Below are 57,436 nucleotides of genomic sequence, written 5' to 3'. Positions count from 1 at the left end.
TGTAGAGTCACATGCTTGTTGAACAGGAAGAAGTCGTAAAAACGTCTGCATGCCTCATTATGTCCGTTTATTTTTAAAAAAAGATTGTACAAAAGCGCAAAACTGTCAGTTTGAAGTCTTGGTTCACATTGTCCTACTAAAGCGATCCATAACCTTATTTTTATGTTGAATCGTAAAAAAAATATTTTTTATTTTCACCAACTTGTTTTAAGTAAATTTGGATAGATTGTTTGGCGGTTATGCTACCCTTCAGTGACATTTATCAAACAACTTTAAATTTACAGTGACACTATGGCTGACGTCAATTTTAACTCACTCACTCATTGGCATGGACTAATTTATGTTTTCAATTAACCTCACACACAGAAGGAAATAGGATATCGGTCCCTTTCTCGTTAAAACGTGTGGACATTTTGGTCACTGTAGAACTGTTGTTGCAACCATGCCAATATATGCATAATGATGTTATCATCGTTGTGACGTGTGAACAACTATGTTGTCATCGTCGTGGGGATTGTGAACAATGCCATGTCAGCGTTTGTACAATGTTGTCACCATTGTAACGTATTTCCAATGTTGTTGTCATTGATGTAGCTTATGAACAATGCTGTTGTCATCATGTTAGCGTATGAACAATGTTGTCATGGTGATAGCGTATTAACTATGATGTTGTCATGTTAGCATATGGACCCTGTTGTTGACATCATCTTAGATTTTGGACAATGTGAATAGTGAATAGTGACAATAGTGAATGTACAATGTCGTTATCATCATGGTAGTGTATGTACAATGTCGTTATCATCATGGTAGTGTATTAAAATGTCATTATCATCATGGTAGTTTATGTACAATGTCGTTATCATCATGTTAGTGTATTACAATGTCGTTATCATCATGGTAGTGTATGTACAATGTCGTTATCATCATGGTAGCGTATGTACAATGTCGTTATCATCAAGGTAGTGTATGTACAATGTCGTTATCACCATGGTTGTGTATGTACAATGTCGTTATCATCATGGTAGTGTATGTACAATGTCATTATCATCATGGTAGTGTATGTACAATGTCGTTATCATCATGGTAGTGTATTACAATGTCGTTACCATCATGGTAGTGTATTACAATGTCGTTATCATCATGGTAGCGTATGTACAATGTCGTTATAATCATGGTAGTGTATATACATATCGTTATAATCGTGATAGCGTATGTACAATGTCGTTAGTATCATGGTAGTGTATGTACAATGTCGTTAACATCATGGTAGTGTATGTACAATGTTATCATCATGGTAGTGTATGTACAATGTCGTTATCATCATGGTAGTGTATGTACAATGTCGTTATCATCATGGTAGTGTATGTACAATGTCGTTATCATCATGGTAGTGTATGTACAATGTCGTTATCATCATGGTAGTGTATGTACAATGTCGTTATCATCATGGTAGTGTATGTACAATGTCGTTATCATCATGGTAGTGTATGTACAATGTCGTTATCATCATGGTAGTATATGTACAATGTCATTATCATCATGGTAGTGTATTACAATGTCATTATCATCATGGTAGTGTATGTACAATGTCGTTATAATCATGGTAGTGTATGTACAATGTCGTTATCATCATGGTAGTGTATGTACAATGTCATTATCATCATGGTAGTGTATATCCATATCGTTATAATCGTGATAGCGTATGTACAATGTCGTTAGTATCATGGTAGTGTATGTACAATGTCGTTAACATCATGGTAGTGTATGTACAATGTTATCATCATGGTAGTGTATGTACAATGTCGTTATCATCATGGTAGTGAATGTACAATGTCGTTATCATCATGGTAGTGTATTACAATGTCGTTATCATCATGGTAGTGTATGTACAATGTCGTTATCATCATGGTAGTGCATGTACAATGTCGTTATCATCATGGTAGTGTATGTACAATGTCATTATCATCATGGTAGTGTATGTACAATGTCCTTATCATCATGGTAGTGCATGTACAATGTCGTTATCATCATGGTAGCGTATGTACAATGTCGTTATAATCATGGTAGTGTATGTACAATGTCGTTATCATCATGGTAGTGTATGTACAATGTCATTATCATCATGGTAGTGTATATACATATCGTTATAATCGTGATAGCGTATGTACAATGTCGTTAGTATCATGGTAGTGTATGTACAATGTCGTTAACATCATGGTAGTGTATGTACAATGTTATCATCATGGTAGTGTATGTACAATGTCGTTATCATCATGGTAGTGTATGTACAATGTCGTTATCATCATGGTAGTGTATGTACAATGTCGTTATCATTATGGTAGTGTATGTACAATGTCATTATCATCATGGTAGCGTATGTACAATGTCGTTATCATCATGGTAGCGTATGTACAATGTCATTATCATCATGGTAGTGTATGTACAATGTCGTTATCATCATGGTAGTGTATGTACAATGTCGTTATCAACATGGTAGTGTATGTACAATGTCGTTATCATCATGGTAGTGTATGTACAATGACCATCGGTTGCGTCAACAACAGCTGTGCATCGACGCCTCATAAATGACTTTTTGGCATGAAAAGCTTGTGGGATGTCAACCCTTGCTTCTGGGGCACCGACCCTGCAGTACGAACCCAAGTTCGGGATTTTAACCCCGAGTATATTTAGCACGAAGCTTATATACGTGAGATGCGAACATGCACGAACGTCGGACTAGATAACTGCCGCTAGGTTAGTCTTTCAACCCGAACGTCCAGACAAGACTATTAAGTGTGTTTTGAACAAACTTAATCCGAAACACCAGGTTGACAGTTTAACGAACAAAAATAATAATACCATCACAATAGGGTGCAGTGTTTGCACTTTAAAAACAAGTTTATATACAATATAGGCCCAGGTGTTTTTAGTTACCTTCTAAGAGGTATCTACAAACTCAGGTGATGTGAAATGGGGTTTAACGTCGCGTGCAAGATTATTGCACTTATATAGCGACGTGCATGCATGTGTGTGTGTGGCTGCTTGTACTAGTCCGGACTGGTGCCGATTTATAGTGCTAGCTCACTGAGATACCATGCCGCAGTTTAACATGAATACCTCACTCAGACACAGTATACTGAGTCCTAGCCGATCAGTCCTTGTTTTAGCCCCTTAATGCCGAGCGCCAGACAGGGTAACAACAAGTACCATCTTTTAACGTCTTTTGGTATGACGCGGCCGGGGATCGAACCCCGGACCTTCCGCTCTCCGGGCGGACACTCTACCACTAGACCACGGAGGCGGTCCTACAAACTCAGAGGTCATTTAACATGATAAAGAGTTGGGGGGGGGGGGCGTCCTTATTACGAAACCTTGTGACCTGTACGTTGTTCTTATCATCAATTTACTTGTGTACAATGCTGTTGCAGGAACGTCGTGACATCGTTCTTGGCTTTTGAACGTTGCTAGAGTGTTATTGTAATCGCCAAAAGATATGAATATATATATATAATTTTGCTGTTAAAGGTTGTTGACATTTGTGTCGTCATATTGTCGTAATCAATTGAACGTATGTGTACTAGGAACAAAATAAATATGCTTCACATTAAGTGGTGTAAATGTTATCATGTTATAAACAGCATAACAGTTGTAACCATGTGGGCATTCCAAACCGGATCTGCGGCGTGACGAGCGAACGCATTAACCAGTAGGCCACGCTCGTCCCCCCTTGTTGACCAATGCTACAAATGACGTTACACGTACATATTACAACATGTGAAATAGCGGAGATTTCCTGAACGATATGTAGCTCAAGACTGTACAGACATTGGCAGAAACTTTCCACCGAGAGATGTGTAGATGTCAGAGAGTGACATAAGATCATTCTGTTTGGATAACATAGTTTGGAATCATGACGTCTGGACGACTTCTGGGCCCCGATCCACAAAGCGATCTTAGCACTGAGGTGATCGCAAGTCCAATACTTTAACATAGGTTTACGATCATCGTAGCGCTATGATCGCTTTGAGGAATGGGGCCCAGAGGTCGGGTAGACGTCATGATTCCAAAACTACGTTATCCAAACAGAATGATCTTATGTCACTCTCTGACATCTACACATCTCTCGGTGGAACATTTAACTAGCTACAATGAACATGAACGCTTCCCTCAGCAATGTTCCATCTATATGACGGTGGTCTGTAAGAAATCGAATCTGGACCAGACACTCCAGTAATTGGCACCATGAGCATCGATCCACTCTATTTGGTATGGACAAAGTCACCCGATCCCGTTAGTTGCCTAGGATCGGTTGCTGGAGACCAATTCTAACCCGTATCTTCACGAGGGTAAACTATCAATCGCTAACGTAGACTATCCATAGCAAATCTTGCGTATGATTATTAAAGAAATTATAAATGATTGATGAATCATGACATTTGAATACCATAAGCTGGACGACTGAGAGTATCTACCACGGAGCAAGTGTTTCCTTTTATTAGACCTAGTGTAATATAAACTCACTGCGTCATCACTGAAACGCAGTAAATTTATAAGGTCACAACTTTAGTTGCAGATAGTCTTTCTTTGGAAATGAGCTTGGCCAATTTGTTTTTAAAATGTTCTTGGTGTCACGTAATATATACTAGGAAAAGAACACATCTATGTTACTTGATCCGCCAGAAGGAAAATATCACAAAGGCAATGTGAGTATGATTTTATTGCTTCTGAAATGAAGCGGAAATCGAAAGTAATTGTATGTCAACAATAATGAAAAGCGATGGATATAGTTTTCTGACTAATCGGTGTCGTGTCGTGTCGTTTCAATACTGAATGGTCGCAATGACTGTGAATTGTCGGGCGGTGGGGTAGCCTTGTGCTTTAAGCGTTCGCTCCTTTCGACAAAGCCACGGGTTCTATTCCCACATTGATATAACGCGTGAAAGTCCATTTCTAGCGGACCCCGTGCGTTCCTTATGGATATTCAAAATACGTATTGAGAAAACCATTCTCATTCATCGAGTGGAGTGACGTCATTCCAGTGACGATTAGTTGCGTTAATTATATTTGATCGCGTTAGACTTGCCAGTTAAGATTGGTTGACTGAGCTAACAGCGAATATTTCAAACAATGTTTGTGTTAAATCGGCGGCGTGAGTGATGATTGCCTTATGGGACGTACTTTAATTGCTACAGATAAAAAAAAATGTTTGTTTGAAGCAGTGATCCATAAAATAATATCCTGTATCTGTCTCCCCTCTACATCCCGCCCAGAATATTGAACGATTATGTTTAATCACGTCATCAACAGATTTGTGTGTGAATACAGTACAGTAAGTGGTTAATCTGGGATAAAATATTTACCACCTACACTTCTATCAATCTATTGACATTAAACGATACATCACGAGACAAAGGTAAAAGGTCGTTGATAAGCCATTGAACCTTTTCTTGTCAATGGAATGCATCCATACCATAGCATCTGCTCTTATCTTGATCCAAAGCCAGACAATGGATGTGTGAGATAATTTACACACAACGAAAGAAAAATAATGCATGCCTGTCTTTTATCTTTAATAAACTAGCGGCCAAAGAAACGCCAACAAAAAAATAATTTTCGCCAGTTTTCAATAAGTTTGCCAAACAGCTCGAAAACAGTAGGGAACGCATATCTGGAATACAACGTACCTATTCCCTGTGAATATGTGCACGTGCTTTACGTGATTTGCGAGAAAAGTGAATTTAATCACTAAAAATGCAAAATGTGCATAAAAGTTACTCGTATGAAATTCTGGTATAAAACATGAGCAGGGTTGTACTCTCTCATCACAGGTAACCGTTTAAAACAACGAACATGCCTTGTCTAACCGCAGAACAAATGGAGAGAGCCATGGTAAGTTGCAAATAGGAGCGACGCAGGAACACGTTGCCAGGATCATGGGCTGCTTCAAATGCACCATCGCCAGACTTGTCACGCGTCACAGGCAAACTGGCAGTACTGCAGACAGGCCGAGGAGTGGAAGACCTAAGGTCACGACCCCACGGGAAGACCGGTATTTACGGGTGCTACACCTAAGGTCCAGATTCCTAACTGGGACATCGCCATCCGCAAACAGCCTTGGACATCCAGTCAGCATAAGGACCGTTGCTGGATGACTCCGCCTGTATGGTCTGCGCGCCTATCGACCTTTCAAGGGCATGACGTTAACGTTTCTACACCGACGTCACAGACTGAGATGGGCCAGCGCTGTACAGCAGTGGCAGCAGAGACATTGTCGAAGATTGCTCTTCAGAGACGAGTGTAGGTGACAGCTCTTCAAGTCTGATCGGCGGGTTCGAATCTACCGACGACGTGGTGAACGAACGGCACGTTGTTGCGTCCAAGAAGTGGAGCCTTATGGAGGTGGTAGTGTCATGGTCTGGGGTGGCATCTGCGGGGACCAGAAGACAGATCTCGTCATCTGACTGCACGTCGTTACTATTGATGAGGTTTTGCGGCCTGTGGTACTGCCTTTCCTGCAACGACACCCACGGACGCTTTTGCAGCAGGACAACGCCACCCCTCACACGGCTGGAGTTACTAGCGACTTTCTGAACAACATGACCGTATTACAGTGGCCAGCCAGATCACCGGACCTGTCGCCCATAGAGCACCTCTGGGACCAACTTGGAGGCAAGATGCGGACACGTGAACAGCCGTCATTGACGAGGGATGCCTTGGCTTCCTGCAGGAAGAATGGCGTAGGATCCCTAATCAGATGTCAGAAGACTCGTGTACTCTGTTCGACGTCGTGTTAGGGCCTGCATCGTTGCTGGATGGGGTCATATCCGACACTAAGCCATGTGGTATCGACGTCGATTCTGCGGGGGTGATCGAATACTGGACAGTGCACTCAGCATGATAAACGTGTCTGCAGAACTAGTAAGTACATGTTTTTTAGCTTGTCATTTTCAAATAACCTTTTTGAATAATTGTTTTTTATAATAAAACAGCAACTGTTACTGAATTTCGTGTCTGTTTTGTTTTAGAACAGAAATCTGTTTGGTGGCGTTTCTTTTGCCTGTTAGTTTATGTAAGCACGTGAACAAGAATAATCTATGCGTGTCTTCATCATGTGTCCCCAAGGCGTACCAGAAACAGATCGTCCGCATCGAATCCCAGAGTCAACTTCATTATACTTCCTTGTCATCAGCACCAAAGCGTAAATGAATGTAGCCTCACTCACTCACTCACTCACTCACTCACTCACTCACTCACTCACTCACTCACTCACCCACCCAGCCACTCACTCACTCACTCACTCACTCACTCACTCACTCACTCACTCTAACTTAACAATGATATGGCCATTAAATGACATACGATAGTTAATATCCACGTCATCCAGGCCGTTATCGACTACGGCCGTTATCGACTGCCAGTATTTTAAAACACGTGCAATATTTTTTCTCATAGATAACACCCCACCCTTTCATATCCTTTATAGACTTAACACGTAGATATACTTAATCAGGTCTGACTATTCCTATCATATCAACGTCTTTCTATTATCAGATGATACATCACGACAAAGATACAAATGTATGGAATCCTAGAAGGGCCACTGTCGCTCGACTATACGACAGCGCTACAATGTCCCTTCTCGGATTCCATACAAAGTACTACCGAGGAACTACCAAAATATGAATGTATAAAGTATGACTAATATTCGCTTCGGAATGGGACCACCGCGGCCATGTGATCACAACTCATCAACTGCAAACGTAGCTCCACCAACGTAGCGTTCGTCGAGACACATTAATCAGCGGAATAAATAGATGACGAGATTGCAAGTCGCAGAATTTCGAGGAGGCAGAGTGGTCCTTTATTATCGTACTTTATGATTCCACCCTGGAGAGATATAAAAATTCCATGACATTTTCAAATGCCAAGATCCGACCTTGCAAATGATGCCGCTAGTGCTGTAACTAAACGACCTCGGCTCAGACGCCAGGAAGATGATATTCATCTTATAGGAGTTTCAGTGCAAGCACTGTCGGAATCACATTTCTGTTTATTACGTCTGCAGGCGTAAGTTAGAAAGAAGTAATGGTGAAGTGTATTCATGTAAACGTCCAAGGAATCAGCACAATGGATGTGCGTTGAGTCATGAAACCTATTTGAAGTGACTTCTGTTAAGTATGATCGAACGTGAATGAGAGCTTAATGATTTCACGACGTAGATGTTTCAATTTGACAATTAATAGAAGATGCAATTTTATATCCTGACACCATGGTTGAAAGTTATTTGATATTTATTATATCCAGTGTGTCTCATTTGTTACACTAAAGTGTGTCTCGTTCGTTTCACTAAAGTGTGTCTCATTTGTTTCACTGATGTGTGTCTCATTTGTTTCACTAAAGTGTGTCTCATTTGTTTCACTAATGTGTGTCCCATCTGTTTCACTAATGTGTGTCTCATTTGTTTCACTAATGTGTGTCTCATTTGTTTCATTAAAGTGTGTCTCATTTGTTTGATTAAAGTGTGTCTCATTTGTTTCACTAAAGTGTTTCTCATTCGTTTCACTAAAGTGTGTCGCATTTGTTTCACTAATGTGTGTCTCATTTGTTTCATTAAAGTGTGTCTCATTTGTTTCACTAATGTGTGTCTCATCTGTTTCACTAATGTGTGTCCCATTTGTTTCATTAAAGTGTATCTCATTTGTTTCACTGAAGTGTGTCTCATTTGATGACTGTAATGTGTTTCTCATGTGTTTCACTAAATGTGTGTCTCATCTGTTTCACTAATGTGTGTCCCATTTGTTTCATTAAAGTGTATCTCATTTGTTTCACTGAAGTGTGTCTCATTTGATGACTGTAATGTGTTTCTCATGTGTTTCACTAAAGTGTGTCTCGTTTGTTTCACTGAAGTGTGTCTCATTTGTTCCATAAAGTGTCTCATTTGATGACCGTAATGTGTGTCTGTTAAGTATGATCGAACGTGAATGAGAGCTTAATGATTTCACGACGTAGATGTTTCAATCTGAACAGATGCAATTTTATATCCTGACACCATGGTTGAAAGTTATTTGATATTTATTATATCGCATATGGTGGCCAGATTAGAAATGACTGTTCGCGAATGTCTGCCATTTTACTCTTGGACTACATAGTCAGATCCGATACCATCATGTATATGACGTCACCATGACGTTTGAGTTGTTAATTATGAATCATCATCTGTCGTTAAAGGTGTCACGTACGTGACAAACGGCGGAACTAGAAACTAAATTTTGTTTGTTTGTTGTTTAACGCCGCACTCAGCAATATTCCAGCTACATGACGGTGGTCTGTAAATTATCGAACCTGAACTATACAATCCAGTGATTAACACCATGAGCATCAATCCACACAATGGGGATCGATGACATGCATCAACCAAGTCAACGAGCTTGACCACCCGATCCCGTTTGTCGCCTCTGACGACAAGCATAGTTGCCTTTTAAGGCATGCGTGGGTTGCTGAAGACCTATTCTACCCCGAATTTTCAAAGGTTTAGAAATAACTGAATATGGTTCGGTACGCGTGAAGCACATGTTTACTTTCGGTATATTGTTTTGGAAACGGCTGAACACCTTCAACCAGTGAACTGCCATATTCTGTAGAAAACTCTTAATTTTAGTTAATATCCGTTGGAGTTGATCATGATCTGTTGTTAGCCGATATCTTGTACTACTACCACTAATACTAATAATAATATGTGCATTTATAATGAGCCAAATTCCATTTGACAAGTGGATGTAAATGTGTATCATTTGTCGACTGTCAGTTTTTCAAGTGTGACTCGTTTGTTGACCGTAAATGTGCTTCTCATTTATCGCCTGTTGCCAGTGACGTATTTGTTGTTATAAAGTGTGTCTTATTTGTTACACTAAGTGTGTCTTATTTTTTTACACTAAAGTGTGTCTTATTTGTTACACTAAAGTGTGTCTTATTTGTTACACTAAAGTGTGTCTTATTTGTTACACTAAAGTGTGTCTCGTTTGTTTCACTAATGTGTGTCTTATTTGTTACACTAAAATGTGTCTGATTTGTTTCACTAAAGTGTGTCTCGTTTGTTTCACTAAAGTGTGTCTTATTTGTTTCACTAAAGTGTGTCTTATTTGTTTCACTAAGTGTGTCTCATTTGTTTCACTAAAGTGTGTCTTATTTGTTTCACTAAAGTGTGTCTTATTTGTTTCACTAATGTGTGTCTTATTTGTTACACTAAAGTGTGTCTCGTTTGTTTCACTAAAGTGTGTCTCATTTGTTTCACTAAAGTGTGTCTTATTTGTTTCACTAAAGTGTGTCTCATTTGTTTCACTAAAGTGTGTCTCATTTGTTTCACTAAAGTGTGTCTTATTTGTTACACTAAAGTGTGTCTTATTTGTTACACTAAAGTGTGTCTCATTTGTTTCACTAAGTGTGTCTTATTTGTTACACTAAAGTGTGTCTCGTTTGTTTCACTAAAGTGTGTCTCATTTGTTTCACTAAAGTGTGTCTTATTTGTTTCACTAAAGTGTGTCTCATTCGTTTCACTAAGTGTGTCTTATTTGTTTCACTAAAGTGTGTCTTATTTGTTACACTAAAGTGTGTCTCGTTTGTTTCACTAAAGTGTGTCTCGTTTGTTTCACTAACGTGTGCCTTTTTTGTTTCACTAAAGTGTGTCTCATTTGTTTCACTAAAGTGTGTCTTATTTGTTTCACTAAGTGTGTCTTATTTGTTTCACTAAAGTGTGTCTTATTTGTTACACTAAAGTGTGTCTCGTTTGTTTCACTAAAGTGTGTCTCGTTTGTTTCACTAAAGTGTGTCTTTTTTGTTTCACTAAAGTGTGTCTCATTTGTTTCACTAAAGTATGTCTCATTTGTTTCAATAAAGTGTGTCTCATTTGTTTCACTAAAGTGTGTCTCATTTGTTTCACTAAAGCGTGTCTCATTTGTTTAACTAATGTGTGTGACATCTGTTTCACTAATGTGTGTCCCATTTGTTTCATTAAAGTGTATCTTATTTATTTCACTGAAGTGTGTCTCATTTGATGACTGTAATGTGTTTCTCATCTGTTTCACTTAAGTGTGTCTCGTTTGTTTCACTGAAATGTGTCTCATTTGTTTCACTAAAATGTCTCATTTGATGACCGTAATGTGTGTCTCATTTGTTTCACTAAAGTGTGTCTCATTTGTTTCACTAATGTGTGCCTCATTTGTTTCAATAAAGTGTCTCATTTGTTTCACTAAAGTTGTAACATTCGTTTCACTAAAGTGTGCCTCATTTGTTTCACTAAAGTGTGTCTTATTTCTTTCACTAAAGTGTGTCTCATTTGTTTCACTAAAGTGTGTCTTATTTCTTTCACTAAAGTGTATCTCATTTGTTTCACTGAAGTGTGTCGCATTTGATGACTGTAATGTGTTTCTCATTTGTTTCAATAAAGTGTGTCTCATTTGTTTCAATAAAGTGTGTCTCATTTGATGACTGTAATGTGTGTCTCATATGTCATTACCCGACATTACTGCGCTCCATGTGTTTTTTCTGTGCCCCATATTCTTGATTGTCTACACTCACTACATTGATTTTATTGATTTCTATACTCAACCAGTTGATTTCCGAGTTAAGTATGTTGATTGTCTGAGCACCATCTGTTGATTTATATACATATTCTCTTGATCTGTGTTGATTAATGTGCTCCATCACTTGGTTTCAGGGGTGGTCGGATAGCCTAGTGGTGAAAGCGTTCGCTCGTCACGCCGAAGACCCGGGTTCGATTCCCGACATGGGTACAATGTGTGGAGCCCATTTCTGGTGTACCCCGCCGTGATATTACTGGAATATTGCTAAAAGCGGCGTAAAACCATACTCACTCAACCACTTGGTTTCTCTACTCAACCAGTCGATTTCCAAATTAAATCTGCTGATTGTCTGTGCACCATCTGTTGAGTTCTACACCCCATCTGTCCCCCGCCGTGATATTGCTGGAATATGCGGCGTAAAAGCATACTCACTCACTCACTATAAACCATCTCCTGATTTTCGGTTCCCAACGCGCTGAATTCCTGAACTTAATATTTTGGTGTTCTGCGTGTGACTGCAATGACTGACTGCCATTTAATGTCTGTGTCCAGGTCGTGGCTACAACATCACTACTTCACTGACGACCTTCTCCCCCACACTGCACCGTGCTGTAGTTCATATTACTAATCATACTGAAATACATCGGGTTAAGTTAGATGGATCACATTTATGTTAAAAGGATTCAGTGTCAGACTGAGTCACCGTGCAGAGGAGGACGGTATACATCTATTTTGTACTAGCCACAGACGAGGACATATCGGGTCGCCTTAAAGCTTGTACACGTTTATCGTGGGTTCTATAAGTGAGTGAGTAGGATTTTACGCCGCTTTTAGCAATATTCCAGCAATATCACGGCGGGGGACACCAGAAATGGGCTTCCCACATTGTACCCTTGTCGGGAATCGAACCCGGGTCTTCGGCGTGACGAGCGAACGCTTTCACCACTAGGCTCCTGGTTCTATCATAAACGTATCTTGTATGCACCAATATATATATATATATTGTATACAAGGTGCATTAATGTGTAGTAGGGATGCTACAGCACATCTAAACTGCTGGGAAAAGAAAATATACACCCGGATTTGATGGTGCCTAATAATGAAACAAGCATGAAATGGTTATTCGAAAGCTATGTTTTTTATACGGGTCTCATAGTTGTTGTTTGGACCTAAAGTTTGCAGTGTTTCGGTGACCGTTTTTAGCCTAGTAACGTTTTGATAATTACGTTTTTGGTCAAATCCAGTTTTCGAGTGAATTCTTTCTTTCGTCCGTTTATGCAGTTTATATAACCCCGAGGGGACTTCTGGTTGGGATGCATCCTAATCAACATACAGTGCATGCTGGTCGTAATACATCAAGTGGTCAAGCACGATGAGGAGGCACGGGTGGCCCAGTCGCCTAAGGCGCCGCGATTCGCTGTGCAGAGTTGCCCTCCATCGGCACGCGAGAAACCTATGATTGTGGGTTCGAATCCCGGTTCGCCGCGATTTTGTTTCTAGGTTTGTCAGCACCATACCCGTGCTCGTGGGTTTCACCGAAGTGGTTAACGTCTAAGACCTGACTTCGGGTTTTCCTCCCACATTAAGCTGACACGCCGCGATTATAACTGGAATACTGTTAAAGGCGGCGTTAAACCCAACTCACTCACTCAATCACGATGACTTGGTTTATGACGTGTCATCGTACCCAACGGTTCGGATCGTTTTTCGAAATTCTATCACTTGTTTGCTTGTTCCCTTAAACATGAACTCCTTTACTGGTCTGATCAAATCAAGTTTTGTATTCGCTTGAAGGCCACTGAAGCATATACAGATAAAGTGCGTATATAAATATTACATTGGTACATGAATTCATAAGAAACTTTTATCATAGTGTTCTTGTGTCCCATTTCATAACTTTGACATAGATATTTCCATTAGTGCTTAGTAACCTTACATCGTTCGAAGACAGAAGCGTTCTAAATTTATACATATTAGGATAATGGCTATAAATTTGGGGCAGACAGAGGTGTCCTATGTTCTTATAGGAATTACATATTAATCTTATATCTTCATCTTATATTCGGGCGGTCGGGTAGCCTAGTGGTTAAAGCGTTCGCTCGTCACGCTGAAGACCCGGGTTCGATTCCCGACATGGGTGCAATGTGTGAAGCCCACGTCTGGTGTCCTCCGCCGTGATATTGCTGGAATATTGCTAAGAGCGGCGTAAAACCATATTCACTCACTCACTCATCTTATATCCCTAGATCAAAAAGAGGACATATACGTAAACTTTAATCAATCCCCCATCATCTGCCTTCGTTAACTTTCAGGCCTAACAACCCCGTTCTCAGTGTTCATCAACACATTATGTTGTTTTCTTATTTGTTAAACGGCCGAGGCACTTCTCAGATTCGATAAGGCTTTAAATCATATCTTGAAATATGTTCTATAATATTATTCCATGATTGATGACACATATCAATTGCAACTTTTTAATACAGTCTAAGAAAAGCAAATTTATTTTTAACACAATGAACGATCAATACAAATCCAAGTCCTTGTGAAAACAATACAGTGCGTGCTGCAAATGCACAGGTGAGTTGAGGTGAAATGGGATTTAACGTAGCGTCCAGGATTACTGCACTTATAGGCATATCATAGGCTTTCGTAGACATTCTATCGTTGTGCATTTCGTTATGTATAAGCCAATAATGGCACAGTGCATTAATTCATATATAACGTATATCCGCCACATTCTGCACATACAATTACATTAGGGGACCAGCGTTAATAAATTTCTTTCAAGCAATTAAACGGACAATTTTAGTCTTTTCAAATCTGTTTATACCCCACACCTCAGGGCCATGTAATAGATCACCGTGCATCATTCACGACAAACACGACTCTCCCCTGCGATGTGTCAAAGACATAATGTTCTACAAAATTCAATGCTTGTCGTGGGTACCAACGGAAATAAGAATTGGGTAGTTCCGACTTGCGATCTGGGTAGCTGAGCAGCATCCTCCACGTCAATCACGGGCTTGTCCGGATTAGACTCGAGGCCGTTGAGAAACAGCTGGAACATTGCTGACTGCGACGCAAAACATCATTCGCTAACCAAACGTGACGTCACTACTTCTATTTATCTGGCATAAGAGATACAACAATATAATCCGAACGAAAAGAATAAAACGTGACTATGGTTTTAACAAAGAAGAAGCTTTCCTTTGAAGTATTAAGCAAACAAACGAAACGAAAGCAAGGCGACATTGCTATTGGCGACAGTTGTGTCATAAGAAAAAGAAAAAGACTTAAGCAAAAAACTCATGCCAGTAATCGAATGGTTATTACATCACGAAAAGTCATCCTGTCTCTGCGGCACTATTAGTTTATTGAAAATGACAGAGTTGTAAGAAATCTGTTCATCACCTGAGGATCCCAGGAAGGCGAGATGGAGATGCACTATTACGTTACGCCATCTTAATGTCAGCTCGGCTTATGGAGCTATATCTGGGGTGCTGCAATCATCCAGATTAGACTGAGACAATTACACTAGTTCAATAGTCAGAATCATACAAATCTAGAAACTAGCAATTAATTAACCGTATTCTGGATCTTCAGTGCACGGAGACTTGATTTAGATCGATTAGTTTATTGCGAGGTAAAGCAACTTTCAACCAGATGCATAACAGTCGTCAGGTTTCGTTCGGCGCGTATTTTACCAACAGTGATGGCTCATCGTGGTAACGCAGATATTATTGCAAGTTTTGTAAAAATTAAACCCGACTGTCCCGCTTATAGCAAAATGCACTTTCATCATAATTTCAGTGAATATATATAGTTCTTAAGAGGCATTTAGAAGCTGGGAGAACTCCATCGCCTGATATAGGAGCAAGAAGTAGCTCTGAAACGTCGTGACAAAGATTAAAAGAAGTTCCTATCCATAAAAAGTGTCATGTATTCATGATAAAAAGATATGTCCTGATTAGAGTGATTGAACTGGATTTTATACCTCTTTTAATGATATTCCAGCACGATCACAGGGGCAGACCCCAGACATGGGCTTCACACATTTTACCCATGTGGGATATAAAACCCGGGTCTTCAGCGAGACGAGCGATTGTTTTACCCTTGGCTACCCTGATGAGGCATGGTATGACAGATGTTACTATAGCAGTGTGAAAGAATCGGGTGATCCTTAACCTATTTTGTGTAGTATATATCAGACGAAGAACGGAAGTAACTTAAGAAAGACTAAATGTCAAAGGATGATATTACATACATTGTAGCGACGGTTCGTTGTGGGCAGGATGGGGAATATGAGATATTGGATGTGGAATATGGGATATTGGATGTGGAATATGGGATATCGGATGTGGGATTAGGGATATTGGATGAGGAATATGGGATATTGGATGAGGAATATGGGATATTGGATGTGGAATATGGGATATTGGATGTGAGATGAGGGAATTGGATGAGGAATGTGGGATATTGGATGTGGAATATGGGATATTGGATGAGGAATATGGGATATTGGATGTGGAATATGGGATATTGGATGAGGAATATGGGATATTGGAAGTGGGATTAGGGATATTGGATGAGGAATATGGGATATTGGATGTGGAATATGGGATATTGGATGTGGGATTAGGGATATTGGATGTGGAATATGGGATATTGGATGTGGGATTAGGGATATTGGATGAGGAATATGGGATATTGGATGAGGAATATGGGATATTGGATGAGGTATATGGGGTATTGGATGTGGGAGTAGGGATATTAGATGAAGAATATGGGATACTGGATGAGGAATATGATATATTGGATGAGGAATATGGGATATTGGATGAGGAATATGGGATATTGGATGTGGGATTAGGGATATTAGATGAAGAATATGGGATATTGGATGAGGAATATGGGATATTGGATGAGGAATATGGGATATTGGATGTTGGATTAGGGATATTGGATGAGGAATATGGGATATTGGATGTGGGATTAGGAATATTTGATGAAGAATATGGGATACTGGATGAGGAATATGGGATATTGGATGAGGAATATGGGATATTGGATGTTGGATTAGGGATATTGGATGAGGAATATGGGATATTGGATGTGGGATTAGGGATATTAGATGAAGAATATGGGATACTGGATGAGGAATATGGGATATTGGATGAGGAATATGGGATATTGGATGTTGGATTAGGGATATTGGATGAGGAATATGGGATATTGGATGTGGGATTAGGGATATTAGATGAAGAATATGGGATACTGGATGAGGAATATGGGATAATGGATGTGGGATAAGGGATATTGGATGAGGAATATGGGATATTGGATGTGGGATTAGGGATATTAGATGAAGAATATTGGATACTGGATGAGGAATATGGGATATTGGATGTGGGATTAGGGATATTGGATGAGGAATATGGGATATTGGATGTGGGATTAGGGATTTAGATGAAGAATATGGGATACTGGATGAGGAATATGGGATATTGGATGAGGAATATGGGATATTGGATGTGGGATTAGGGATATTGGATGAGGAATATGGGATATTGGATGTGGGATTAGGGATATTAGATGAAGAATATGGGATACTGGATGAGGAATATGGGATATTGGATGTGGGATTAGGGATATTGGATGAGGAATATGGGATATTGGATGTGGGATTAGGGATATTGGATGAGGAATATGGGATACTGGATGAGGAATATGGGATATTGGATGAGGAATATGGGATATTGGATGTGGGATGAGGGATATTGGATGAGGAATATGGGATATTGGATGTGGAATGTGGGATATTGGATGATGAATATGGGATATTGGATGAGGAATATGGTATATTGGATGAGGAATATGGGATATTGGATGTGGGATATTGGATGGGGATGTGTTGAACAAGCAAACTATTGACACATGGTTTCTGGGTTCATACACATTAAAGACTTGATGGAGCATGTTTTTTTCATTGTTTGTTGTTTCACGCCGCTCTCCTTAAAATTCCAGCTATATGACGTCTGTCTGCAAATATTCCAGTCTGGACCAGACAATGCAGTAACTGAAATAATGACCATCGAGCTACGCAGTTACGATACGTGCATCAACCGAGTCAGCGAGCCTGACCACCCGATATCGTTGGTCGCCTGTTACAGCGAACATTGGTTGATGTAGATCAATTATAACCCAGATCTTCACGGCGATGGAACGCGTAGAAAATAGTGATTAGTTGAATCAGGGAGTGTTGAGTTTACGCTGATATGAATGTGTAATTCAATTTGCTGCTTTATTATCTGTTGTCAACAGCTATACGTCATTTCTTTAGGATGAAGATATGACCAAAAAATTACTATCTGTCAGGTATGGATGCCTTGCCAAAATGATGTCACATCATCAATTACAATTAACTTTTCATGTATGTATATTTTGAAGCTTAAGTAAGATACCCAGCGCCAGAGCCAGCATTGTGTTATACGGCCGAGGTCAGCTGTCGAGTATGGACCTGATATTGTGAGCAACCCTTCAACCATCTGAGAACGCTGTCACGTCATCAACTGAGTCACCTCGTCTGACCACCAATCCATTACATGGCCTCTTAAATGACCAGCATATGTGTCTAGGGTCCTATCATAACCACTGCAATTATAGTCACAATGCCATTCACTCGATATCGTATATATTGTTAGACATTCTTATATACTGATAAAAAAAATCTTTATGTTGAGTTCCAGTTCAATTTTCAGAAACATTGCATTATAGAGATATGTCTTACACATAACTGTATGCACGTACTCTATACACAAATGTATGAAGGCATACCAAAACAAACATGATTTTGTGGTTTGACCATATACAAGAACACTCAAGTGTTTTTTTGTAAAAATAAAATTTTCCTTTGGTCATGTGGCCTCGCAAACGTGTACAAATAATCTTAATCTTAACCCGAAATCCCACTGGTTCCTGACCTATTAGCATCTTACTAGGTCTCACAGTGTGCTGGGGACACTTTCTACAGGTTAACTCATACCACTAGCAAATCTCATGTAACATGCCCGAAAACAACATCTTTTGCAATTATATGTACTTAGCAACTCGAGCCTATAACATTTCAGTACGCGAGAGTGTCAGATGTTTCTGCAGAGCTCGTCCACTGAGTTCAATCAACAGTAATTATACGGATGCAACCCGACCTTCCCCATTGGGCATCAATCAGCCTCCACGACCAGCTGCCGTGGATATATATCTGATTGTACGTCCATGGAACTCTTCAGTCAATGCAGACAACTGCTTTAGCTTTGACCATAGGCAAGAAGTCGTTATGCAGCATTACCACCAAGGGTAGGATTTTCTGCTACCAAACTCTACAACACTTTATACCTTATTTCTCAAATTCTGACGTCTCTTTTTAGCACTTTTGTTATGAGTAATCGATTTTTCGAAAAAACATTACAGAACGAGAAAATTCAATCTAGATCCTACGTTAATTTCCGTTGTAGCGGCAAAGAAATATCAAAGTTCATTGCTAGTCTCCTGGTTCATTTTGATGTTGGGAGACGATTACAAGAACACTGCGTCAACATGATCCACGATCCATTACAATCCAACACTAATGGACATCAGCGCCATCTGTTGCAAATCTTTGAAAACAGGCTTTTAAGGTGTTAGTTTTCCGACTTTGGTATTGTGCCATATATATTTATGAATTAATAACGATCACGAAATATGTTGACAATTTGACCCTTGTTTTTACGAAACCTTAACAATTACGTCACGAGTTGAGTGAAACCAGAGCTAAAAATATAATACAAAACAGAGATTACAGTATGTTAAGGCATATAAGAAATAACGTATGAAAGTTATCAAGAAGATTCGAATATATTCTGCAACCTGAGACTTTTGATAATAATCAAATAGATTAAAATATATTCTGAAAAATGAATGATTAGATTTATATCAAGAACATTCGTATTGTCTTAAAGCTAGACACGAGATTATAATCAGTAAGATCCAGAGATCCTGAAACAAATACGAGTTCAGATTACTATCAAGAATATTTGCACATGCTCTGAAACACAATAGTTTAGATAGTATACTTTATCAGACTGAGATATAATGATAGACTTAATCCGGTATATCCATACATATTTTATAACGCCGTTGTGTGTAGATCCCGATAAAAGATGCGTTTATGACCTTGGTGTGTTTTTACCCTTGCACTTCTAGCTCTATCAAAAATACATGAAAGCAATTAGCTCTCAATTGCGATGCATTATGTTCTATCCTTAGTCCTTGCTGTGGTGCTCATGCATGTCATGCTACGTTTGAACACGGAACACTACATGCTGTTCCATGTATACACTCGATGCCTTGCAATAAAACGTAAATGCCCGGGGAAAGCGACATGTTAATAGGAGAACGTGGATTAAGTTTCATAGCATGTTGTCGGATTCTCTTGAAAACCTAACGAGACTAATTGGAAGTGGAAATAACTATGCACATGGAAACGTCGATAACCAGATGTCACAGCTAGAATATGTATTGATATATTGATATATGCAAAATGGTTTAATATCGACACTGTGGATAACACTGCTCAGAGAATGGTGATGTTGAGCCGTTTTGTAGTTCCTTATAAGCAAAACCTTGAAGACCCGGGGTAGAATAGGTCTTCAGCAACCCACGCTTGTCGTAAAAGGCAACTATGCTTGTCGTAAAAGGCGACGAATGGGATCGGGTGGTCAGGCTCGCTGACATGGTTGATGCATGTCATCAAATCCCAATTGCGTGGATCGATGCTCATGATGTCAATCACTGGGTTGTCTGGTCCAGACTCGATTATTTACAGACCGCCGTCATATCGCTGGAATATTGCTGAGTGCGACTTTAAACAACAAGCAAACAAACAAACCCTATAAGCATATTTACAGCATATATACAGCAACTGGATGGGACCAAACAAAACCAAAAAGAGTTGGTTATATCCGTCAGTTTGTTACAAGTGTGTTCGTTATAAAGCTAGTTTACTGTATCTTCTACCGTAGTTTGACCGCATGACGATGTACTTGCCTTAGGAATGGATTTTGTACTACTATTACACGCTGGTGATTTGGTGATACATCAACATTCATCACATGAACATTCATGGTCCAAACTTCATGATCAGGAAGAGCAATTTACGTTTACAGATTCGAATAGTGAGAGAGTGAGTTTTGTCGCCGCCTTGAACATTACTTCAGTTGTATCATGGGTAGAGTTTAATGTGGGAGGAAAGCCTGAGTGATGCAGGTATTACATGGGGGCGCCCCTTTGGTCACACCGACCAGCATGGCCTGCTGTACTGGAAACATGTTGACGGCGAACCGCGACTTGAACCACTGTTTCTGGCACCCTTAAGGGACTCACTCTGCACAGCTAATTGATCACTGATCCATCCACTTCCCTCAACCTTACTCATAGATAGCTTTTGATGCAAAGTGCATGGTCTTGGCAAGAACGTCCCTTAACCTCACCATAAAACATTAAGCAAGATTTGAAAAAAATAACATTACCCCAGAAAATGGCCGAAATGAACTTTACGAACATAAATAAATAATCAAATCTGGAAACCCAGTGATCGTTTTTTTTAGCAACGGCGATCCAAACAGTCAGCCAAGTCACCGAGCCTGACCACGCGAACCATTTACCACCTTGCTCGGTACCAATTCTAATCCGGAATCCACGGGGTTTTGCGCTAAATTCTCTCTTAATGTGGGAGGAAAGCCTGAGTGATGCAGGTATTTCATGGGGGCGCCCCTGTGGTCACACCGACCAGCATTGCCTGCTGTACTGGAAACATGTTGACGGCGTACCGCGACTTGAACCACTGTTTCTGTCACCCTTAAGGGACTCACTCTGCACAGCTAATTGATCACTGATCCATCCACTCCCATCAACCCCCTTACTCATAGACTAACGCCTCATCTTTAAAACTATATAATTTTGACAGAGACATTCAATTCCATTTAAATTGAAAAGGAGGTCTTGTGAGATTGGATATGTCTCCACCTGTGGACAATCTGTGGTTTCATTGAGGGCTTTTGCATTACAGTGAGGGCTTGGTAGTAGGGAATATTATATGGTGAGTGACGGTGACACCGACTTTTTCTCTCCCCTTTAGCATGGCATAAAATTTCGCAAACAAGCCTACCCCAATTGAGCCTAAACTGTCAGTGATACACACTAACCTGTTTACATGAATGCAACGTGCATGCGATGCATGGTTATATGTGGGCAAAGCCTGTGTACTACACATGGCATAGTGCCAAGAGAACAATTTACAAGAGGAGATTGATCATGATAGAGTGTTGGAGAGTGTGACCTGTCTATGTACGTTCCAACGCATTTAGGGTCGTGGTAATTAACAAGCTTGAACCCCGGGGCCATTGAAGCCAGGTTCTTTTACTTTCTCCCTCCTGAGGAACCGTATGCAAATGAAGCCAGATGATTTTACTTTCTCCCTCCCGAGGAACCGTTTGCCAATGAAGCCAGATTATTTTACTTTCTCCCTCCCGAGGCACCGTTTGCCAATGAAGCCAGGTCATTGTACTTTCTCCGTCCCGAGGAACCGTTTGCCAATGAAGCCAGGTCATTGTACTTTCTCCCTCCTGAGGAAACGCTTGCCAATGAAGCCAGGTCATTGTACTTTCTCCGTCCCGAGGAACCGTTTGCCAATGAAGCCAGATTATTGTACTTTCTCCCTCCTGCGGAACCGTTTGCCAATGAAGCCAGATTATTGTACTTTCTCCTTCCTGCGGAACCGTTTGCCAATGAAGTCAGGTTCCTGTTTTTTCTCTCTGCCGAGGAAACGCTTGCCAATGAAGCCAGATTATTGTACTTTCTCCCTCCTGTGGAACCGTTTGCCAATGAAGCCAGATTATTGTACTTTCTCCCTCCTGCGGAACCGTTTGCCAATGAAGTCAGGTTCCTGTTTTTTTCTCTCTGCCGAGGAAACGCTTGCCAATGAAGCCAGATTATTGTACTTTCTCCCTCCTGCGGAACCGTTTGCCAATGAAGCCAGATTATTGTACTTTCTCCCTCCTGCGGAACCGTTTGCCAATGAAGCCAGATTATTGTACTTTCTCCCTCCTGCGGAACCGTTTGCCAATGAAGCCAGATTATTGTACTTTCTCCCTCCTGCGGAACCGTTTGCCAATGAAGCCAGATTATTGTACTTTCGCCCTCCTGCGGAACCGTTTGCCAATGAAGCCAGATTATTGTACTTTCTCCCTCCTGCGGAACCGTTTGCCAATGAAGTCAGGTTCCTGTTTTTTCTCCCTCCCGAGGAACCGTTTGCCAATGAAGCCAGGTTCTTGTACTTCTCCACGTTTGCCAATAAACCAATAACTACAACATTTCTTACGACAAAACTATTCTTAGTAACAGTTTATTTTTTAGGTTAACCTTTCCATTTTGTCTCTTATAATGATGTTTTTATTCCAACAGAGCGGGATGTTTATATGAAAGGTTACACCTATTCTCGATACTACATTGTAAATGATCCATGCTTCATTGACGCTGACGTCAACGTTGCGTGAGGAACACTATGGAAATATACAATTTTAATCACGGAACATTGTATAATCATACAAGGAACTCTTCTCCATGCCTTGTGATGGGTCTCCTGCTATTATCTTCAGTGATGCGCAGCAGATCGTTTCTTTGTTGTCAACACAACGTACGTCAGTGTGTATCATATGTTATGGCAAATAAAGGATATGTGTGACAGCTATTTCAGCTACTTCCATGTATGACAATTAAGTTGCAATATCTTTGGTAGTATCATTAGCAGTGCGGGGTCTATCTGTGTTTTTCTTTGCCTGACTGATGACACATCACTGAAAGATCTACGAGTGATGTTGCTCAGAATAACTCTCCCTTTCGATCGATTGAAGGAGTCGATTTTGGCATAGTTTTAGGAATCAATGTAGGATCCAATGTAGGAATCAATGTGGGAATCAATGTAGGAATCAATGTAGGATCCAATGTAGGAATCAATGTGGGAATCAATGTAGGAATCAATGTAGGAATCAATGTAGGAATCAATGTGGGAATCAATGTAGGAATCAATGTAGCAATCAATGTAGGAATCAATGTAGGAATCAATGTGGGAATCAATGTGGGAATCAATGTAGGAATCAATGTAGGATCCAATGTAGGAATCAATGTGAGAATCAATGTAGCAATCAATGTAGGAATCAATGTAGGAATCAATGTAGGATCCAATGTAGGAATCAATGTGGGAATCAATGTAGGAATCAATGTAGGAATCAATGTAGGATCCAATGTAGGAATCAATGTGGGAATCAATGTAGCAATCAATGTAGGAATCAATGTAGGATTCAATGTAGGATCCAATGTAGGAATCAATGTAGGATCCAATGTAGGAATCAATGTGGGAATCAGTGTAGGAAAGGATGTGGGAATCAATGAGGAAATGAATGTTGACATCGATGTAGGAATCAATGTCGACATCGATGTAGGAATCAATGCAGGAATCAATGTAGGAATCAATGTAGGAATTAATGTAGGAATTAATGTAGGAATCAATGTAAGATCCAATGTAGGAATCAATGTAAGAATCAATGTAGGAATCAATGTAGGAATCAATGTAGGATCCAATGTAGGAATCAATGTGGGAATCAATGTAGGAATCAATGTAGGAATTAATGTAGGAATTAATGTAGGAATCAATGTAAGATCCAAAGTAGGAATCAATGTAAGAATCAATGTAGGAATCAATGTAGGAATCAATGTAGGATCCAATGTAGGAATCAATGAGGGAATCAGTGTTGGAAAGGATGTGGGAATCAATGAGGAAATCAATGTTGACATCCAAGTAGGAATCAATGTAGAATCCACTGTAGGAATCCATGTATGAATCAATGTTGGCATCGATGTAGGAATCAATGTTGGCATCGATGTAGGAATCAATGTAGGATTCAATGTATGAATAATTGTAGGAATCAATGTACAGTGTAGGATCCAATGTAGGATTGAATGTAGGATTGAATGGGGGAATAAATGTAGGAATCGATGTAGGATCCAATATAGGAATCAATGTTGGCATCGATGTAGGATTCACTGTTGACATCGATGTAGGATTCAATGTTGGATTCAATGTAGGAATCAATGTTGGTTGTTTGGTTGGTTGTTTTTTAACGCCGCAATTTTCCAGCTATATGACGGCGGTCTGTGAATAATCGAATCTGGACCAGACAATTCAATGATTTACATCATGAACATCAACCCACGCTATTGGGATCGATGACATGCATCAAAAAGTCAGCGAGCCTGACCACCCGATCCCGTCAGTCGCCTTTTACGACAAGCATAGTCGCCTTTTACGGCAAGCATGGGTTGCTGAAGAGTGACCTATTCTACCCCGTATCGTCACGGGTCAGGAATCAATGTAGGAATCAGTGTGGGAATCATTGTAAGATTCAATGTAGGACTCAAAGTAGGATTCAATGTAGGAGTGAGTGCGTATGGTTTTACGCCGCTTTTAACAATATTCAAGCACTATCAAGGCGGCGTAGACCAGAAATGGGCTTCACACATTGTACCCATGTGGGGAATCGAACCCGGGCCATCAGCGTGACGAGGGAACGCTTTAACCACTAGGCTACCCAACTGCCCCTCAATGTAGGAATCAATGAAGGAATCAATATAGGATTCAATTTAGGAATCAATGTCTCCTCTAGACCACAATGAGTGAGTGAGTATGGTTTTACGCCGCTTTTAGCAATATTCCAGCAATATCACGGCGGGGGACACCAGAAATGGGCTTCACACATTGTACCCATGTCGGGAATCGAACCCGGGTCTTCGGCGTGACGAGCGAACGCTTTAACCACCAGGCTACACGACCGCCCCTAGACCAAGAGAGTATGTCAATTGTGCAGCAGGAGAGTGATTGGTGTTTTACAAAATACTCTTTATGAATAATTGAGTAAATAAGTGTGTAGTTCAAAATAAAGAAGAGCTATGAACCATGTTTTCAGTGTCCGATTACTTAATCAGTCACGTGACACACTGTCACCACCCGATCCTCATTCAAGTCATCTCAAGAAGGGACACGGGTGGCACAGTCTAAGGTGTCGGAATTCGCTGTGCAGACTTTCGTCCCTTGAGCCAAGTTCCAACGATGTTTCTAGGTTAATCACCCAATAGCCCCCTCGGGTGTTTCACCATGGAGTAAGTGTGAGGCCTGCATCACTTCGGGCTTTCCTCCCACATTAATCTGACACGCCGTTATACAACTGGAATACTGTTAAAGTGGCGTTAAACCCAAATCACTCTCACTCAACTGTCGACATGGGAAACACTGCAGCCACAATGGGTCATGACACATCAGAGCACCACGCACAATTTAAGAGCATAGCTGACGTCAGTGGCTGTAGCGACAGGAACTCGGAAAGTCCCCTGAAACAGGTGATGGATGTGACTCGAAACGCAGCACCTAGTAACTGCGGATTGATAAATAAGAAATGGTGACCGACATTGCATGCAGACACCCAGTAAACGTCTACAAGCACATCTCAATGCGTGCACGTCGTTTGGGTGCTCGTGGACTAAAGATCAGCGAGGTTTCCGGCTGATGCACGTGTTCCTGACGTGGAGCTGTGCATGTATGTACACGTGAAAGATGATACCTTGATCCTGAGTGGAGCCGTGAAAGAAACAGATAACTGATGTTAACACGTAGAACGGTAACATCAATCTGGGGACAGGTGATCGATTAGTCAGACAGTCTATTATATGAGTGCGAATGTATGCAGATATGATGACCATGACATCAAATAGTTCAGTGAAAGGTCATCGAACAGAACAGGATTTGTTAGAATATCCGTCTGGCTGAACGTTTTCGGGATTTAAATAAGCGCCTTCGGTGATTAGCCATAGAATGGGTGATCATGATATCCTATAGAACACGTGTAACTTATCTATCGGTCATGTTATAGGTAGTAAACATTCCAGTCAAAAAAGCATGGACGATTTCCATAATTTAGATCATGGGTGATCAACATCCTAGGCCAATTATTTGGTAACAAGGATATCATTTGATTATCAGGATATCCTTCTGACCAATGTAGAAAACAATTTCAATTACAGATTATTCATAGCATTATAATTACTGCATCATTATATAACTGCAAACATGCATATTTAAATATAGCCAACAGAAGTAGATCCATGTGGTTCAGTGTTACTGTTCGATCAACAGATATACGATATATCGATTTATAAATACAGCAATTCGAAGTTTTTGCTGTAAATTTCTTCAAATTAAATATCAATAGTAGCGTTATTTTGGTAACCACTGAGCGGAACTTTGCATGGTCCATTGGTTTGTTAAACAATATAGGCGATTAGGTAATTCATTGGTGCTTCAATGATTACTGTACTGAACGGTGTAGAAGTGATCAGAGGGCATACACAATTTATGTGTGGTCATTGGAGTACACTAGCTGTATGAAGAGCGTTGTCCCATAAATAATGAATACAAGATACATGGGATAAACAAGGATTGGTTGATAACTATAACAAACGATGCATTTGTAATTAGTTTTGAAAGGTTCCATAAATGGGCTTTAAGTTAAACGGTTAGGTTAACTGTCTAAATAACTGTTCAGGTGAGTATCATGACGTGATGAGGTGAGGTGAGGTAGGGTGAGGTGAGGTGAGGTAAGGTGAGGTGGGGTGGGGTGGGGTGGGAGGGTCGGGTGTTTGGGGTGAGGTGAGGTGAGGTGAGGTGAGGTGAGGTGAGGTGAGGTGAGGAGATGTGATGTGATGTGATGTGATGTGATGTGATGTGATGTGATGTGATGTGATGTGATGTGATGTGATGTGTAACAGTTCAGGTGAGTATCATGACGTGGTGAGGTGTGGTGAGGTAGGGTGAAGGTGAGGTGAGGTAAGGTGAGTTGGGGTGGGGTGTTTTGGGTTAGGTGAGGTGAGGTGAGGTGAGGTGAGGTGAGGTGAGGTCAGGTCAGGTGAATATTAATTTATAACGACGTGCATACACGTGTCTATGTACATGTGTGTGCGTTTGACTGCTTGTACTGGTATAGTATACATTATAGTGCAAGCACAACGTGATACCAAGCTTTGATACATGTATACCCAACTCATTAACTGTCTTCGAGCCGACCAGTCCTTGTTTTAGGCCCCTTCAAGCCGAGCGCCAGGCAATATCAGCTTTGAACGTGTCTTGGTATGACGCGGCCCGCAATCGCAGCCCCGACCTTCCGATCTCCGGGCAGACGCCTTATCCACTACACCACGGAGGCGGTCTTTAGCCCAGATGATTGGTTTATGTATCATACGAATAGTTGATCAGCTTAATGAAGAGTATCATTGCAAACGATGTCAAATTCATAAACAATACGTGTCTAGTTGAACAAGCCGTGCTTGATGGGGAGCATGTAATGCTGACTGAACGTCAGTAGGTGTGTGAGTCAATCCCTTACTGTGTGCCGAAGTATCCGGTTTCCGTGAATGTACTGGTTCCTCTGCCCTAGCTTGGAGTCAGGTGTTACATTATGAATGATGAACTAGTTAATTATTCAAAACGACTAGAACTTAAACACAAACACATACGAAGTAAACAATGTGAGATACTCCTCGGAGAGTGATTGTGGTGTGGTGGTGTGGTGGCTTGATGGTGTGATGGCGTGGTGGTGTGGCGGTGTGGTTGCTTGGTGGTGTGGTGGTGTGGCGGTGTGGGGGTGTGGGGGTGTGGGGTGTGGTGGCTTGGTTGAGTGGTTGTGTTGTAGCGTGATGGTGTGGCGGTGTGGTGGTGTGACGGTGTGGTGGCTTGATGGAGTGGTTGTGTGGTGATGTGGCGGTGTGGCGGTGTGGCGGTGTGGCGGTGTGGTGGCGTGGTGGTGTGATGGCTTGGTGGAGTGGTTGTATGGTGGTGTGGCGGTGTGGTGGCTTGGTGGAGTGGTTGTCAGGTAGCGTGATGGTGTGAATGTGTGGTGGTGTGGCGGTGTGGCGGTGTGGTGGTGTTGCGATGTGGTGGCTTGGTGGAGTGGTTGCGCAGTTCCGCGTAGTGGTGTGGTGGCGTGGTTGTGTCGTGGCGTGATTGTGTGGTGGATTTGAGGTGTGGTGGATTGGCGGTGTGGTGGTGAAGTGGTGTGGTGGCGTAGTGGCGTGGTGGCGTGGTGGCGTGGTGGCATGGTGGCGTGGTGGCGTGGTGGCGTGATGGTGTGGTGGATTGGAGGTGTGGTGGATCGGCGGTGTGGTGGTGTAGTGGTGTGGTGGCTTGGTGGAGTGGTTGTGTGGTGCCGCGTGATGGTGTTGTGGTGGGGTGGTGTGGTGCTGTTGCATGCTGGCATTTAGCAACAAAGATACTCAGTACATGTTATGTATATTTTTATAAAGGTTCATTTGGGAACAAATGTACTTGAAGTGCTACAATGCTGCCGAATGGGGATTATTTAAAGCAACACTGTGGCATTTGTTGGTAAATATAAAATAGACATTGTGTTTGGCAATTGCGGAACACCCACGTCATCACGCACCGGGATGAACTGACGGTGGGCTCGTTACAGATGCGAATTTATGTACGAGGTCATTTGGTGCTGGTTTCTGTAATCTTGCACTGAATCCCGAGCACACTGGGAGATACTTTCTCTGTTGATTACGGTTCGTGACCTTCCAGCCCGGGCGAACTGAACCGGCTCCGCATCCAGTACCATTACCCCCTGTCCGAGAGGACCGCCTCCGTGGTCTAGTGGATAGAACATCTGTCCGGAGAGTGGAAGGTCAATGGTGCAATCCCCTGGTAGAATTATACCAAAATAAGTTATATGATGTTATTTGTTGTTACCCTGCCTGGCCCTCGGCATTATGGCTCGGGGTCATTGTTAAGTTTTTGAGTGAGGTATCCTTGCTAGACTGCATGGTATTTCAGTAGGCTAGCACTTTAAAACCGACATTAGACATCGAGGCATAGGTGATGGAAAATGGGGTTTAACCTAGCATACAAAATTATTGCACTTATATAGCGACGTGCATACACGTGTGTGTGTGTGTGTGTGAGTGTGTGCGTGTGTGCGTGCGTGCGTGCGTGCGTGCGTGTGTGTTAGTGTGTGTGCGCGCGCGCGCGCGCGCGCGTGTGTGTGTGTGTGTGTGTGTGTGTGTGTGTGTGTGTGTGTGTGTGTGTGTGTGTGTGTGTGTGTGTGCGTGCGTGCGTGCGTGTGTGGCTGCGTGTGCTAGTGCAGACTAATGCCGATTTATAGTGCTAACCCACTGAGATATCATGACACAGTTTACCATGAATACTCATTTAGACACAGTATACTGACTCCGAGCCGACCAGTCCTTGTTGTACCAATGTAATGCCGAGCGCCAGGGAGGGTAAAAACAAGTACTTAGGTATGGCGCGGCCGGAGATCGAACCCGCGGCCTTCCCCAGCAGACGCAATAATAACAATAATAACGATAATAACGATAATGATGACTGGGCGACGTTACTCCCCATTTCAACCTACCTCCCCGTGTGGCAACTGAATTGTGTTGTCATGTAGCGTATAATTTAGTTCATGTTATTTGTTCTACAACGCAAACGAGTTATTCCTAAACCGCTTTACAGTAGAGGGGAAATAACTCTAATGCACTCATGCTAACACTGTTCTGCGGTAGAGCGCATGTTTAGCCTAACCTTTAATAAAGCCAGAGCGTCTTTGTGTTTCACATGCGTAACAAACCGAATTGTAAGGTAAACATCCGCTGCCAACGACGGAACATTGTTTCTATCATTGATTGTTTTGAAATAATATCAATACATGTGTATCGCCAAAGGTATTCGGTTCCTTGAAGTCCTCACCAAAGGCTATCAGATCTGTATCCTCACCAAAGGCTATCGGATGTGTGTTCTCACTGAAGGCTATCGGATGTGTGTTCTCACTGAAGGCTATCGGATGTGTGTTCTCACCAAAGGCTTTCGGATGTGTGTTCTCACTGAAGGCTACCGGATGTGTGTTCTCACTGAAGGCTATCGGATGTGTGTTCTCACTGAAGGCTATCGGATGTGTGTTCTCACTGAAGGCTATCGGATGTGTGTTCTCACTGAAGGCTATCGGATGTGTGTTCCACGGAAGGCGATCAGATGTGTGACCTCACCTAAGTCTATAGAATGTGTGACCTCACTGGAGGTTTTCGGATGTGTGTTATCACCGAAGACTATCCGACGTATGTTTTTACCGAAAGCTGTCGCATGTGTGTCAACTAAGGTTATCAGATGTGTGTTCACACCGACGGCTATCGAATGCGTGTTCTCACTGAGTTCTCAGCGTAGGCTATCAGATGTGTGTTCTAAGCGAAGGCTACCAGTTGTGTGATCTCAGCGAAGGCTACCAGATGTGTTTCCTCACCGAAGGCTATTAGATTTGTGTTCTCACCGAAGGATACAAGATGTGGAATCTCACCGAAGGCTACCAGATATGTGACCTCACCGAAGTCTGTCGAATATGTTTGTCTCAGCGAAGATTACCAGATGTGTGTCCTCACCGAAGGCAACCAGATGTGTGTTCTCAGCGAAGGCTACCAGATGTGTGTCCTCACCGAAGGCTACCAGATGTGTGTTCTCAGCGAAGGCTACCAGATGTGTTATCTCAGCGAAGGCTACCAGATGTTAGTCCTCAGCGAAGGCTACCAGATGTGTGTCCTCAACGAAGGCTACCAGATGTGTGTTCTCAGCGAAGGCTACCAGATGTGTGTTCTCAGCCAAGGCTACCAGTTGTGTGTTCTCAGCCAAGGCTATCAGATGTGTGTTCTCAGCGAAGGCTATCAGATGTGTGTTCTCAGCGAAGGCTCCTAGATGTGTGTTTTCACCGAAGGCTACCAGATGTGTTATCTCACCGAAGGCTATCACATCTGTGACCTCACCGAAGTCTGTCGAATATGTGTTCTAACTGAAGGTTTTCGGATGTGTGTTCTCACCGAAGGCTTTCACACGTGTCTCCTCACCGAATGGACCCGTGGAGATCCGAGGTAGAATAGGTCTTCAGCAACCCATGCTTGCCGTAAAAGACGACTATGCTTGTCGTGAGAGGCGACTAACGGGATCGGACGGTCAGGCTCGCTGACATGGTTGATGCATGCCATCGATCCCAACTGCGTAGATCGATGATCATAATATTAATCACTGGATTGTCTGGTCCAGACTCGATTATTTACAGACAGCCGTCATGTACATGTAGCTGGAATATTGCTGAGTAAAGCGTTAAACAACAAACCTCACCGAAGGCTATCAGATCGTGTTTTCACCGAAGGCTAACAAGTTCAGTTGGGATGGTCGTCAGACTTGCAAACAATTGAGTTTCAGGAAAGATTGGACCTGTCACTCAACATTATAGTTATCTACATGTTCGTAGTCTGATACAACAATCACATGACTGTTTAGGAGACCCTTGTGATACGTCCACGGCATGTACTTGTATCTACTGCCCTGAAGCCATATACACTGAGTGCAGTTGTTGCAAAGTTATGTAGAGTTGTATGTTAATATGAAGTGTAAAGGCCTGCCCACAATCCGTAGCGGGGCGCATATAAACCTGCACAAAATATGCATAGTTACTCTAAAATGAAATGGACTACATCCTAGATTATTCTCTTGGTGTAATCGTTGTGTAGTGTTGCCACCTGGGCAGACACCACAGTCAAAAATAACCTGCGCGAGCTAGTGCAGTATTATCGTATTATCTGTCGACAGAGCGGGTGACATATCTTTTATCAACGCGCCAGTGAAGGGCACAGTCTGACACACACGTTGCACCTTCAACTACCTGATTCGGGTCAGTTATTACTTGCGAGAGGGGAGGGTCTCAGTCGAGACAGGTTTATCCAACAGGCAACGCAAGACATCTATATTCATATTAGACATTACCGAGAACAGGAAGGGTAAGTTTGTACATGTTTCTAAACCGTGAGTCCCATCCAGGTAAGTTTTGAACAACTGGGTCACACTATGTCTGGACTTTCTATATACGAAACAACGTCTTGACAGAGCAAGCAGTAATGTAATAATCGATATCGGCTTAAATGTAGGCTGATATAGTTTAGTTCATATGTATTCACTTTATATAAAGGTGTTGTCTAATCTTTGTCGTTCCAGTGGTTCGTATAGGATCATATATCATGGCGTCTAAAGCTCAGTGTCCGCATTGTTGTGTTTGCAAGAAGCCATACAAGTACAAAGGGATAGACCCGTACCTTCTTCCGTGTTTACATGCAGCCTGTGCTGGGTGCATTAGCGTTCAACGTGAAACAATAACATGCCTGTTATGCAGAGAGTCATTTGACAAAGAGCAATTCATTTTCCTAAATGATACCGTCACTCAAGTAGAAACCCTTGCCACTACCCTAAAACATAAGCCCTCGGAGATCAAATGCACCAACAAAGATCATAGCCTGGATGCAGTATCCTGGTGCAAGGATTGCGAGTCCTTCTTCTGTCAATCGTGTCAAGCTGCACACAATCAGGTGAGGAGTTCCAGCACCCATGGGATGGTGTCTCTGAAGGACATGAAGCCAGCGGATGTGCGTTCACAGAAGTCGCTTTGTCCAGACCATGAATCGTATGCTCTGGATCTTTACGATGAAACGTGTGAGATTATCATTTGTTCAAAATGTGCTCGGTCAAATCATAAGCATTGTAAGACTGAGGAGTTAGACGAGGCTGCTGGTGCCGTGGAGGAAGACACAATAGAAGATAAGAGTAAATTGGCAGCCAAGTTACAACATTTCAAGGATATGATCGACGAATCAAACACAAAACAGGAGACGATGAAGGAAAGGCACAACGATTTGAAGGATTTGTTGTCACAAAGATTTAACAGCATCCGTGACTTGATTACAAAACGAGAAGCGGAATTGAGGAAAACCTTGGAGTTCAGACACCTGTCTGAGATGGATGAGGCTGCGAGGGTCAGTAACAAGCTAAGACGGATAGTCAGGTTATGCAAGAACACCCATGATTACACAGGGAAACTGCTGGAGCATGGAAACACGAGCGACATCCTGATGCTGAGGAAGTATGTGAAGTTCAGGACAGAAATGGCTTTATCTGAGGAGGCCGAGATGTTTGAAATTGTACCAGTTCATGTAACATTTTCAAAGGAGAAAATACAATCACTTGAAAATGTTTTACAAACCGTGTGCGACATTGAGACCAAGGAGGGGGATGATGGCAGCTTTATGAATTTGTATGCCAATTTTGAGGGACCAAACAGTGATACTGAAACTTCTGAGAAAGGTATGGCTTGAAGTTTTCTTGAATTCCATTGAAAGCCGTCCCAAAAAGATTGCATATGTTTTTTTCTGAAAGAGCATTGAAAAATAATATTTCATCGTGATTTGTTCGTGAACTTGCACAGGAACACTGGAACATATCATGTTGCAAAAGTATCATCAATAGAGCATTACATCAAGATAGTTGTGTGTGTTATAGAAGTAAATACATCAGGGATATTTATAAATCCCTCAGCATTTCTATTTTTAAAGTACGTATAAAGTCCCTATGTTTCAATACTTGTACATTCTGCATTTTCATAGGTAACAGTTGTCAGTATTACCTGTACGATTCATGTCATATGGTAGAGAAATGCTTTAACATCGAGTTGCAAAAACAACATGTAGTTTTTGTTCCAGTCATGAACAATCCGCAATCATGTTTATTGGTTGTTGAGAACATTTGTGATTTATGTTAACAGCTGCCGCTTACAGGAGGAGAACCTAGACACGTGAAAGCTGATAATATTGTATGAAAGCAACGATGATGACATCCTTTAAGATTTACCTTGAAATGAAAACATAATACATATATAAATGTCTGTGTGTGCTTTCGCATTTTTGACATGCACTATGTTTCAGATCCCCAAGCACAGGGAAACTATCTTCCAATGTTTTCAACAGTGGACGAGAGTAAGCTTTCAGACTTGATATCAGGTACTGACACATCGACAGAATCTGGACTGATTTATTGAACTTTTGTTTTTCAAACCTCGTGCTGATTTGGGTAAAGATAATTTCAACATTATGAATTGTGCATTAAAGAAAAACAAATAACTGTTATGTAATAATATGACAAGGATAAATAAATAACACAAAACGTTCTCTGAATTGGCTTACATAACATTAAACATTTTGATGATGCAGAAACGGAGCCCCTTGACATGGATCCGGACACCGAAGAAGAAAAGGAAAGAGAACACAACGAAGAAAACGAAGAGGACAACGGGGAAGAGTTGATCACCGGCAATCCTGCTTTGTCATGTAAGTAGATGCGCAGATGATCAACAATGGTTATCACAATATTACCTTCATGTCAGTAGAGAATGATTAATAAATAATATAAATGTAAAGAAAAGAGAGTACAGTTTAGAAAACAATAATGATACTTAATGATCTACAGAAACAAGGTGTTCTACAGAAACAAGGTGTTGGTACATTGCAGATCCTGCTTTGTCGTTTGACGTGGAAAGAATCAACAACAATAAGGTCCATGTCAACAACAAAGGGTTCCTGGTCAATAGTAAAGTCTCCCAAGAAAGGAAACTAGGTCAGTATGTTGGGACAACGGCTATTACACCTCTACCCAAAGACAAAGTCAGCTATTGGGAGGTTGAGTCAGACTTCAACGTGGCCTCTGAAATGCAACAACATGGCCTACTTATGGAAATAGGTGTGGCTAGGGGAGCATGCCTGGACAACAGCTACTGCATGAGTGGGCAGAAAGGATCCATGTGTCTCGCCATCGCACACTGCTCTACACACAAAGGAGTCTGTGCAAAGATCTGGAGCAATGGCCAGAAGATGAGATGCTACGAAAACGTTTTGTCGACCAGTCCAGGAACATCTGACACACTGCGACATGGGCTTCTGTTTGACGGTACAAGGAACACCCTCACTATATTTGACCTCAACACCATAGCTGAACTTGTGACACTGGACACAGAAGAACAGGCAGATGACCTCTGGCCCGTGTTCGGAGCATACAACTCTTCCCTTGCTGCTGTTCAGATGAAGGTGGTGTCGGGAAAAGAAATAAATATTTTAAAATCAAAGACAAAAATGCTGAAGGGAGCAATGGAGTGATTTGTAGCTTATATTGCTATTGAACATTTTCGTGGGAGTAGATGATGATAAATAATCAGTGAGGTGTTTCTTACGACTGTTTCTTTGACTGATTGATAACATCACTATCTACATTCGCATATTGTTTTCTTAAAACAGTCCATTTAAAAAAGTATATATGCATACCAATTATTTTACAGTTACATATTAGATGTACCTAAACGTTCTTACCAACATAGTGCCAAGGCATGTGTTAATGCAGCAGCTTAAGCAGATGTGTGTGTTGTCTGTTTCGTGCGAAGAATTGTACTTGTGTATTATTTTACTATTTACCCGTTTCGCCATTGTTAATTCAATTCGTAACTGTGAAAATCTAAAAGTTCATTCCAAGCCACAAGATACATGATAAACATACCGTATCTGTAAGTAATGTACACCACATATACAGTTTTCTTATCTACACATTTATCAACATTTTCCACATCTTCATCATAATAACTGTACAAACTGTCATGATTTCTCTCTGTGGCTAAACTATAGATATGAAGTTAAAATGACAAAATTTGTGTGTGTGTATACAAGGTATAAAATACATTATTTGTACCTGCGTTATGTTGATGGTTAAAGATAAAATACATGTTCAAGGTTATGTGCAAGGATATGTTTATATTGTTTTGCTGCATGTATACGATACAAAGAATAATAAAAAGCGCTTCTTATGACTTTGGAAAGGGTATTGTCGCTTCTTTGTCAGCTATTCTCCAAACAGGGAGCAAAAACTAGCCAGATATGAACTCATAATACTTTTGAAACTAATCTTAATGATTTAATCATCCCAATTGAGTTTCATTTGAACCCACTCTCATCCTGCCGCTCACACATACACACATACTCTATCAGATTACGCAAAAATCACAAAAACTCCTTGATGACTGTGACCGCCTCCCTGGTCGAGTGGATATGGCGCCTTCACAGAGAGCGGAAGATCCGGGGTTCGATCCCCGGTCGCGTCATATCAAAAGGAGCTCAAAGATGATATTTGCCTGGCGCTAGGCATGAAGGGGATAAAACAAGGACTGGTCTGCCCGGAGACAATTAATAAGTTGGGTATCCAAGTGAAATTTTGCACCTCACCTCACCTCACCTCACCTCACCTCACCTCACCTCACCTCACCGCCTCCGTGATCGATTGGAAAGAGCGTCTAGCCGGGAACGGAATGTCGTGTGTTCGATCCCCGGACGCGTCATAACAAAGGTACTTGATGTTACCCTGCCTGGCGCTCGTCATTAAGGGGCTAAAACAAGGGCAAGTCGGCTCGGAGTCAGTATACCGTTTTTGAGTGGGGTAGACATGTCAAACTGAGGCATGGTATATCAGTGAGCATACACACATACGCTATGTAAGGGAAAAAATCATGAACGCGAAGTTAAACCCCATTTCACCTCACCTCACCTCCTCTCACCCGAGACGTTTACGGGACTCGGTCGTCGTCTGATATACGGACATTATATACTCCAATGTACACACCGCTACACATTACCATTCAACTTACATTCAGCGTGAATATACATACTCAAAACTGCTGATCTTCCATGAACTATCCAACATACAGTCAAGCATGAGAGCACACTCAGAATAGCTATAAATACACAGTTATTCACCATACAAACGACTATGAACATACGCAGAATAATCATTAGAATACCTGGCCCAGAAGTTTTTGCACAATAATTCATACTACATATGACTTTCTTCAATAATGATGGTGATTTGACATATACATGTACGTACAATGACGACTGCCAAAACACTATCTATAACTTCGTGTCATATCATTTACACATATACCACACATAGTTCAATTGTGAGAGAAATCGTAGTTGTCATACTTATTCGATGTATGTATCTATCTATCTACATATCTATATATCTATATCTATCTTTCTATCTACATACATATGTCTATATTATCTATATCTATCTATCTATCTATCTATCTATCTATCTATCTATTTATCTATCTATCTATCTATCTATCTATCTATCTATCTATATGTATGTGTATATATATAATGTATATATATAATGTATTTGTATATACTGTGAAGATCCGGGTTAGAATTGGCCTTCAGCAACCCGTGTGTGTGTAATAAATATGTATGCTAGAAAATAATGTGTTACAGTGAATGTGCAATTTACCAGAACTATACAGACATTTACTAAAATATATTGTGAAAACTTCACAACAGCCTTATCGACCGAAGCTGCGTGAAAATTTTCATAGGCTGTCCTGATAATCAGGTCACTTTCTGTTGTACACCACGCACTCCTGGCAAACAACAAGCCACTTACATAATCTACACACATTACAGACTACGCACAGTCCAATCACTCTCTCGTGACTCCATTCAAATCAAGATAAAAAGATAATGCAGTGTTGAGTCTTTACTCAAGCAGTTGGCCCATATATTGATGAGCACAGGTCTGTATAATAGAGCTCACGACTTGCAGCGACGTGCAGTGCTCATGAGTCAATATGCACAGCATGATGATTGAGGGCTTATCTCGAAAGACATATAAGGTAGAGCTGTCCAGGAAGTGTAAAGAGTTGAATCACAACGTGTGTGATTGAGTAAGTTGTTTTTAACGCCGCGTTGAACAGTATATCAGTTATGTCAGAGCTTAATGCGAGACCAGAGCACAACATGGTGCAGATTACAGATGTTTTCTTTAACGTAAACCCATAAGGAAGAGTATAATGGGGAGGACGGATTCCTTCTGGTATTCTCCGGCAGAGGTTTTGAAGCACTCTGACAATTTAATATATTTTGAAAAGTTTTTTTTAACACTTATACACATACTAAAATCTGGGGCAGTGATAGGAGTGAAGGTAATTTGAGGTCAAGCTAACGTTTGAAAGAACTTGGTGTAATTTTGTCAGCTTGTTGGGTAGGTCTAAAACGTTTACAACTTTGGTGAAATCCACAAACACTGTAATAGTGTTGAAAAACCCAGAAACATAATCAGGGCATACAAGGATTCGAATTGACGAGAAGTATAAATGTGGAATAATTCGTGTAATTGGTTGACGCATATTAAAGTGCGACATCAACCACCTGGCATATCGAAGCAGTGAGTGGCAGGACTCAGGTAAGGCTGTGAGCAGTACAAACAGCGGAAGCACTTCGGGAGGTGGAAAGTAGGGAAGCACTGCCAAGGGTTAAAGCACCGAGGAAGCAGTGTACAGAGCGGGAGTGGAAAGTGTAAATAGTGGAAGCAGTCGGGTTATACTTAGGACGTGGAAAAAGTGAAAACAATCGGATCTACTTATGGACTTTAAATAATGGAAGCAGTCGGGTTATACTTAGGACGGTAAAAAGTGAAGGAAATCGGATCTACTTAGGAAGCCTAAATAGTGGAAGCAGTCGGGCTATACTTAGGACGTGGAAAAAGTGGAAGCAATCGGATCTACTTAGGAAGTGTAAATAGTGGAAGCAGTCGGGTTATACTTAGGACGTGGAAAAAGTGGAAGCAATCGGATCTACTTAAGAAGCGTAAATAGTGGAAGCAGCCGGGTTATACTTAGGACGTGGAAAAAGTGAAAACAATCGGATCTACTTATGGACTTTAAGTAGTGGTAGCAGTCGGATTATACTGGGGACGGGAAAAAGTGAAGGTAATCGGATCTACTTAGGAAGTATAATAGTGGAAGCAGTCGGGTTATAGTTAGGATGTGGAAAAAGTGAAAGCAATCGGATCTGCTTAGGAAAAATAAATAGAGGAAGCATTCGGGTTATACTTAGGACGTGGAAAGAGTGACGGCAATCGGATCTACTTAGGAAGTGTAAATAGTGGAAGCAGTCGGGTTATACTTAGGACGTCGAAAAAGTGGAAGCAATCGGATCTACGTAGGAAGTGTTAATAGTGGAAGCAGTCGGGTTATACTTAGGACGTGGAAAGAGTGAAGGCAATCGGATCTACTTAGGAAGTGTAAATAGTGGAAGCAGTCGGGTTATACTTGTGGAGTGTAAAATGATGAAGCAGTCAGGTTAAACCTTGGAAGTGGAAAGAAAGTTGAAGCAATAGGGTTATACTTGGGGGGTGGAAAGTGCTGAAACAGTCGGGTTAAACTTGGAAAGTGGGAAGAGCGTAGGTACAACCTATTTTGGAGGAGCAGCGCCAATGATGACCTTAATAATATCTGTACTTAGCTATACTTAATGTTGTATGTAGTAGTAAACCTGGATGCAGAGTTACACGACATTAACACACACACCACAAGTGGACATCTACAAGTTCCACTCGTTGTAAACGATTTGATCACAAATATCCATTAATTCTTGTCTTGTTGACTCTCACTTGTGCTGTCTTACAAAACCAACAATATTTGGATATCTTGGGCTATAATGTTTAGAAAAATATTTTCCGAAGCAGTGGCTGGAGATGATACTGTCTAAAAAACAATCCAGGTGACATCACCCCCCTCCAACCCACACTGACACCGCCACAATCCCCGTAATCGCTACTACCCCAAGAAAAATACATGGTCAGAACCTTGATGACATACAGTTGTTTTGCAGGTTAAGAAATAATATTTTTCATGGTATCTAAAACCACTGCAATGTCTCCATTAAAACCTAAAATGTGTCAGATTTTGACAAGTACAGCCTTCATTAAGTATACATATATAGTTGGGTAGTCAGTACGGTACTCGTGATTGAATGAGGGTACAGGAAATATGTTTAGAGAGATGATTAAATTTAGTTCGATAATAATGACCATGTTACAGTCCTTAGCTATACATTTACTGCAGATAAAAAAACACTTTTGCATTGCATATCAGCTTAGTCGGTCAGAGTGTGTCACCTATCATGTGACACACGGCCATCAACTACAACTTATCACAGTGTCGGCTGTCATTTTGTGGTTCGAAGTTTACAAACGCCCCCAGTCATACACGTCCTGTGGATGGTGTCTCCACGACGGTAGCTAACGGAGTCTAATGTCTGAATTTCTAAGCGAAAGCCTTTGAACAACATCATCCAAACATCGCAATACGAACATCGAAGCTGAATTATACTGGTAAGAAGAATATCGCCTTAAAAATTATATATGAATAATAATCTCCATACAGGTTAAATGACGTCCTGAAGGTACATTATTTTAATTACCTGTTATAATCTTAGACATACTGATTTTGTAAATATACCTAATTTTCGTTTATAAGGTTTCCAACATCATGGCCACCAAAATCACAGTTAGAATCCCACAATGCAGTGCTTGTGAGACGCCATTCAGATACAAAGGAGTCGAGCCATACCTTCTCCCTTGTTTACATCCTGTGTGTGCTGATTGCATCAGAGCTGAATGCGAAACGGTACAGTGTTCATTCTGCAGATATTCTTTCGACAAAAGAACGATCGGTTTGCCAAAGGACCATGTCACTGAAATGGATATACTATCCTCAACCCTCAAATTGAAGCCATCAGAGGTCACATGCACCAATAAAGACCACGGTAATTCAGCAAAGACTGCCAGGTCATGGTGTAGGAACTGCCAGGCCATGTTTTGTAGGTCATGTGAATCTGCTCACAACCAAGTAAAGACGTCCAGGACCCATCAGATGTTGCCAGTGGGAGATATGAAAGCAGGTGGACTGACGCCCCCCAGTGCCCTCTGTACTGATCACGACGAGTACTTTCTTGACCTTTACGATGAAACTTGTGAGACTCTCATTTGTTCTAAATGCGTACGGTCAGAACATAAGCATTGTGTTGTGCAGGAACTGGAAGATGCAGCTACTGTGGGGAAAAGCACGACGATACAAAGCAAAGCTAAATTAGAAGAAAAGTTACAAGAAATCCGGAAAGCGATGACAGAAACCAAAACAACGCGAGAGAATTCGGAAGCAAGTTACAACGACTCAAAGACACTCCTGTCAAAAAGATTCCATCATCTAAAGGAGTGTCTCACCAAACGTGAAGCAGAACTACAAGAAGAATTGGACTCCAAGCATAGACTTAACCTGGTGGACATTTCAAGGATTAACTTGGGATTGCAAAACGTTCTACGTAAATGTGAGGACACACATGACTTTACTGAAAAACTGCTGAAATATGGGCCTCCCAGTGATATCCTGATGCTGGAGAAATGCATGACAATACAGACGGAAAACTGTTTAGCTGAGGATGTTGCGGGGGCTGAGGTTGAAGCCATGCAACTGTCCTTCTCGAAGGAACAGATGGAACATCTTGAAGAAGTTATTTCATCCATTGGAACAACCAAGTCTGACATTCACAGCCAAGACAAGGAAAACGACAAGAAGGGCTCAGGTTAGAAATAAATGAAATAAATTTTTGATTATGGTATTTTTAAACAATTAAAAAGAGATTTAATGTCAAATCAAATATGTAACTTATGTGACGCCCGAACAACAGCAGAGATAGGATTGAAATATCATTGTCTACAACGATAAAATTGTTGTGCTATGATAACGTTGGAACTGTATAATGCCAAACGAAATGAACACACCTTTACACGTTTGCTTGGAATATATTTGCATTTACTTCTTCTTCAGCTGAGAAACGTCACCTTGAGCCAGTAGAAGAGAGATTGTGTAAGTGAAATCATTCCACACCTAACGTGTTTCGTTTTTTCGCACATTTAAAGCAAACGGAGCAACGTGGAAAACACATCAACAACTTGTTTGTTCTGAATTCAATGTTGTTAATATGTCATAATAATGAAGGCAATAGCTTTAATAATTAACCATTTTAAAATAACATGCATGATAATCTGCTTGACTCAAATATTGTCCTTAGATTTTCCTGGTCTATATCTAAAGTCCGAATTCGGCATTTGATTTTGAAAGGATTAAAAGAATAAGGTTTATGTAAAAAAAACATCAGGTTTACCAGGGTTTCTCCAGAGAGGAATCCAATCATGTATAAACAATTTGATCTGCATGCATGCATTGTATGTTTATTTGACCTTTTCCGGTTTCATGAGTATCCTTGATAATTTATCTAATGTAGATTGAGTTTTAATTCAGGTAATTTCCGTTCAGTGAAGAATCATTTATCCCGATTACATAGCATGTATATGGGTTTGTTGAAAACATTTATATTGTATGTTAGCAGCTTTCTTTGAAGATGATAGTGGTAACAGCGTTCGCTCGTTACGCAAAATTGCTGAAGCTTATTTCTTGTGTCCCCACCGTTATATTGCCGGACTCACACACTCTTATTTACCACATATCTTGGTGTTTGACATCACTGACAATATGTAAATGTTGTTTCAGTATGATAGTTATTATTTTGAATTTGGTGTAGAAAATACGAGAATCTGCCTCTGTGAAATCTGGTTCAGAATCAGCTGCAACATCAAAAGCGTAACGCCAAGCTAATAGTTTAAAGACTGTGCATTACAGACAAATCAATAACTGTAATAAAACGAAATAATACGCATTGGAAACTGAATGAAACAAAACATGTACTGGAAATTTTTTTATTACACTGAACGTATCTTTATGCAGACACGGAAACACTAATGTCAGCGTAGAAACATTAATTATGATTAGAAAATATTACAGTGAGTAGGAATATTCCAGCAATATCACGGCGGGGGACATTAGAAATAGGCTTCACACATTGTACCCGTGTGGGGATCGAACCCGGGTCTTCGGCGTGACGAGTGAACGCTTTAACCACCAGACTAGCCACAGACCCAGTAAATAGTGCGAGCGTAAAGAATTCAGAGATTACAATTTAGAAAAAAATAATGATACCAAATGATATGCAGAAACAACGTGTTGGTACATTGCAGATCCTGCTTTGTCGTTTGACGTGGAAAGAATCAACAACAATAAGGTCCATGTCAACAACAAAGGGTTCCTGGTTAATAGTAAAGTCTCCCAAGACAGGAAACTAGGTCAGTATATTGGGACAACGGCTATTACTCCTCTACCCAAAGACAAAGTCAGCTATTGGGAGGTGGAGTCAGACTTCAACGTGGCTTCTGAAATGCAACAACATGGCCTACTTATGGAAATAGGTGTGGCTAGGGGAGCATGCCTGGACAACAGCTACTGCATGAGTGGGCAGAAAGGATCCATGTGTCTCGTCATCTCACACTGCTCTACACACAAAGGAGTCTGTGCAAAGATCTGGAGCAATGGCCAGAAGATGAGATGCTACGAAAACGTTTTGTCGACCAGTCCAGGAACATCTGACACACTGAGACATGGGCTTCTGTTTGACGGTACCAGGAACACCCTCACTATATTTGACCTCAACACCATAGCTGAACTTGTGACACTAGACACAGAAGAACAGGCAGATGACCTCTGGCCCGTGTTTGGAGCATACAACTCTTCCCTTGCTGCTGTTCAGATTAAGCTGGTGTCAGGAAAAGAAATACAATTACCACTGTGGAAGAAATCGTTTTTGGAGAGAGCCATGGCTTTTTCGGTAGCTAGACAGTAGTACAACAGAATTAGCAACACTGCTTATAACGCAGATGTTTATCATCGGTGATCATCTTTGAGTTATCTGTACTAATATGTGACACTGTTTTAAGAATATCAACTTCCTTTATTCTAACTCTATTCACGAACGAAATACCTTTGAATCGTCTTGACAAAGAATAAAAGAAGTTGCTATCCATAAAATGTGTCATGTATTCATGTTCTTCAAACTTCTAAATGCCTATTAAAGACTTTGTACTAAGTTTAGCATACACATCACTGCATGCTTCAATCATCACCATTGTAAATTATTTAATGTGGTTATCAAGTCAGGAAATAGTAGTAATCACATTATCGATTTAAAAACCAATCTGTAATTTTCGTAATGTATACTGACACACAATGAAATCGCATCACCAGCTTTATTTCGAATGACGTGAAAACGATTTTTGTAACATGACAAAGTATAATGACTTTGTGACAAAATGGCATAAATTGTGTGGTTGATTATCTTATGCCTAAATACCACGAACAACTTAATATTATTTTGATGTCCATTTGATCAAATATTACAAAACGGTCGAATACTAGCATGCTCTTCAAGGTGTATCAGTGTATTATTCAACGGATTACAATCAGCATGGATGAATTAAACCATTTTCATGGATTTCGTTGCCTTCAATGGAACGATATATGTGTAGACATGTTTATAAACACGCGCGTGGTATCAAAAAACTAAAAGTCGATCATATATAATGTATATGTGGAGCCATCGTGTAGCCTATTGGTTAAAGCGTTAAAGCCGAATACCCAGGTTCGATTCCCGACATGGGTACAATGTGTGAAGCCCATTTCTGGTGTCCCCCGCCGTGATATTGCTGGAATATTGCTAAAAGCGGCGTAAAACTATACTCACTCACTCACTCACTCCAATGTATACGTATATAACAAGTTATTTCTTTAGATGTATAAGAATTAAATATACATTCTACTATGTATTTGGGAAGTACCGTTTGGAATATTTAAATAACTTTATGTATAACAACAGGCTACAGAATGCATACTGCGGTTACTGCAATATTCCATGGATGTGTGACAATACATACTGTGTAGAAAACACGATAAAACCAACAAAGAAAATGTACTTAAAGTTTTAAGGATAATGGAGATCTTGCTATTTGGCGCCATTCGTCAGCACTCGCCCCTTTCCGTAACCTATAAGAAGACTCGTCCCCCTCTCGATGAATGTTATGTGCGAAAATACGACAAACCAATCAGAGTGCGTGTATGATTTCAAGTACTTCGTCAAAGAATCCCTCAGAAATAATTTTTTATTTTACATATGTCTTGCATCTAAAAATATACCAAAGACACAGTTAAATGTGTTCAATCATATTGTATAATTCCGCACGTCCCGATGTGCTTTAAAAGGCATCTGAAATATATATAATATATGGGGAAATATATGTGAACCATTACGCAACGAATTGACAATTGTTTTAGTTATGCCCGTTTGCGCAACGATAGATAGTAATTCCTACGTAGGAGATAGTAAGTCCTATGTAGAAGATACTGAGTCCTACGTAGGAGATACTTAGACAAAAATAATTCACCCTGGCCCGACTACGCTTTCGCAGAAGAAAGACATATATATTAAGATTGTGAAAAAAACATCTATATAAAACACAAGAATACATGATTAATTTTGCTCTCTTTATTTTTTTTTACGTATTTTAATATATTTAATGAGCCAAAATGTTTTTACTTTTACTATATGCATAAATAATCAGATGGCATGGAAGTATTTGACAATGTCATTAGAAATTGATTAGAAATACAAAATAATATTTTGCTGTCACTCGCAATTGCACGGTAAAAATATAATAAAATCACAATAAAATTCCAAAGTGGTATCCTTAACAATGCAAACATTTTTTTGTCATTCATAAATCAATTATGTATTGTCTGTGTATTTGACCAATTTATGTAATTTAGCTATTCATAGCTATTTGTTGTTTGGATATTTAATGTTAGATCTGTTTTGGCAGTTTCTTGTTCGTAAAACATTGGATAAAATGTCATCCCCGTCACTAGCCTACACGCAAAAAATCCATACTGTAACTTCAATGAAAGCGTAAGTGAATGAGTGTGGTTTTACGCCGCTTTTGGCAATATTCCAGCAATATCACGACGGGGGACACCAGAAATGGGCTTCACAGTCATTGAACGAAAACATAACACGTTTACTCATTGCTGACACTACAGATAATATATATCAAAGACTTTATCAAAAGATACTGAAATGTGCATTCTACATCCATTAAGTACGAACTTAATATATTGAGATTCTATTTTCTGAGGAAATTTATACGGTCAATGAGAAGTACTACTTGAGGCAAAAGGCAATGCATTCATAGACATGTATGGCTACGGGACAGATTAGGAAGGCAGATCTCAGACATGGCCAGCCAACTTATGGTTGAACGCAATAACGTTTCATGAAGACGACGTTTAAGTCCATGTCAGCTCACGTCCAACTCCCCTCTTATCGTATACGTGTATTAAAATAGCATTCACCTTTGCACCTCAACCCGGAAGTGACCTAGCTACACAAACATGACGTGGTCTGTGCCAGGTAGGTGCGTTGTGGATCGTCTCTGATAGCCTAACAATATAATCAATAAGATAATATTGTTCTGTATGAGAAATTACATGTGTTTAACTAAATCACAAGAATGCATTTCAACTGTTACATTGCATATCTTAAGCATATCTTAACTTGAATCATGAAACACTCGTCTAAAGTCTATACATTAGTGTGAGGTGACAACTAAACAGTGCTACTTTCGTTTTCAAGCGCCGACATGTTCTGGGACACGACACACTTGCCTGCCCTATGTGGTCTGCTGATACAATCTCGCCTTTTCTATGCCGCTGTTCATGAGTATTATGACGACCTCGCGCGTATCTTCCTTTTGCAAACAGATATCATACCTCCCGTGCAGAATGAACAGCTTATTGTTATCTGATCGATCGAATACACGGATAGTTCAGCATTACAGTGCTTGAAAGGCCATTTATTGACATGTAAATGTGAATATACAGGGGTGTGTTTGATATTAGTTTGACTAGCCATTATTATTTCTTTATTTGAGACGAATGGTCAAATTGAGCAATATATTTGAAACTAATTATATATATAATTGGCGATTTGGACGCGTAGTAGCTACGTACGTGAGCAGTTACGTTGAATTGGCGACAGTGCGAATTTGATATATCTTGTTATGCATGTCTTATCAGTGATGGCCTGAAGTACATTATTTATTTAATATTAAATTTTATTATTCTGGTTTTTTTTTACTAATCGGCATTAATATTATTTTAGCATTCCGCAGTTTCCATGAAAACGTCATCCTTTAAATGCATCACATAGAATTATGTCAACAGACATGAGAAAAACAAAATTAAAACATAATAATAGAATGAAACATGAGCACAGATGACAATCTTCCGATGTCAATACATGTGAAATGTATGTTGTGGTTAAGATAATGATGTTGTACAGTTGTATGTATTTATTGCTGCACTGTCGTATACAATTTGTTGGTATCTGAAGTACATGATATTTTTTATTTTGTTCGGCTGATACTAATTATATTTGAGGCAAGATGGAATAGGGTTCAACGTCGCGTTCAAGATTATTGTGATCGTCACGATATGGCTGAAATATTGCCGATGTGACGTAAAGCATTACCTCACTCACTCAAGATTATTGTACTTATATAGCGACGTGCATGCAAGTGTGCGTGTGGCTGCTGTGGTCCGGACAAATGCCGATTTTATAGTGATAGCCCACTGAAACACCATGTCGCAGTTTAACATGTTTACCCCACTCAGGCACACTATACTCCGAGCGGCCCTCAATTCCGGGCCACAGGCAGGGTAACAACAAGTCTTTTTGGTATGACGTGGCCGGGGATCAAATCCCCGCCTTTTCGCTCTCCGGGCAGATGTTCAAAAACTAGACCACGTTGGCGGTCTACTAATTATTATGTGAACATACCATGCATTAATCTATGTAAAGGTCATACCCGTAACCAAGACCTCATATATACAATACAAGTACACGTATTGTCCGCTGATGTGGCAAAGCTGTTCAACATCAAGAATAAGCTGTCTACAATATAATCCATTATAAAAAAATTGTTTCCGACATGGATGAGATACATCGTATTTCTAAGTCATATTTTTTTTTAAAAACTTTCAATCAGGGCGCACGTTGTCATCTGATATCTCAGACATTATGTTATCTCAATGTATATTTTTCTATTTTTTATTTGCATGTATAATTTCCAATACTTCGAATCTTCCAGAACTGTGCACAACTTGGACATCATAACACTAAACAGGACAATGGCGACTGCAGTGAAGCTACCCCAGTGTAGAGTGTGACACACCTCGTACAAGTATGGTGGGCCTGATCCACACCTCCTACCATATCTCCACTTGGTGCGTCAGACATGCCTAGACACTGACACCCTTGATACACTGACGTGTGACATCTGCCAGGAAACATTTGATAAAGAACAAACGGATTTTCCTCCCGATGTCGTTGTCATCAAAGATATCTTCCACCAAACTGCTGAAAACGATGGTTCCGCTGTGCTTTGTACCAACAAAGATGACGGCAACCAAGCCATGTCCTGGTGTGATGAATGTGAAGCCTTGTTGTGTGAGCACTGTCAGGCCAGCCATGAGGATATGAAGATAACAAGGTCACATGCAGTTGTGCCATTGGAAAACTTGACGTCTTCTGACGGAGAACCTACTCCTAAGACTGTCTACTGCACAGAACATGCTGATCATCCTCTACAGCTCTATGACGAAACATGTGAGCAAAGAATCTGTTTCAAATGTAAGGAGAATCATAGCGACTGCAAGGTGAATGACATAGCCACAGCATGTCAACATCTGAAGGAGACGGTACTGGAGGAAGGACAGAAAGGCCTCTCTAAGAAGATAGAAACAATCAGAGCCATCAGGGACAAGGTACTAGAAGTTGTCAAGATGTCAGAGGGGAAAGAGGAGGAAGGGAAGGAGTTCTTAAAGCATACATTTTCTGACCTGAGAACTACTTTAAAACAGCGAGAAGAAGGGGTTTCTCTACAACTGGATCAAAGTTTCAGAGCTGTATATGATATGAATAATTCACGGCTATCCAAGTTGGAAATGGAGGAAGCCAAATGTGACACAGCACTTGGGTATTGTCAGAAATTCGCTGCTATGTCTAGTGTTGACGCACTCTTCAGGGCCAGAAAGACAGTAGTATCCAGAACCAATGAATGTATTACAACTGAGCTTCCCCAAGTGAGAGATACAGAGGCTGCAGTCACTCTATCTAGACAGGACTTTACAGACCTGAAGCAATTGATTTCTTCCTTTGGAGGGTACTACGTACCCATGGACCCTCAGTCAGAAAGTAACCCAGGTAGGTACAGTATTGATTATTTCTTGGATGATGAAACAATAAATTGATATTGTAACGAGCTAAAGAAAAGCTAAGTGTTTAGTATCCTGTACCTGGAGCTGTTCCATTACACTGCATACAGTTTATTAGGAATGTTGAGTTAAATACGAATAATGTCAGTGTCCCTGAGTGAGTGAATGTGGTTTTACTCTGCTTTTAGCAATATTCCAGTGCCGTCACTGCGGGGTACAACAGCAAATGTGCTTCACACATTGAACCCATGAAGGGAATCGAACCCGGATCTATGGCGTGAGCTGCCGATGTTTTAACCACAAGGCTACCCCATTCAGTGTCCATGAGCATTCCCAATCATTATAGAGCTCGTTGCTAGTTGCCTCTGTTCCCGGAGATGATCTACTTGTAATCTAGGTAACCAAGTCTGCTGGGAGAAACTCAGACATACACATCAGCATCACTATAGCTAGCTTTACATGAAGCTTACCATTTTCAGTCATATTCTATGTATTATTTTTGGAAAGAATGTTTGATACCGGACACCTTCCGCCATATTCTGTTATGCGCGAACTACTTCCTTGGCAACCAAAGCATTCGCCATTTTCCTGCCGCTTCAGTTAATTTCTTTAGCCCTTGGGTTCTTTATACCGACATATTTAACCCTTGGGCCTTTGTTATAACTGAATTAGGGTTAGTAGTAGTTGTTGGGTTTAGGGTTTTCAATAAACATATCAGTAAGTACTTAACATAAGTACTTAAGTAAATACTTAAGAGCGAAGTCGTTCAGACTGTCATTTTATCAATAGTAGCGCGTGGAGGGCTGGGTCTGACAATATCATTGTCTTCTCCATGGGGATTGTTTGCTCGCACAATGAGAGGTAAGAAGGCAGTGAACTTGTCCGAGACGTCTGAACATTTTAAAAAATTCCTCGAAATAGGTGAACATGTCTTTTGTTAACGTTGTCCCCCTTCGTGGAAGTGAACATTTTTTAGTTTATTACAAATAGCGACGTTTCGATGTTGATTCTGGAGTGACAACAACCAAGTGAATGAGAGGTATAGACACAGGTCATGTTCTGATAAGCAGCAGATTAACATTGAGAACAGGTAACAAATAATAAGTAGCACACATGTAATTGGGTGGAGCCAAATGTACAGTAAGAATAACACATAGCACAAGGTAATAAAACACACGGGTAATAAAGCCAAATGTACAGTAAGTATAAGGATAAAAAGGAATAAACAGTTATGACAAGCTGATTGAATTGGATGTTAATTAATTAGTCTATTGATTGATTAGATCTTCAAAGGCAGCCGAGATGTAATGCCCCAGATCTCTGTTGATCAAAGGTTTGTGACGTCACGCAGAAATGGACAACTCAGGAACCACCTACCTTTCAGATTTCTCTTACGCTCCGATGTTCCACACCTCATAAATCCATAGGCAAAAAAAATAACGAGCCATTACAAGTTTAGTTTTTTTCGATTTGAACAAAAATAAAGTACTAAGTCTAGATTTACGAGACCGGAAGTGATGCATAGAACTCACATTTAATGTTCATTTCAATCTAAATGTCCCCGTTGTCATTTCCATCACGCGCGAGTATTGTGTTATATGAACGTCACATGACCTATATGGTAGGTAGGTGTCCTGTGTAATGCATGTGTACCTTATTTTTATGCGCGTTGCAATTGTTAAATATTCCATTTACTCATATATTACATGTGTTTGTTATTACAGAGGGATCTACTATGAATGCTATGAAAACGAAGATAAATAAGCTTGAAGCTGATAACATGTTACATCTGCAGGTACAGTTTGTTGACACCTGCTATATAACTTGAAATGTTCAATATAAATGTAATTCACCTTACTCAATCCGTTCTAAAACCAGAAAACCACAAGTTCAAAGTATAAATCTATTTTGAGATATATAAAGTATCATACGATATGGTGGAATTAAGAGGATTAGACCTCTCTCGTTTTTGGTGTGATTAGGTAACCAGTTAACCAAAAGGCTACCTTACCAAGACTTCCTCATTACATGCGAGTGATGTACATTGTATACATTATTCTTATTAATTATGATTTAAGGTTATAAAGAATCGCGATCAACAGATCGAACAGCTGTCGTCAACAATGAAGTCTTTAGGTGAGCATCATTTCAATATTGGTTACATGGCAAACACGAATTTGAGCTAGTATGACAAACATAGTTATAAAAATGAAAGAGATGTGAGCAAATAACATATTTTGCCAAATGAGCTCGTGTTCTGTAATTCACTGTGCACTCTTCAGAGTTGGGCACCTATGCTGTGAAAGGGTATGCCCATTGGGGGATCGAATCTCAAAGTATGATTTGATTATACCCATTATTGTTGCCTGTGCATAGTGGCAAACGTCCACAATCTACACCAAGTCCTCTCCTTAGCTTCACTCAACTTTAAGCTGACACACCTGGATGTAAGTGAAATGCTGTTAAAGTCGGCTTGAACAGTTCATTATACCACAATACCATATGGCAATAGTATACATTTGACATTTTGTTTTGTAGAGTGCGTGTCCAGTGTAGCTGTCCACCTTCTGCCTGCCTCAGATGCCCCTTTTCCTGTTCCTCTTCTCTGTAAGTATGTTTGCACCAGGGAGAGTGTTATGACAACGTTGATAAATTGAACTGATAGACTCTACAAAATCCATACTTGTCTGATGTGACGAGTAGAATGAGATTAGCTATATGCAGTGCGTGAAGTGCCTGACTGTGCAGATCATATATTGATAGGGGGCACGGCTGGCCCAGTCGTCTAAGGCGCTGCGATTCGTTGTGCAGAATTACGTCCATTGGGCACACCAGAAACCTTTGATTGTGGGTTCGAATCCCGGTTCGCCCCGATTATGTCTCTAGGTTTGTCAGCACCATACCCGTGCTCGTGGGTTTCTCCAAGGTGGTAATCGTCTGGAACCTGCATCACTTCGGGCTTTCCTCCAACATTAAGCTGACACGCCGAGATGTAACTGGAATACTGGTAAAAGCGGCGTTAAACCAAACTCACTCACTCACCCTAATATTGTTGTTTACTTGTGCTAAAGTGTGTGCACACAAAATTTCACTCATTGACATATTATAACAGGCTTTGACGAATTTGCAGTTGCTTCACACTCACATGTCCCTCGTTTTTGATAACACCATCAGTAACATTGCTTATACTCTATGGGGTTTGAACTACAGTGTTTGTTGGACTCATTCATCATGACCTTACATACTCCATACTGCAAACTCTCATTTCCAATCATTCAGCAAATATAAACCAGTTCAACCAGCCCAATCGACTTACTAAATACACATTTATTGTGAGTGCCTAGATGTCAGACCGTGACCCCTACTCCAAATATATTCCATTTATTGTTAGCACACCTGCAGTTTCTAATAAATCATTACTCTAGATGTATCAAGACAATCTTTATTCAACGACTATAACTATATGATTTAGAAGTTCGGTTTACATACTAATATTTCCGTGGCTAAGCTGGTTGTCACAACGTTTTGACGCGTATTCCAGTCATAACATGGCGGGTTAACTACAAAAAAGCCGTGGAATGAAAACTTTCTAAATTGAAAAAAACAAACAAACTCAAAACTTATGTATTCTCGAGTCAAAGCTGACAGTTTCAGATATTACCAATTAAAGAAAACATGGTATCAGTCTTTTCGGATAATTTGAACTTGGTGTTTAAAAGGGCAAATCAGGAAATTAGGTAAGACATGATGATGCGACAGAGATACAATGTATTTGTGTTGGAAAGTTTACTTTATTCATATTTTTTAGGTATAGATGTAAAATATGACAAAGACAGAGTCAAGCTCGACAGCGTCCACATCAACACAGAAGGAGACCTGGTCAACAGGAAGTCGGACACCATACCTGCAGGGGAGGGGAGACTGAAGAAGTACAGTGGCACATGTGGCGCTGCCCCCCTCCCCCGGGCTGGCTGTCCCCAGTACTGGGAGATGAAATCCAGGGTCAGTCTGAACAAACCACTAACAGAAGGCCTCCTCATCCTCGAGGTGGGTGTATGCAGGGAGGAGCAGAGGGACGTGTATCATTCTATCAGTGGAGAACCCAGCTCCTGCAGCATGGCGGTCTCCCACTGTCCTACACACGGCGGGATATGCAGAAAGACATGTAAGGAGGACAAGCGTGTGCTGTGTCTGCCTGACACTCTCCCCAACACAGCAGGGGCATCACACACGCTACATTACGGTGGTGTCTATGATGACGCCAGGAAGAAGATTGTCTTCATTGATGTGAAGGAGAACAAAGTGATATCGACGTTAGACAATGTAGACTCTAGTCAGCCACTGTGGCCGATGTTCGGGGTGTATAACCCAGAGTATGTCTCTGTCAGCATGACACTTGTAGTGGGCAGCGACATCAACATGACAGAGGAGAAGAAAGCAGTGATTGTTAAGGCCCTGTCGTGATGGTGACAATGATTGTCAATGCTTTCTCCTTAAAAAAAAGAGAGAGAGAGAGAGAGAGAGAGAGAGAGAGGGAGAGAGAGAGAGAGAGAGAGAGAGAGAGAGAGAGAGAGAGAGAGAGAGAGAGAGAGAGAGAGAGAGAGCAGTGTGTGTTCATCTAATCTGTGGTGAGGAACTTGAATGATAGTAAGGCTGTATTCCCTATGACTGTGCCGAAATGGTGAGGAAATGTATACCTGTCTGTAATATTCTGTCTATATCAAGACCACTCTAGCTCAGTCTATGCTACATGTAGCGGGAGCGATGACACCCAGTCGTTCAATGTAACCACCCGATCCTCATAATTCGCCTCTGATAACAAACGCGCGATGAAGACAGTGTATTGAGGTCATGTTCTGCCCTGGAAATCCTGCTGAGTAACTGATTCGTCATGATCAGTTGTTGGAATATATCAACTGTTTTAATCAAGTATTCATGTCAGGTAACCAATTTCAATTTTGAGGTTAACTTCACTGTATTTTCGTGACTCCATTAAGGGTTTCATCAGGAACATATGATCTCAACTTTTGGCGACAGATTTGTTTTTGTCTGTCAAGATCAATGATTTGTATGAAAATACATGTTTTACTTGCAGTATCCCCCGTGTCATTCTCTTCCCTACCGCTTCACACTACACTCCGTTACTTGACGTGTCTGTTTCTCCCACCATACAAATGGACGTAAGAATCGGTCATGTCTGTATTTGATGGAACGAATCTAAGATCACGTGTACCATCTCCAAAACATATATATCCAATGAAACAATATTCGAAATGACATTCGCCAGTGTTAAATTAAAAAAGATGATACATTTACTTCTGAAGCTTTCACGAAATGGCTAAATCATTGGAGGCAATTCCTGCTTTACCGTGATTAATTTGGTTTTTGTGCTCAACCAACAGGTGTATTGATGACATATTTGCTTTATTTTCACGATAACATGGACTTGATTAATTTCAAATATAGGGACGGCAGCAACATGGTAATGTCATCTATTCTTTTGATCTCGATTCTCTGAAATGCAATATATCAGGTGTCGGACAATGTCATGTGTTAGATCACATTCGTCAGCTCACTGTTATCAACGTTGCTGCTGAAAAGTGTGTGGTTCAAGGGACGCAACTCGTGTTTTATATTTCATGAATTCGAATCTTAGGATCGCATTCTCGTTCGAGGCTGAAACTTGCACAGACGTAAATGTCCTAATCTGTCAAGCTGCATAGTTTTGTATAGCGGTATAGGATTTTTTACTTTTTACCTTTGAACAAATATTGTTAGAATATCTCAAATCTTATTAACCTTTGTTGATATGCATTTTTCGGTGATGACATGTACGTTATACAACATGTAGAGTTTCAGTTACTACAGTGTTCAAAGTATGGGTCGCCATCAATGCTGAAATGATACAGATACAGATCGACTTATGCCCGAGTCACATATCCACCGATACCGGGAATATTAGTTTACGATGCTGAAAAGACTGAAAATCGGCACAATTGAGGCATACCTGACAGGGTTCCGGACGATCATCTGTGAGCATTGGCCATGTTTTTGCCATCGGGAAGACCCGGGGGACACATCGGAAGGTAATAACTCGGAGTTATTTTCTTGCGGCGTCCAGTGGCCCACGCCCCCGTCGGTAATGGATCCGTGACACATCTCCCGGCAGCCCACCAGTGACCCCCCAGGCACCTGCCAGACCAAGAGGGATTCGGACAAGGTCATCTGCCGGAAATCGGTCAATACTCGGAATGTTCCCCTCCGGTGACCGGACGATTAAGCCAAGTATCGTAGGCAGTTTGGCAGGGTATAGGTATAAACAGGGAGTATATATATATTCCATTGTGAGGGCCGTTGTTGTTCTCTCTGTCCGTGCCTCTCTTCAACCGCTGACCACCCCCGTCCCCATCTCGCGTCAGCTTCATAACCCTCCCGATGCCTTTGTTCGACGGATATGATGCCCGCTCTGCACCCTCATGCCTGGGTAGATTTCAGAAATTTACGTCAATTCAAAATTACACCAGTGAAGAAATTATTTACGTTTTCCCCCTATATTTATCAAAAACTGCTTTAATTTGGTATGCAAGGACAACATGACATGGCCTGAGCTTCAACAATCTTTTTGTGCAATGGTATGGCCCCACGTCTATTCAGGTTATAGACCGCAAGAATGACCTGATAGACAGAAAACAAAAAGAACATGAAGGTTTTTGCGATTTCCTTTATTCCATTCGTTATGAGGCATCTCTTTTGAACTGTAACACTGATCAATTTATAAAGGACCTCATGTTCAGAAATGCCCTATGTATACCTCACATCATCCAGTTTATTCTCACCCGGCGCCATGCCACGTTGCAGATATGGTGCCAAGGTAGAAGAGGACACACGCAAAGAGGCTGACAAGGAGGGTATCATGTACAGTCCGTTTGACTCCAAATGAGAACGATGAATTGCCAAATAACTCGAAATCCAGAAAAGTGTATGAAACATCAATACGGTACTTGACCATGAATACCATGTACCCAACAAAATCTGAATTTTGTTTATTTTAAGACCCATGACGGATGAAGTTCTTTAAGAAACTACCATGTAATTTTGTATAGAAATGTGTACATGACACGAAGGGGGGACAAACCGTTGAAGGCACAGCACAAGCACGCATGCACTGCACGTTCTGTGGTAGGGGAAATGACAGAGCGTTAGAGGGGCCGTCTCATGATAATTTCAATCGCAATCTGACTCGCTCATATAATCTCATAGATCTCGTCGTCGGAACTGCTGGTGCCTGAACCGACTGCCACTATTATAGGTTGGACTGTTGCTGGCCGTAGTCCACCTCGTGACCAATAACGTGGCTCTATCTACTGTTACCCGTTACACGTTACGTTGTGTTCGATTGTCAAACGTCACCCTTGACGATGCCCCATACCAACTCGATTGGATTCAGGTCGCAGTGATAAGGTGGCAGTCGTAAGACAGCGTGACCCTGACCCTTGATCTAACTGTCAACTTTATACACGGGGACAGGTTTCATAGTTTTGATGATTTCATAGAGAAGGAAAGGTATGTTCCTCCATTGCAGCCAAATAACCCCACGTCTCCTTTACGGTTATTAGAGGTTGGAGTCTTGCTTTCTGGATCCTGCACACTATGATACGGTGTATTGTCCATGACAATGAGAGACTTGGTAGGCAAAGCAGGGACTAATTTATCTTTCACCCACTCCAGAAATACATTGCCGTTCATTTCTGTGTGGTA

General features: G+C 40.8%; 4 protein-coding genes across 4 annotated transcripts; 3 read left to right on the top strand and 1 right to left on the bottom strand.

Moving 5' to 3' along the window:
- Positions 1 to 23,544: 23,544 nt before the first annotated feature.
- On the bottom strand, positions 23,545 to 28,964 carry LOC124127759. Its single transcript, XM_048391087.1, has 2 exons — positions 28,439 to 28,964; positions 23,545 to 24,713 (listed from the first exon to the last, which is right to left on the bottom strand). Exons 1-2 carry the CDS (start codon positions 28,962 to 28,964, stop codon positions 23,545 to 23,547), a joined length of 1,695 nt encoding a protein of 564 aa, XP_048247044.1.
- A 3,575-nt stretch (positions 28,965 to 32,539) lies between these two features.
- Positions 32,540 to 35,854, top strand: LOC124127767 (tripartite motif-containing protein 45-like). Its single transcript, XM_046491131.2, has 5 exons — positions 32,540 to 32,580; positions 32,755 to 33,894; positions 34,512 to 34,586; positions 34,797 to 34,913; positions 35,095 to 35,854. Exons 1-5 carry the CDS (start codon positions 32,553 to 32,555, stop codon positions 35,733 to 35,735), a joined length of 2,001 nt encoding a protein of 666 aa, XP_046347087.2. The 5' UTR covers positions 32,540 to 32,552; the 3' UTR covers positions 35,736 to 35,854.
- A 6,430-nt stretch (positions 35,855 to 42,284) lies between these two features.
- Positions 42,285 to 44,534, top strand: LOC124127761. Its single transcript, XM_046491124.2, has 2 exons — positions 42,285 to 42,331; positions 43,540 to 44,534. The coding sequence occupies exon 2, from the start codon at positions 43,737 to 43,739 to the stop codon at positions 44,196 to 44,198; it is 462 nt and encodes a 153-aa protein (XP_046347080.2). The 5' UTR covers positions 42,285 to 42,331; positions 43,540 to 43,736; the 3' UTR covers positions 44,199 to 44,534.
- Positions 44,535 to 46,783: 2,249 nt separating this feature from the next.
- Positions 46,784 to 54,155, top strand: LOC124128868. Its single transcript, XM_048391339.1, has 6 exons — positions 46,784 to 46,814; positions 48,553 to 49,667; positions 51,403 to 51,473; positions 51,757 to 51,814; positions 52,217 to 52,285; positions 53,487 to 54,155. The coding sequence occupies exons 2-6, from the start codon at positions 48,878 to 48,880 to the stop codon at positions 54,140 to 54,142; spliced, it is 1,644 nt and encodes a 547-aa protein (XP_048247296.1). The 5' UTR covers positions 46,784 to 46,814; positions 48,553 to 48,877; the 3' UTR covers positions 54,143 to 54,155.
- Positions 54,156 to 57,436: the final 3,281 nt, after the last annotated feature.

Source organism: Haliotis rufescens, unplaced genomic scaffold (genome assembly GCF_023055435.1).
Source record: "Haliotis rufescens isolate VD_foot unplaced genomic scaffold, xgHalRufe1.0.p SCAF_9, whole genome shotgun sequence".
Classification (NCBI taxonomy): Eukaryota; Metazoa; Mollusca; class Gastropoda; order Lepetellida; family Haliotidae; genus Haliotis; species Haliotis rufescens.
This window is presented reverse-complemented; position numbering and strand designations above follow the sequence as displayed.

Coding starts and splice junctions, on each gene's coding strand:
- LOC124128868 (XM_048391339.1), top strand. CDS start 48,878: ATGTCCTGGTGTGATGAATGTGAAGCCTTGTTGTGTGAGCACTGTCAG. Junction 49,668..51,402: donor TCAGTCAGAAAGTAACCCAG/GTAGGTACAGTA, acceptor TTGTTATTACAG/AGGGATCTACTATGAATGCT. Junction 52,286..53,486: donor TTTTCCTGTTCCTCTTCTCT/GTAAGTATGTTT, acceptor CATATTTTTTAG/GTATAGATGTAAAATATGAC.
- LOC124127761 (XM_046491124.2), top strand. CDS start 43,737: ATGCAACAACATGGCCTACTTATGGAAATAGGTGTGGCTAGGGGAGCA.
- LOC124127759 (XM_048391087.1), bottom strand. CDS start 28,964: ATGCAACAGCACCACACCACCCCACCACAACACCATCACGCGGCACCA. Junction 24,714..28,438: donor CTCCATCAAGCCACCACACC/GTCACACCACCA, acceptor CGATGTCAACAG/TGAATCCTACATCGATGCCA.
- LOC124127767 (XM_046491131.2), top strand. CDS start 32,553: ATGTTTCTAAACCGTGAGTCCCATCCAG. Junction 33,895..34,511: donor TACTGAAACTTCTGAGAAAG/GTATGGCTTGAA, acceptor ACTATGTTTCAG/ATCCCCAAGCACAGGGAAAC. Junction 34,914..35,094: donor CGGCAATCCTGCTTTGTCAT/GTAAGTAGATGC, acceptor GGTACATTGCAG/ATCCTGCTTTGTCGTTTGAC.